The 53,689-nt window shown below is 37.8% G+C and overlaps 6 protein-coding genes and 1 pseudogene across 8 annotated transcripts; 1 reads left to right on the top strand and 6 right to left on the bottom strand.

Moving 5' to 3' along the window:
• Positions 1-467: 467 nt before the first annotated feature.
• LOC106431379 (F-box protein At3g54460) lies at positions 468-6,125 on the bottom strand. Of its 2 annotated transcripts, none has more exons than XM_013872177.3 (8): positions 5,448-6,125; positions 2,197-4,719; positions 1,901-2,108; positions 1,552-1,824; positions 1,406-1,465; positions 1,205-1,335; positions 920-1,034; positions 468-740 (listed from the first exon to the last, which is right to left on the bottom strand). In XM_013872177.3, the coding sequence occupies exons 1-8, from the start codon at positions 6,011-6,013 to the stop codon at positions 588-590; spliced, it is 4,029 nt and encodes a 1,342-aa protein (XP_013727631.1). In that variant the 5' UTR covers positions 6,014-6,125; the 3' UTR covers positions 468-587. The 2 variants fall into 2 exon arrangements, with proteins under 2 accessions (XP_013727631.1, XP_013727632.1); XM_013872178.3 differs by having other exon boundaries at positions 1,205-1,311.
• A 336-nt stretch (positions 6,126-6,461) lies between these two features.
• On the bottom strand, positions 6,462-8,694 carry LOC106431382 (uridine 5'-monophosphate synthase). The gene is made up of 6 exons (XM_013872180.2): positions 7,811-8,694; positions 7,635-7,718; positions 7,374-7,456; positions 7,198-7,285; positions 6,875-7,129; positions 6,462-6,788 (listed from the first exon to the last, which is right to left on the bottom strand). Exons 1-6 carry the CDS (start codon positions 8,603-8,605, stop codon positions 6,657-6,659), a joined length of 1,437 nt encoding a protein of 478 aa, XP_013727634.1. The 5' UTR covers positions 8,606-8,694; the 3' UTR covers positions 6,462-6,656.
• Positions 8,695-10,039: 1,345 nt separating this feature from the next.
• LOC106431354 (F-box protein SKIP5-like) lies at positions 10,040-23,212 on the bottom strand. Of its 2 annotated transcripts, XM_048754892.1 has the most exons (5): positions 22,732-23,212; positions 21,867-22,011; positions 21,713-21,791; positions 10,747-10,805; positions 10,040-10,627 (listed from the first exon to the last, which is right to left on the bottom strand). In XM_048754892.1, exons 1-5 carry the CDS (start codon positions 22,946-22,948, stop codon positions 10,240-10,242), a joined length of 888 nt encoding a protein of 295 aa, XP_048610849.1. In that variant the 5' UTR covers positions 22,949-23,212; the 3' UTR covers positions 10,040-10,239. The 2 variants fall into 2 exon arrangements, with proteins under 2 accessions (XP_048610849.1, XP_048610850.1); XM_048754893.1 differs by lacking the exon at positions 21,713-21,791 and having other exon boundaries at positions 10,368-10,627; positions 22,732-23,122.
• Positions 16,643-20,343, bottom strand: LOC125585578. The gene is made up of 2 exons (XM_048754891.1): positions 17,275-20,343; positions 16,643-17,193 (listed from the first exon to the last, which is right to left on the bottom strand). Exons 1-2 carry the CDS (start codon positions 18,029-18,031, stop codon positions 16,964-16,966), a joined length of 987 nt encoding a protein of 328 aa, XP_048610848.1. The 5' UTR covers positions 18,032-20,343; the 3' UTR covers positions 16,643-16,963.
• A 236-nt stretch (positions 23,213-23,448) lies between the features above and the next one.
• LOC106431374 (DNA-directed RNA polymerase V subunit 5C-like) lies at positions 23,449-25,347 on the top strand. The gene is made up of 4 exons (XM_013872169.3): positions 23,449-23,868; positions 24,532-24,708; positions 24,871-24,984; positions 25,059-25,347. The coding sequence occupies exons 1-4, from the start codon at positions 23,578-23,580 to the stop codon at positions 25,182-25,184; spliced, it is 708 nt and encodes a 235-aa protein (XP_013727623.1). The 5' UTR covers positions 23,449-23,577; the 3' UTR covers positions 25,185-25,347.
• Positions 25,348-27,158: 1,811 nt separating this feature from the next.
• On the bottom strand, positions 27,159-28,538 carry LOC125575534 (annotated as a pseudogene).
• A 10,594-nt stretch (positions 28,539-39,132) lies between these two features.
• On the bottom strand, positions 39,133-41,607 carry LOC106431375 (extensin-2-like). The gene has a single exon (XM_013872170.3). The coding sequence runs from the start codon at positions 41,342-41,344 to the stop codon at positions 39,452-39,454; it is 1,893 nt and encodes a 630-aa protein (XP_013727624.3). The 5' UTR covers positions 41,345-41,607; the 3' UTR covers positions 39,133-39,451.
• Between the last annotated feature and the right edge of the window lie 12,082 nt (positions 41,608-53,689).

Below are 53,689 nucleotides of genomic sequence, written 5' to 3'. Positions count from 1 at the left end.
TTATGGTTAGTCAATTTAATCTGTCAAATTGATTATTTGAAAGATTTAGTTAGGTGAAAATCTTGTTATTATCAAGTAAAACGGATCATTTAAGAAATATTTTCATTATTAAATTTTTAGATTATATTTTGTTTTTTGACCAAGTAAAACGGATATTTCACTATATTTAAGAAAGGAGAATACCCACGAATTAATGGAAGGAGTTCATTTTCTTTACATGTTAAAGTTTATTGTATTGATGTGCCTTAAGTTTAAGATTTATCATGAATTTGTTGCACATTTGATTTAGGAAATTAGATATTAAATTTGGAAAAGACATGAAAACATAAAGTTAAAGGTAGTTCTTCAATGACAATTTATATTTGTACTTTTCTTTTAATAATATAGATGCGATACAATGAAGAAGAAAGATTACATTGTTAAGATGTTAGCTGGTGTTTTGATTTGAAAATGAAAAAGCATTCGACTTCTATAAGTTTCTAATGATTTAAACAAAAAGTTACTCTCAATGTCTAACATAAATTTTAGTTTTACATAAGCATTTACAAAATGCCTAACATAGAATGTAGGTAGATAGTGAAGTCAAACTATGTGTTGCCCTCTGATCGAACAAAGATAAGATGAGACAAGTAATTGCTTTCTGCCAAATCATGTATCGTGCGCCTGCTACCTCGTGTTGTCTCTTGCTCCACTTTTATGTAATCTCCACTAGATGAGAATCTATCACTCTTTTCAGCATCCTGCTTAGAACAACAACAGACATGGAGAATTTAGACGTCCAATGATACAAAGACGACCACATTCATCATATCCTATATTCATCACTCAAGACAGACCACCACCAAAAGATATGTTCAAGTTTTTTTAGTCTGATGACTAACTAATTACAAAAAGAAAAAAAAGAAAGAAGCAGTTGTACCTCGAGGAATCTCATCATTTGCTCTTCAATCGTACCACGCATGGTTAAGGTTTCTACATAAATAGGGCGTTTTGCGCCCATCCGATGAGCACGACTGATCACTTGCTCTTCCATGCTGCTCATTTATTCAAACATTTGTACGTGTAAGAAACACCATAGAAAATGAAATAAAAACGTTGACTATAGACGCTAAATTGTATAAGAGGCGTTGCATGCAGTGTCAAGAACACACGTGTTACAAAGCTCAAATGTTTGCTGAATGAAAAGAAATGTTCAGAGTCATACCTTTTATCCCAGATTGGTTCCATCAAGAACACATGTGTTACAAAGCTCAAATCAAGACCTAGCGCAGCACTTCCATCCATCAAAAGTGCCATGCAATCAGCATCGTTCTGGAACATGGCTAGATTTTTCATCTGAAAAGTTGAAATCGAAAGTTGATAGCAAGACAAAAGAAAACAAGAAGAGCATCAACAGACAAGTTACCTTCTTAAACGAAGGCATTGGACTGTACATTCCAGCAAACTTGATGCCAGCAATTTCCAACTACAAAAGCATGATTTACAATTGCTCAAAGCTTTCAAACACTGAAAGAAAAACAATGACCTAACGAAATAAATAGTAATTCATACCTGTTGTTCAATCACGTGAATATGCTCAAGAAATTGTGAGAAAATCAGAACTTTATCAACAAGTACCATCTGAGATCTCAAATCTTGTTCACGAAATTCATGCCCAAAAAAGGCTTTCGAGGTACCAGGGTTATTCTCTTCAAGGTTGTCACAGCTACTCTTGTTGAAAGACAAAATGCTTTTACGATTACCCTCATGTAACTTTTTCAGTCTGTCCACGAGATAACTGACTTTACTGCTAGATGTTGATTGCCAGTCAGGATTCCAGTCATCCTGCACAATAAAGATAAAGCATTATGTATATTAAAATCCTTAGCTTATAAGATGGTTTATTTATACCCATATATACCTGATTATATGAAGGTTGTAACTCAATAAGATCCTTTGGCACAGGCCATTTTGGGTTTGGGTTTTCTGGTCGAGCCAACAGAGTTTGCATCTCATATAAGTATCCACAACCAGGAAAAGTACATCTTTCGCTATCAAGAGCAACGCAATCCAGGCATAGTAAGTGTCTACATGGAGTGATCACAGGAAGTCGGCACCATTCCCCACACCTGTTTATAACATTGATGGAACAAAAGAAAAATCAGATAATAGTGTCAAATGCCCTAAACTAATGACAATACTGGATTTAAGACATACCTTTTACAGTTGCAGCCACTAATAAGGCAATTTTGAATAGAAGAATACTCAAAGGTAGAATCGTCGAGACCACCTTCAACTAAATCATCCATTGTCTCTTTGATATCCTGACCAGCGTCAGTCATTTTAATATGCCCAGCCACACAGCAAGATAGTCTGACATTATTTATGGTAGCGTTTCGAAATTTCCACTGTTTAGAGTTAAGCAGACTTTCGACATGAGACGGGTCATTCCAATCAGCTAATAAGATATTACGCCTAACTGACTCCACTAGTTCATTGTAGCTTCTTGCATGTCTTGGAACGAAATTAATGTATGTCGACTTCTTGATACAGGGAGGAATCATCCGCAGATCTTTCTTTCTAGAACATATCATGTATCTCTGAAGCAGCTGAAGCAAACGAGAACGACCCTCCTCTATTTCTGCTTCAAATGGTCTAAGGATGCCAGCTTCCCAAAACTTTAGATTGTCTCCATATACTTCCTCGTGAAGAAACTTTAAAAGAGGTTGGAGATGCGAAAGCTGGCTATTTGGCGTGTTCGGGGTTGGTGTTCCAGTCAGTAACCAACGACTAGAAGCTGTCAGAGAAACAGCCATTTGGAATTTATTTGTCAAACTGAGACTAGAACCAAGAGTGTGTCCTTCATCTAGCATGATCCTCAGCCAGTGCACTTGGATCAATGGGCTTTTCTTCCGAGGATTCCATTCAGCACTTAAGCGACTAAAAGTTGTGATCACAACATCATAGTCCCAAGCCAGGTTGTGCGGAGAAAGCTTCTTATTGTCAGTCCAAACGAGGATACGTAGCTGACCAGCGCTGACATGTTTATCGATTTGTGTTTTCCAGTGATCAACAAGATTCGCAGGCACGACTATTAGAGTTGCTTTTGACAAATACAATCTAAATGCATCCAGCGGCTGACAGAGAGCAACCTTGAGGGCAGGTGAGTCAAACACTAAGTTCTCAAGAAGCTTTGGATAAAACCATCTAGTGACACCCTTTTCAAATCTACTTGTTAGACCAAATGCGTGAAACAATCTCTGGTAACCACGGACATTAACTGGTGGACCTGGTAAGCCAACTGTTTCCATCAGTGAGAGCTGCTCGATAGAGCGTTTAGCAAGCCAGATTAAGGCTTTATTTACGTTTGAATTTACTGAAGACTTGTGTTTCCTAAGGACACTGGTGAAGAAAGAAATATTTTCATTTTCTTCACCGGAAGCTCCCTTAGTATAAAAACCTTGCAAGTAATTTATTGGTTGAGATCTATCCCATAATTCTTCAGGATCCTTGCAACTCTGATATGCAGGGTCAGCATTGTTGCTACAAAACCATGCAGAACCAGTAACAGATACACCGTCGTCTACTATTCTCCGCCACTTTGAGCAAGCATCACACTGTACCCAAATATCGCTTTCCACATCCGAACCAGTTGGACCCTTTCTCTTACAACCAGTTATCCTACCAAACTTCTTCCAACTACCACTTCTTTTAGCTTCCATCACTTCAGAGAGCTCAGATACGCCATTATATACAGGCAAGAGATTTTTTCTGACATTACTCAGTCTACGTTGATCTTCTAAATCAAGGATAGTTCCATATTCGTTTTCAGAATTTGTGTTCTTACACTCAGAAGTTTGACCATCTGAACCCATCAGGCTAGCTTGCTTAAGAGGCAAAGATTTCGACTCTAGCAACGGACTAAAAGCTTCCAAAGAAAGCTGGCTTCGAAAGCTACTTGGACTTAGAAACCTCTTTACTGTTAACATTCCGTTAGAAGTGATCTGGTCACTAGTGTACTCATAATAACCGCATTTCGTGTCATTTTTATGTGTACACCAAATTACAGGAAGTCCCTCAGGCGGATCAGCCATTGTTCCCAGTGTCTTCAGTATAAGTGACAATGCTGTTATCGTCTTACCTAAACCTGGTTCATCGCAGAACATTCCCCCTCGAAAATCCTTGACCATGGGGGCTTCCTCAGTGGTTATATCACCAGACACAACATTTATGTAAAAACTAAACCCATCCTCAGTACGGAATTCCAAGTATAGGGGATGTGAGAAAACCTCAGCTTTCCTCTCGCGCTCCAACATCCAACCAACTGCTGCCTGCTGATGAGGAAATAGTTTAAGATTCATACATGGCACGATTAGAAAGGCCAATGATTTAAAGAGACGGCAGACTCCTGCAACGCTGACAAGATCTTTCGGGTTAAGTTTCATCATAATGCTGGTCAAAACGTCAGCTGGGAGATCCCAAATGCCAGTTGCACAAGAGTCATTGGATGGTGATACTCTAGAAGAATCTAAGACACCACTATTTCCTGGACTGGGCAAGCTCTGAAAGATTTCATGTAGTTTAAATAATCTTCTTCCTGGAGAATCTGGGGCATTACAGTGTAGTTTGCAACCAAACACATGGCAGTCTGATAGATCCCATATGGCCTTTATTCTTCCATTGACCTCTTCCCAAATACTTTCCCCGCCAAGGATTGAGCTTCTCAGTCCCCAGTCACAGCTGCAAAGAACTGGAATACATTAGCAAATGAAAGAATTGCAACTTTTCACGCTCGTTCACAAAAGACGTTCACATTCATATAGCATATGATGTATTTCCAAAGGGATACATAAGAAAAAGGAAAACAAATACTCTATCCTATACAGATATTCTCAGTCCTATAAAGGAAGATAAGAAAAGTGTGTACGAATATTAGACTAGATGATATCCAAGTTGATCGGCAACAAGGAGGAGAAAGAAACAGCATTGCTTATGCAAAACGTGAACCCTAATCAACATAGCTAACAGTAGATTACATAAGCAAAGACACGTGAGGCACACATCAGAACCACACACAACATCTGTTTCAGTATATGAGCACTTATTCGCACTAAACCTACAAAAATACAGTTAAGAAACTGTCCTAAGCTACAGAAGGTGGGACTAAGTTCCAATTGAGATCGTCTCTGAACTTTTCCTAAATGTATAAGGAAGAGTGGAAGACACTAGGGAAAGTATCTATAGATATTGATAGGTAACAAGGAACAAGAAACAGCATTGCTTATGCAAAACGTGAACTTTAATCAACATAGCAACCAGTATATTTCACAAGCAAAGACACGCGAGGCACGCATCAGAATCACACACAAAATATGTTCAAGCATTCAGCACTTATTCACCCTAAACCAACACAGCTACTGTTAAGAGACTATCCTCCACAAGGCGGGACTAAGTTCCAAACGAGTTACCTCAGGTGCTTAAACAAGGCAGCAGCAGTAGCCTGGGACTTAGGAAACTGCCATCCCGACCACAATGCAACAGGCATATAAACATCCACCAACACCACAGCTCTCTTTTCTCCACTCTCACGCTTATCAGCCTTCACCACTCGACATTCGATCTTCAAACATTTATTAGCAACCAAAGCGTGAAGTTGATTCACTACGCTCATGCTTCCATTCACCATGCCTATACTCCTCACCATCTTCCTCCCCCGTCCATTGCTCTTCTCCGCCGAACAGATTTTGCTTCCGGATGAGCCTCGTCTGTTCGATTTCTGAGACTTGCGGCGTTTCGGTGTACTCTCCGATCCACAGTTATCAACATCATGATCTCCTTCGAGGATTTCCGGAGTTAGGTATTTGGGATTGGAGGTGGAATTGACGAGGGATAAGATCACGCCGTTATCGGATTTGAAACCATCATTGGAGATCAAACAAGAGGAGCCTAATGATAGTTCATGCGGCGAATCGACGGAGACAACGGCACGGAGGAAACCACAGAGTTTGTGATCGGAATCGATGGAAGCTGCCATCGGAATAATCTAATCAATCGCGAGGTGGAGAGTGATTTAGGGTTTGTAAAAAGATCTCATCTTTCTCTTTCTCTTTAACGAACAAAAAAAAGAACACGAAGCAAAAAAACCAAATCTATAAATTTATACGGGCGAAAATCTTATCTCTAGTTCTCTCGTCCACGTCAGCAACAAAACCACGTACGCCTGCGTAGCAAATCAGACAGATGCACGTGTATCTCTTTTTTGGTCACGTTTTTTCCCGGCAAATTAAATATATTAATAGATTTACAACAAAATAAATCATTACATTAATATATAGAAATTGAAATGTAAATAAACAAGCTTTTTGTGCAGAAAATTTGTTCAAATAAATACAACCAAATTTTGAACTTTACAAAACGATTCTAAATCGTTAGACAAAAAATTGTATTTATGAAAAATTATGTTCTTAGGAAGTGACGAGCGATTTTTGTTGTTAACCAGTAACGTTTTTTTATTAGAGAGATTCTCAAAGCAAATACATAACCTAGCTCCCCACGCTTTCACTTATTTGAGGTTTGAGATCAAATTAAAAATCAACGAGACATGAGTCTTTAACCCTCACACGAAACTCCCACAAATAGCATCAGAACACAAACTCAACCACCTCACAGAATCGAAACTACTGAGAGCTTTTCTCCAAGTATGCTTTCCAGCCTTCATCTCGATACTCACGAGCCGTCACTGCAGGGTTCTCCGCCTTTATGATTCCCCTTCCCACTATTATAATGTCACTTCCCCTCTCATTAATCACCTGAAACATCACAAGAACAATTGAATTTATGTTTCTGGTTCAGATACTAAATATGAATACAAAGGTTTGGGGAGAGAGAGACTCACAGAGTGTGGAGTGTTGTACTGTTGACCAAGTGCATCACCACCTTTCACCATTTGAACACCAGGAGTTGCATGGATCATAGACGGATTCACATTTCCGCATTTCCAAGACGCCGGGTTAACCGAGATGAACCCCATCACGAAATCTGAATGAGCCTCTGCGATTTTCACTGCTGCTGCAGTGTAGTCTCCTGTGGCTAGGTTACCAGCAGAGCTCATCTCAGCTAGCAAAAGCAGACCCTTACCACGTTGCAAACCCTGAAACCATAGAATGCCCCCAAAATGTTAGTAAGAATGAAACAGCCAATGTTAAATACAAAACATACCTTCAACTTGAGGCCATCCACGATTCCTGGCCCTGAGATTATGTGAGCGTTTATGATATCAGCCCACTCTAATATCTTAAAGACACCTCTGCAAACAAAACGCAACAGATACACTATGAAAACTCGAAAAGACATCATCGAAAGAACAATAAATGAGGTAACGTATAAACACATACCCTTCAAACTGCATTGTGACAGTGTTGCCAATGTCTGCAAACTTGCGATCCTCAAATATGAGAAAGTTGTGCTTGTCTGCGATCTGAATTAACAATAACAATGGGATCAACAAAAGTTCCTAAAAGGGTTTAAATCCAGCAAGCCAGCTAACCAAAAACAGCCAAAATGGTGAAAAGACTTGTTCAAAGGATTCATCTTTCAATCCTAGATATTAGAATCTGGTGAAAAAGTAGATGTGCAGAGATGCAAAGTAACATTACCGCACGGAGTTTGGAACCAAAGTCAGAGGTGAAATCAGGCAGGATATCAACATGTGTCTTCAACATACATATCTCTGGTCCCACCTTCATGAACACAAACAAAAGTCAGATGAAAGTCTTCAACTTTTGATACATACTCTAAGAAAACAGAGACAAAAGATGAAATGAATCTTCACCTTATCAGCGATGTCAAGCAACTCAGCAGCAGTACCAACATCAGCAGCTAAGCAAAGATTAGTCTTTTTCTCCATCATAACCTCAAACAGCTTCTTCCCCATCAGATTCTTACACATCTCCGACCTCTCCTTAAACCCTAAAGCCTTCACCTTAACTTTCTCCACACACGGAACACTAACCCTACGATTCTCCTCCAGAAACTTAAGCAAATTCGCTTCAACCTCCTCTTCAACCTTCCCCTTCTCCCTCAAAACCCTAACCATATCCGTCAACCTAATCATCGAATGCAGCCTAATCCCATTCTCCTCAAGATTCTCCCTCCCTCCCTGCTCCCTATCAATCAACACCACCGCGTCGCTAACCCTAAGCCCAACGCCACGGAGAGGCGCCGCCGTCTCCAGCACAGACCCGCCGCTAGTCACGAGATCTTCGATTATAAGGCAAGTCTGATCCTTTTCGAAGACTCCTTCGATGGCTTTCGAAGTGCCGTAGTCCTTGATCTCCTTGCGGCGCATGAGCATGGGGATGGAGTTGGAGACGGAGACGACGGTGGCGATCGGGAGGGCGGTGTAAGGGACGCCGCAGACGACGTCGTAGCGGGTGGATGGCGGGAGGGAGGAGATTAGGGTTTGGGAGATGAGGGTTAGGAGGGAAGGGTAGGAGACGATGAGGCGGAGGTCGATGTAGACGGGGGAGAAGATTCCGGATTTGAGTTTGAAGTTGCCGAACTTCACGGCGCCGATCTCGTGGAGTTTGAGGATCAGTGACTCCATGGATGCTGGTGATGATGACATTGTTTGAGAGGCTTTGAGGTTTTGAGAAGTGAGAGGAAGGAGCAAGACTCAGCAGTGACTGCGCCCTCGCTACATAGTGTGTGTGTGGGGTTTTAAATACTTTAGGTTTTGTTTTTATTTTTTTTGGGTTTCGCTCTATTTTCACTTTAATTCAAGAGAGAAAAACAAAAATAGCACTATATCAAGTTTTTGTTTTCAAACTAACACTTAAGGTCAAAAGTCACAAAAATAACACTTAATGTTTTATCAAAAGTCATAAATTTAGGGTTTAGAGTTTAGAGTTAAAGGGTGAGGTTTATAATTTAGGGTTTAGGGTTTAGAGTTTAGGGTTTAGGGTTTATGGTTTAGGGTTTAGGGTTTAGAGTTTAGGGTTTAGGGTTTAGAGTTGAGAAATGAGGTTTTGGGGATAAGATTTCAAATTTTGAAAAATAAAAAAATTAAAATTTTCAAAGGATAAACTTAGAAAGGTGCTATTTTGGTCATTTTAGTTTTTGAGTGCTATTTTTGTGATATAAACTTAGAAATGTGCTATTTTAGAGATTTGCCCTTAATTTAATTTAGAGATTTTTTTTTAAATTTAACAAATATCTAAATTTTGATTGTATCAAGTTTTACTAAATAATTTATTAAAAATGGTATAAATAATTTAAAACTTGATAAGAAATAGAATTTCAGTTAAATATACTAGATTATCGTAATAAAATCATCAGAAATGGTTTATTTCATTAACTCAACAATATTTTTTTCAAAAATAGATAAAATATAAAATCATTTTATAACGATTTTGATGAGAAATTAATGAAAACAAACTAGAGAAAAAGACAAAAATAGCACTAAATCAAGTTTTTGTTTCCAAACTAGTATTCAAGGTCAAAAGTCACAAAAATAGCATTTAATGTTTTATCAAAAGTCACAAACTTAAGGTTTTGAGTTAAAGGGTAGGGTTTGGGATTTAGGGTTTAGGGTTTAGGGTTTAGAGTTTAGGGTTTAGGGTTTAGAGTTTAGGGTTTAGGGTTTAGAGTTTAGGGTTTAGAGTTTAGGGTTCAGAGTTGAGAAATGAGGTTTTGGGGATAAGATTTCAAATTTTGAAAAATAAAAAAATTAAAATTTTCAAAAGATAAAATGCTATTTTGGTCATTTTAATTTTTGAATGCTATTTTTGTGATATAAACTTAGAAAGGTGCTATTTTGGAGATTTGCCCAACAAACTATTTCTTTTTTTTACACAACATTTCTAGTATAGTGTTTATTTTTACTTTTACCATGCACATCTATATTTTGAAAATATGTCTAATAATTTATTTGTACATCAGTGAAAAATTAAAATATTCCTTTTCTCGACATGTTTGTTATTTTGAAAATAAGAGAATTCATATAACTATTTTAAAAAGTTCAAGAACCTTTTTTGAATCCAATGCTCCACTTTCGCATAAAAATGTTTAATCAAAACAACTTTATTCTTAACAAAGACCAAAGAGACATGTTCTGTCTATAAAGTAGATACCTAAAGATAAAGTACAAAAGGAGATGATGCGGATGATGATGACCAATAACACCAACCATCCCCACATAATACAAAATATTACAGGTTGAAGAAAAAGTGTACTAATCTAACATACAACAAAGATTCACTTTCACTTATGATCTACATCGAACCAGAAATAGAGGTAAGCTTTGGAATACATGACTCTAACACGCTGCAGAACCAAGTGTCCGCTTGTCGAAACAGACTTGGCACCTCCCTCGATCCTTGTCTGCAAAACACTCACACTGTTGCCTTTAATCTTTTCAACAAGAGCTTCCTTCACTTCCACATGGCTCAATATATCTTCTTCTTCTTCTTCTTCTTCATCTCCAGCAGTGCTGACGATTGGGCATGAGAGATGATCCAAAGGGTTTGTTTCGCATTGAAGCACACATCCATCAATGGTTACTCTTCCACTCCTATGAAGCAAGCAGCAACCAAGCTCGGCTTTCACTGTTAAGTTAGCAAGCTTGCAGGTTGATAGCAGTTCCAGGGCACTGCACAAGAAACCCAACAATAGAAAAAAGTATACCAAAGAACTTCTAGGACGCTAAACCTCACATAAAGCATCAAAAGAAAAAAAAATTGACTTTAAAAGAGAATATGAGCTCCAAACCTGTCTGAACCTCGAGAGCAGACGAGGGTGGTTTCATCAGGAGTCTCGCCTCCACTAATCTGAACAAAGCAAAGATGATATGAAACTCAAATACTATCGATTTCAGTGAACATTGGTACTTATGCCTTAACATCATAGCAAAGAAGGTTAAATACTATTTCAGTCTCAGGACACAGTTTTCCACTTAACTACAACTAGAGAGGACATTGTCACATTGATAAGCCAGCCTCTAAAACACTGAAGTGTTCTAAGGTGCATGCATCAGTACAGTTATGATTAACTAACTATCAACCATATTCTGCAACTCCATCTATTCACCATATATCACATCATACTTCCAATAGCTTTTCAGAACAGCTTACCAACTCCATCTATTCATCATATGATGATTACTAAGACGAAAGAGGCGGAGAATCCCATAATCAGTGGATGGAGACACAGTTGAATCCCAAAATCTTGTCAGACTTTGCAGTCAAACTCTCTAAGATGTGGCATTTTTTCTCGGGGCCTAGTAAGGGCCTCACTACAAGAAAACATAATCTTAACGAAGGCGGTTTTCCTCGTTATTTCGTCGTAAAAGAGGCTTTACGACGAATTAGCGAGGAAACGCGTTTGCTCGTTACACGTCTGTCGTAACACATATTTCCTCGCTAATTCGTCGTAACTTGGCGAGGAATATATTTCGTCGTAAAGACGAAGTAGGGCGATTCGTCGTAAAGACCACGTCAATATTCCACGTAAGGACGTCGCTATAATTCCTCGTAAATACCTCGAAAATAGTTCCTCGTAATCTACACGTAAATACCTTGAAAGAGTTTCCTCGCAAAATACACGTAACAACCACGAAATGATTTCCTCGTAAAATGGTCGTAAACTTTTCCTCGTTATTTCCTCGTAAATGGTTCCTCGTAAAATACTCGTTAAATGTTTCTCGTCATTTCCTCGTAAGGTTTCCACGTAAAGAGGTCGTACATTGGCTACGAATTTACTTCGTTTTTATTATTTTACAGAATTTAAAAATATAATTAAAAAATAATTAAAATTATTTAATTTAATAATAAATTAAAATTCAAAATAAAAATAAATCAATATGAAAATATTTTATATATAAATAAGTTTTGAATTTATATAATACAACAACCAAAAAAAAAAACTAAGGGTCGTTCATCGCCCGGTAGAATTCATCACTTCTCCTCGTAACATCCGCCTCGTTATGTACGTCGGATGACTCGCCTTGAATGGGATGTTGTTGTCGCATGTTCCTCAACATGGACTCCCATTCCGGATTTGTGGCCGCAATAACGTTCAAGAAGCCCTCGACTCCACCCATACGAGATTTTGTCGCGGTCAACTCGTTACGCAGCTGAGCGGACTCTCTACGCAGCTCCGTGACTTCATCATCCCGTCGCTGACCATAAGACGATGTCGCTCTCGGAACATCGTTGACAGAACCAATACCCAACGTCCGTCCCTTTTTTTTAGGGAAAACCTTAAAAACAAAAAATAAATATTGTAAGTAAAAATTTAAAGTTAAATTAAATGAATAATTAAAAATTAAATTTTTTTGAAAATTTACCTCCTCGTAAATCTTATCCACTTCAAGTGTGGATAAGGTGACGGGTAATCCGTCGGTAGACTGCTGGGTCAGCTGAGTCTGGCGGTCTTCAACCCGAGCAACTACGTCGTTGTAGATTTGCTCGGACTTGCCATCTACAAATACGCCCGCCTTGTTCTTGTGGGTCCTCTCGTAAAGTTCCATAAGAGACGGGAGATGTCCCGTCTCTTTGGCCTAAAAAACAGTTAAGAAAGTTAGAATAAATTAATATATGTATTAAAAAAATTATTTAATAAAATATTTAATTACCATTTCCAAACGGACACCGGCGTGGGGTTTTTGGCCCGTAGTGTGAAGCATCGGCCCGTTCCCGTGCTCATCGACCGTGTTACGGGAGTTAGAGCAAGCCTGGGCGATTCTAATGGAATCAGGAAGGCGCCAATAACGGATGAGGCCATCCCACACATCCGTGGTGAGCTCAGCGGGTTTGCCACGCTCATACCCCTTCACGATCCAGTCACCCTTCCAGTTGGAGACCGTGTCCAACAAGCGAACTTTCGCTTTCGCGTTAAACTTCTTCCTCACCCTCTCAGTGATCCCCAAGGCCCAATTATATTTTTGCTGTTGAAAAAAATAAATTAACAATTAGTTTTTTAGAAAGTATATATATAAATCATGAAAAAATTAAAATATATATAATTAATTAATAGAAACTTACAGCGTAAATTTTGAACCACGTCTTTCTGACGTAGTGAGGCGTCTTACTCCAGTTTGGATGTGCCATGGAGAAGTAACCCTTGATCGTGTCGGTTACGTCCGATGCAAGACATCCGTCAACCCCCCACCTGGAAAATACAAATTTAAAATATAAATTATTTTTTAATGTTATAAAAGAAATTTAAACGAATTAAAAAAAAATTAATGCAACATACCACAAGGTTCCGTCCGGTCGGTCTGGGTCGATGACTGGTAAACCTTCTCTGCCTGGCAGACTGAGAATGTCCTCTACAGTGTACTGCGAGTAAGGAGCACTCGGAGGCACCATCAGATCAGGATGAATATCGGCGGCCATCGGAGGTGCCATCGGAGGAGGCACAGGAGGAGGCATCAGAGGAGGCACATGAGGAGCCGATGGTGCACTAGAAGAAGTAGACCCAGAGACTCTCTGAGTGTACTGAGTCTCGGGGACAGTCTCCTGGCCCGAAGAACTGGGAGCGGAAGAAGAGGCCGGGTCTAAACGACTACCCGGCTCACCGAAGATCTCTCTGTAATGGGCAGTAAGTCTTCCTTTTCGAACCTGGGAAAAAAATGAAAATTTTAAAATTAACATCAACAATATATTTCCCAACATTATCCACCTAATCAACACTAAATAACATAAAATCCGCAAACCTATCTAAATTCCCTATACTAACCACCTAATCTATCCTAAACTAACCAAATTAGAGAGGAATCAGAGAGGCTTACCATTGCTACGAAATGGAGAGGAAGTAGAGAGGAAGTAGAGAGGAAAGAAAGAGTGAGCGCTCGGGTGTATATATAAGATTACATATCGTCGCAAATTCGTCGTAAGTTTACGACGAAATAGCGAGCAGTTACAAAGGCCCGTGTTTTTTTTACGAGGAAATTGCGAGGAATCACAAAGGCCCGTGTTTTTGTTTACGAGGTATTAACGACGATTTTGCCTACGTGGAATTAACGAGGCTTGCTTTCCTATAAATATACTCACAACTCTCATTCTCAAACCACACATAAACTCCCAAATCACACACCTATCTGAAATCACATTCCTCAGCAAAATCATATTCAAATTATAAATATTTGAAAAAAATAGGAAAATGATAAGATATTAGAATTCATGTGGGCGAGACTTACGTATTATAATTGCTGGAAGTCTTGCCACATGTTATTCTGGTATTTTGATCATTTTCCCTTTTTTCTAGTTTTTACACTACGAGGTATTTACGACGATTTATGCTTACGTGGAATTAACGTGTTTTATGTTTAAATCTTTTTACGTGGTCTTTACGACGATTTCTGCTTACGTGGTCTTTACGACGATTTCTGGTTACGTGGTCTTTACGACGATTTATGCTTACGTGGTATTTACGACGATTTCATCCTACGTGGAATTTAACGAGTGTTATGTTTAAATCCCTAGAATCCGAAAACCGAAACCCGAAACCCGAAACCCCGTACCCGAAACCCCAAACCCCAACCCCCAAACCCGAAACCCGAAAGCCCAAACCCGAAACCCGAAACCCAAACCCCCATCTTTAATTTTCTACTTCATATATTCCAAACCCCATATTTAATTTTAAGTTTCGTCGTTATTCCTAAACCCCAACCCCCAAACCCGAAACCCGAAAGCCCAAACCCGAAATCCGAAACCCGAAACCCCAACCCCGAAACCCGAAACCCGAAACCTCATACCCGAAACCCGAAACCCCAACCCCAAACCCGAAACCCGAAAGCCCAAACCCGAAACCCGAAACCCAAACCCCCATCTTTAATTTTCTACTTCATATATTCCAAACCCCATATTTAATTTTAAGTTTCGTCATTATTTTTAACGAGTGTTATGGTTAAATCCCTAGAACCCCAAACCCGAAACCCGAAACCCGAAACCCGAAATCCAAACCCGAAACCCCAAACCCCGAACCCCTAAACCCGAAACCCCAAACTCGAAACCCCAAACCCGAAACCCGAAACCCGAAACCCGAAACCCTAAATCCAAAACCCGAAACCCCAAACCCGAAATCCAAACCCGAAACCCCAAACCCCGAACCCCTAAACCCGAAACCCCAAACTCCGAACCCCTAAACCCCGAACCCCAAACCCCAAACCCCGAACCCTAAACCCGAAACCAAAACCCGAAACCCAAACCCAAACCCGAAACCCGAAACCCCAAACCCCAAACCCCATATTCCTTATTTTCTACTTCATATATTCCAAACCCCATCTTTATTTTTAGGTTTCGTCGTTATTTCCTCGTTGTCTTACGTTGTATTTACGACGATTTCATCCTACGTGGTTTTTACGACAAATTCATCCTACGTGGTATTTACGACGATTTTGTCCTACGTGGAATTAACGAGTCCCGCGTTCTTTATTTTTATATTTCGTCGTTATTTCGTCGTTGACCTACGAGTCCTTTACGACGATTTTTTGTTTGTGGAATTAACGAGTGTTATGTTTAAATCCCTTGAATCCGAAACCCCAAACCTCATATTCCTTATTTTCTACTTCATATACTCCAAACCCCATCTTTATTTCCATTCCAAACCACAATTCCCACATTTGCTTATTCATAAAACAAACTCCCGGCATTACCTTATTCATAAAACAAACCCCACATTATCTTATTCATAAAACAAACTCCCTCATCTTATTCATAAAACAAATACATCAATCGGATACATCGACATTCTCGTCATCACTAGAAACATCATCATTTTCATTAAACTCGTCTTCAACAGCTTCGTCTGTGGCATCATCGGTAAGATCTTCGTACTCGTGATTATGCGGATCAATGAGAAGGATGTCATCAATTTCTTGTTCAGGTTCCTCAACTTCATTTTTCTGTTCTTCTTGCAATGGTGGTTCTTCTCCACTGATGATTCGTCCTCGAGGTGTAACTTTGATCACTGCTAACCAATTTATACCTGAATCTCTCATCCGAGGGTATGGAAGGAAGCTAACTTGGTCTGCTTGTGAAGCTAAGATGAAAGGCTCGAATTTGTTGTACCTTCGTCCACCGTTGACATCAACTACACCGAATTTGTTAGACCGAACACCTCTGTTGACGACGGGGTCGAACCATTCACATTTGAAGAGGACGCATTTCAGCTTCAGTATCCCTGGAAATTCGACTTCAATAATCTCCGTCAAGATCCCGTAGAAATCTGTTTCCCCTTTCACACATATTCCATAGTTACTGGTCGCCCGCTGTCTACCATAGTCATATGTATGAAAAGTATAGCCTCGTGTGAAATACATCTGTGATGTGGTGACCTTTACAAGTGGAGATTGAATTACTTCGTGTAACCACTTAGGATAATCTGCATCGTCGTCGTCATAATCAACCTGCAAAAATAAAGAGAATGTTAATGAAATACAGATAATGTATGAAAAAAAAGTTTTAGTTAATACCTGATTCCGCAACCACTTAATGAAGTGTTGATCTTTCCTTTTGTCTACGTCACTTGTGGATATACCAGGAAATGTTTCTTCGACTTGAGAAACAAATAGGCTGTAAAATCACATTTTATAGGAATGAATCTCTCGCAATTATACAATTAATTATACTTATATGTGTTTCGAAGTGTCAATATATGTTACCTTTCAAAATAACGCATCAATGGATCTTCGCAATTGAGTAGAATATAGGTGTGTGCACTATGAGCGTCTTCTTCACTCGACCACCAAACCTCTTTAGACTTCCCACCGAGTCGCCCAATCTGGCTAAAGATGTCTGGAACACCAGCAACTGCATATGTTGGCGCAACACCACCATCATCATATCTTTTGGAGCTCTTCTCCGTGTACGTACTTTTGACGCAAAGTAGTACGATGTGAAGTGAGAAACTTCTTCCGTCAAACTTCCAGCAATTATAGAACCTTCAACTTTGGCGAGGTTCTTTGCTTTTCCCTTCAAATATTTCATGGCTCGCTCATACTGATACATCCATCCGTCCATCCGTAATGTATAGGTCCACGAAGTAATGCCTCATATGGGAGGTGGACAGCTAGATGCTCCATGACGTCAAAAAATCCGGGAGGAAATATCTTCTCCAAGTTGCACAATAAGATGGGAATGTTCTCCTGAAGCTGTTCCACAACTTCTTCTTTAAGAGTGCGTGTGCTCAGATCCCTGAAAAATGCTCCAATGCCTTTTATATTCAAAAAAAAATTAAACACATTGTTAGTCATATATTATTTTGTAAATTATTGTGATATAATACACTACGTACCTGCAAGTGCTTCATGTACGTTTGTTGGAAGTAGCTCCGCAAATGCAAAGGGCAGTAGTCGTTGCATAAATACATGACAATCATGACTCTTCATCCCGGAGAACTTTTGACCCTTTTCAACACATCTAGAGAGATTCGAAACATACCCATCGGGGAACTTCACTTCTGATGCCACCCAGTTGAACAACACCGACTTTTTTTCTGAAGATAATCTGAATATCGGAACGGGAACTTGTCCATTGCTTTTAATATGTAACTCGCTTCTTGAGCAAATATCCGGCAAGTCCAACCTCGATTTTATGTTGTCTTTTGTCTTCCCTGGGACATTCAATATTGTATTCATGATGTTCTCAAAGAAATTCTTCTCTATATGCATCACATCGAGGTTGTGGCGCAGAAGAAGATCCTTCCAATATGGCAACTCCCAAAATATACTCTTCTTGTGCCAGTTGTGATGAACACCGTAAGAATCTGGCATATTACGAGGGACATGCCAATTACCACCCCAACGAACTGTTTCGTTAGCTCCGTAGTAGTCGATTTGCGCTTCAATTTGTTCTCCAGTTAGATATGGAGGAGGAGTGTCTCTCACAACCCTTTTGTGCCTAAACAAATTCTTGTTTCTTCGGTAAGGATGGCCAATGGGAAGAAATCGACGGTGACAATCAAACCAACTTGTCTTCCTACCATTCTTCAGTTGAAACGCATCTGTCGTTCCATTACAATATGGACAAGCTAATCTCCATGTGTAGTCCATCCAGACAACATCCCATAGGCAGGGAAATCACTTATGGTCCACAAAAGCATCGCTCGCATCGTAAAATTCGTCTTCGTTGAACAGTCATACGTCCTCACCCCTGTTGACCACAAATCCTTCAACTCTTTTATCAGTGGTTGTAGGAAAACATCCAGGGACCTTTTTGGATGGTTCGGACCAGGTATTAATATGGTCAAGAATAGTAACTCCCGTTGCATGCACATCTCCGGTGGCAGGTTGTATGGAGTAAGAAAGACTGGCCACAATGAATATTGTCTCCCTGACATTCCGAACGGACTAAATCCATCTGTGCATAATCCGAGATACAAATTCCGGATATTGCTAGCGAAATCTGGATGTACTTTGTTGAAATGTTTCCAGACTCTTGCATCTGATGGATGAGTCATCTCACCATCCGTCTGAGTATGCTCGGCATGCCATCTCATCTTTCCAGCAGTCTGCTCTGATTGATACAATCTTTTCAATCTGTCTGTAATTGGTAGGTACCACATCCTTTGGTACGGTACCCTATTACGTCCCCGTCCTTGCGGCTTGAATCGTGGCTTCTTGCAGAATCGACATTCTTCTAGCTTCTCATCATCTCCCCAATAGATCATGCAGTTGTCGATGCAAAAATCTATCATCTCCGAAGGCAACCCAAGACTATAAACCAATTTCTGAATCTCATAATAAGAATCAGCAGACACATTGTCTTCCGGCAAATACTCTTTAAACAAGTCCGCCCATTCGTTCATGCAACTTTCAGGTAGATTGTGATCAGTTTTAATATTCATCATTCTAGCAGCTAACGACAATTTAGAGAGACCTTCTCTACAACCACTGTAAAGTGGTTGATTCGCCGCGTTTAACATTTCGTAAAACTTTTTTGCATCTATATTAGGTTCTTCATCTTCATCATGAGCTACGAATGCATCAGCTACCATATCATGAACCCTATCATAATCTACCATCTCCTCCTGATGGTAACTATGTTCATTATGCAAATGATGATCAACCGGTTCTTTTTCCTGAAAATTGCTATTACTACTACTAGCTTCATTCTGATCATAATTAAAACCTTCTCCATGTTGAAACCAGATATAATAATTTGCCGTGAAACCTCTATTTATTAAATGCTTCCAAACATTTTCACGATTTGCCAGTTTCGAATTGTTGCATTTCCGACAAGGACAGAACATCTTACCACTTTCTTGGGCGAGCGGTGTTGAATCTGCTTGATGCATAAATGTCTCCAGACCCGCAAGGTATTCTTTCGTCACTCTCCCGTTAGCATCTCTATGCATATACATCCACTTCCGCAACTCGTAAATAGTCCCGGAGCCAGCCATTTTTTTTCTTTCACGTTTTTTGTTGTTGGTGTGTTTAAAATGATGTTCAAACATCCATATTTATAGGAAAATTCGAATCTGGTAGTTGTAATTTTGCTATGAATTTACGACGAAAATTAATTAGGTGGGCAAAAAAACGTGTAACACCTATAAAGTTGGTGGATTCAAAAATTTCCTCGCTAAATACACGTAAACTATTCCCTCGTAAATAGCACGCAAAGTTTACGTCGTATTTACGAGGAAATAGTTTTTCCTCGTAAAATACTCGTAAAATTACATCCACTTTACGACGAAACAGTTTTGTCGTTACGTTACGAGGAAATAACGATGACTTTATTTTTTCACGTAAATTCGTCGTAAACTCGACGCAAATTTACGAGGATTGTTTTTCCTCGTTAATTTTCGTCGTTAAGCATGTGTTTTCTTGTAATGCCTGTTTGTTTCTCCATCTGGATGGACCATCTGGACGAAGATGAGAGTTTTTTTTGTTTAGGCACTAAAAGTGCAACTCATTCAGATGGATCATCCGGATGACTTTTGGAAATTTAGGCTTAATTTTAAAGTCCATTCAGCTGAACCAATTTGGATCATTTGAATGGAGATGGTTCATTCAAAATGGTATAATGTCTATTATACCCCTAATGTAATTCATAAATTACAAACCTAAACATAATATCATTTTTGTCACAAACGAAAACTGACAAAACTATAAAAACACTTTTTCCCGTGCTAAAAACTACTTTTTCACGCCAAAACCCCAAAACGCATTTTCCCGCTAAAATTGCAAAAAAATGTTTTCCCGTCAAAATTGCAAAAACGTGTTTTTCCGCAAAAACCGAAAACAAGTTTTCATGCCAAAATCACAAAAAAATGTTTTCACGTCAACACCCCAAAATACATTTTTCCGTCAAAACACAAAAAAAACACGTTTTCCCGCCAAAGTCGCAAACCGTGTTTTCCCGCCAAAATTACAAAAACGTGTTTTCCCGCAAAAACTAAAAAATGTGTTTTCCCGCCAAAACCAAAAACGTGTTTTCTTGCCAAAACCAAAAATTTGTATTTTCCCGCCAAAACCGAAAAATCTCGTTTTCCCGCGAAAACTGTAAAAATGTGTTCCCGCCAAAACCGCAAAAACGCGTTTTCCCGCCAAAACCGCATTTTCTCGCCAAAACCGCAAAATAGCTTTTTCCCGCCAAAACCGCAAAAACGCGTTTTCCCGCCAAAACCGCAAAAACGCGTTTTCCCGCCAAAACCGCAAAACGCGTTTTCCCGATAAAACCGCAAAAACGCGGTTTCCCGCCAAAACCGCAAAAACGTGGTTTCCCGCCAAAACCGCAAAAGCATGTTTTCCCGCCAAAATCGCAAAAATGTGTTTTCCTCCAAAAGCGCAAAAATGTGTTTTCCCGCCAAAAACGTGTTTTTCCGACAAAACCGCAAAAACGTGTTTTCCTGCCAAAATCGCAAAAACGCGTTTTCCCGCCAAAATCGCAAAAACGTGGTTCCCTCCAAAACCGAAAAATGTGTTTTCTCGCCAAAAACGTGTTTTTCCGCCAAAACCGCAAAAACTTGTTTTCTCGCCAAAACCAAAAATTTGTATTTTCCCGCCAAAATCGAAAAATATCGTTTTTCCGCCAGAACCGAAAAATCTTGTTTTCCACCAAAACATAAAAAAAGTGTTTTCTCGCTAAAACCGAAAAAACTTGTTTTCCCGCCCAAACCGCAAAAAGAAAACTCGTTAATTTTGAAATAATTCTAATGTAAATATACTAAACTAAATAATTAAATGTAATATAGTTAAAATTAATATTAAACATATAATTAAATCAACACAATGATATTTTGGTAATTTCTTTACTAAACTCATTTGAATGGAAATGAAAATAAAGAAACAAACATAAGATCCATTTAGATGATTCATCTAGATGAGCTATGTGGATGGACAAACAAACAATCACAAAAATCTGAATGGGTCATTTGAATAGATCATACAAATGAATCATTTGGATGGAGATGGCAGATGGTGAAACAAACAGCCCCTCAATGTATCTCCCATACCAAGAGCTATCGCACGGAATGGATCTCCATCCTCTCATCAATAGTAGAGAGGTGGCTATTCGTTCACATGTTTTTGGATATTAAACATTGGTTTATATACTTGGATGAAGTTAGAAAAACTAATTTACTACTTTTTGCGATTCTGTTGAAAATTTAAAACATACACATTGCTTACTCCTAGAGAAAGCTTTCGAAACACGTATATCATAGAAATGCAAAAAACAAACTCCCAAGAAACATCTATTAGTTAGACTAGACTATATATGATAAGACATACCAGGCAAAGAGGCTTTTTAATCTGAATATTAGAAACGAGATGATTCCCACCAGCTCCTATCAAAATGGTATCACCAGGTCTAGAGGTGATAACTAACTTTGTCAGGTACTTTGTAGACTATTCTATGACTACCAAAGAAGGGTATATCACAAACCTCGCTGCAGATACGGCCGACTCAATGTCGTGGAAAACTCCAGGCTGGGGTAGATCCTTCACAAAACGGTCAACGCGTAGCCACAAGCGAGGGTGACACGCCAGGTATCTCCATCTGTGGCAAACGAGTGCTGTGTTATACCTATCTGCAAACCCATACGAGATACACACACACAAAAAAAGCACTGAAACAGACTGTAATGCGCTCAAAAATTTGATTTTCAAAAAAGTCAAGTCTCATACAAAAAAAAAAAGGATATGTCTTGCTAGATGATCTACCAAGCTTCACCATAACTCAAATACAGATAAAAAACATACAAATCCAATAAAAAAATATGTCTTGCTAGAAAAATGTTACATTGATATGAAGTTTGTATTATATACTCTCTCTGTTCCCAAAAGTAAAATTTTCTAAAGTGTTCACGTTTATTAAGAATTCTATAAATGTTTATAATTTAATTTTTTTTTTTACTTTATTATACACTTTCCAATAACTTTTCAGCAATGAAATTTAATCTATTCAAATATTTTCATTTAATGTTTATTAAAAGTATAAAAAAGTAGTAGAAAATCTATCTTTGTAGAACAAGTAAAAAATCTAAAAGATCTTAGTTTCGGGAACGGAGGGAGTATCAAACACACACACAAGCCTAGAGGAACATATCATTCATTATAAAAACAGGATTTGAGTTATACATGAACAGAAATCAATTGTGACTTGAATAGGATCAGAAAGTATACTTTTCGAGTTACAGAACCGTAATTGAGATCTAATTGGGGAAAGATACTACCAGTAACCATCAAAATTAAACCCATCAAGAGAACAAATTGAACAGAAAGAGTATCAGTTAAGGAACCAAATTTACCTGGAATTGGAGATAGGAAGCTGAGGATGTGCATGAGGCAACCATCATCGAGATTGTTAAGAGATGTGAGAGACTCAGCTTTCGTTCTCTTCTTCTTCATCCTCGGTTCAGCAATTCGCCTGTCAAGCTTTGAGATCTTAGGAATCTCCATGGGAGCATCAACCCTTACATTCTCGCCGTCGTTCATATCAGCCGACTCAATATGATCCTTTGACATTACATTGACATGTTAAGCGGTTTGGCCTTTTAATCTTAGTTAATTGTAGTTTGGGTTCCATCTCAGGACAGCGACTAAAGCATCCTCACCGTTGGCTGTTTCAAGTAGTGGACTGTCCCAGATTTCTCCAATAAATGAGCATATAAACCAAGAACCAAAAACCACATATGTCTACGAAGAATATCCAAAATATAATTTATATCTAAAATATTAGTTATATTTAATTTTTAAAATACTAATATCCTAAAAATATTATTTGTGAACGGAATTATCCAAATAACTAGGTTACCTGAATATTTTATCTGAAATATTTAAATCATCAAAATTAAAAATTGAGTTAACCTAATATTTGTATCTCAAATCTAGTACGCCAAAAGACTGAGACAGTACTTACCAACAGACTGGTTTTTGTAGTAATTTAAAGGCGTAAGCAGTACTAAAATCAAACCAAATTTCATAACAACCAAATAGTTGTAAAATCTCTAAAACCGAAAACCCAAACCAAAACAAAAACAAACCAGCCTAAATAAAATAATCAGAACTGAGCTTAAAATGGCTTTATGACAAAAACCCTTTCTTCTCTCAACAGCAAAACCCAATCGGTGAAAGGAAAAGCTTAAGAAAGAAAAATGGAGGAGGTAATGGCTATCGAAAGGTCCTCTGAGAATGGTGTGTCGACGTTTGACGATGGAGCACACAGCCACTGCATTGCGAAGACGGAGGACAAAGGTGGAGTCGAGAGCAAGAGGTTTTACTTGGCCCGCACGACAGCTCTTGAGATGCTCCGCGACAGAGGCTACCAAGTTTCAGACGCTGAGCTCTCCCTCTCTCTCTCGGAGTTTCGTTCTGGTTTCGGTGAGAAGCCAGACCTTGAACGCCTCCGTATCTCCGTGCCTCTCCGCTCTAACCCCATGAAAAAGGCATCGACTTTTTTGATTATGGGTTTGCTTTTGGTTTGGGTTTGCCTTCAAACACAAGAAATTTTGAGAAAGGCGTCGACTTTTTCGATCTTGAGTTTACGTTTGGTTTGGTTTTGCCTTCAAACACAGAAAAGTTTGAGAAAGGGGACGACTTTTTTTCTATTTAGAGTTTTTACATTTGGTTGGTGTTTGCCTTCAAGAACAGGAAAGGCTTAAACTTTTTCAATTTAGGTTTTACATTTGGTTTGGGTTTGCCTTCAAACACAGGAAAGGTGGAGACTTTTTCGATTTAGGGTTTTACATTTGTTTTGGGTTTTCCTTTAAACACAGGAAAAGGTTTAGACTTTTTTGGTTCCAGTGAACTTTTTTGACTAGGGATAAGTATGAGGGTTGATCCGAGAGATTATGGTGAAACTGTGAATAGAGTTTCTTTTTCTTTCCATTGATTTGTGGTTTGCGTTACCTCTTGTTCTGCTGAATGTAGATGTGTGTCTTGTCTTTGTATCTCAATGGCAGATTGAGATGAGAAATGCCATTTTGTTTGAAACAGCTAGTTGAGATGAGAAGTGTCTAACAGACGTTTTTCTCATGCTTTACCTGTTTTCCATCAAGCTTATCTCTCAGTTTTGATACTGAAATGGGGTTTTTTTTTTTGTAATGCAGATACTTGTTGTGTTCATGGGGTCTGAACCAGTCACAGTGAAAACAGTCCGTGCTATTCACAGTCAGGTTTCCAGCACTGTAGGCTTGCATGGGCTGATTCTCGTTTTACAGAGCAAAATGAACCACTTTGCTAAGAAGGAACTGGCAACCTTTCCTTGTACTGTTGAAACCTTCCCGGTAAGCCGTTCTCCCTTCTGCTGCATGATGAAATATTCTAGATATAAGTGTGAGTTACCAAGATTTGGATCGTCTTAGATGGATCATGAAGCTGATACCTGACTTAACAATCATACGCTCACAGGAACAGTTACATGTTTAAATTGTTATCTGTGTCAACAGATAGGAGATTTGTTGGTCAACATCACAAAGCACACTGGACAGCCAAAGATTGAGATTTTAACCAAAGAGGAGAAAGAAACGTTGCTGAGTGAGCATGCGCTTGAGGACAAACAGGTATGGTTCAGTTCTTCACATAGCGTCTCACCTTTTGTATTCTGTGTGTTAATGGATTCTCTTTTCGTTTTTAGCTTCCCTTGTTGAAGGAAAAGGATAGCTTCGTGAGATACCATGGATTAAAGAAGGGCCAGGTGGTGAAGATTACATACAGCAAAGAGCCTGTTGGCCATTTCGTCACATACCGATGCATCGTCTGAAGAACCTGCAATATCATTGCAATCCGCAACACTTTTACTTGTTCTTCAGAAAATAGACTGTTGCTTAAGACCATAGTACTTTGGTTTAAACTGTAATAAGAGCTTGGACTTGGTTTCAAAGGAGGAAAAACTAGAGCAAACAATCAAAAGTTTTTTCGAAATGTAGTGAAGTGCGAGTAAATTACAGAGAGGTTCTCAACAAGTAGGAAAAAAAAAAACTAACTACAATATTACGAGCTTCATATGAAAGGAGTTAAGAGGATATTGTTCCAAGAGATGCAGAGCGATGTTGTGAGACAAAAGCAGCTCCTGAGTATTAGTTACCAATAAATAAATATTTGAACTCTATCAATGTATATAATATGGCATGTAACACAATACATAGTAAGGAATAGTTTACCATTCTAAACCTCACAATTTTCTTTTGTTTCCTTGGGACGTTTCAACAAGCCCCTCACCAACTGTACTACTGGATCCAGAGTTTGGTGCATTCCCTAAAGCAAGTGGACCTGCGTGTATATCTTCCTCTTACTCTCTCGTGTGCTGCATTTACGAGAATTCCCTTTTCCTTCAGTTCCCATTTTTGAAGAAGAGAGTGACTCTGGTCCTTCAATATGCTTTGCCACTGACATATCGAAAGGCCTATGAAAGAGCAAATGAGCAACAGTTCTCTCCGTGGGATTGGTAACTGTTTCTGTGTCTAGCATCCTAGCATATCTGTAAGAACAAAAAACCAAGATATAACTATTTAAACCACATGTTGAATGATAATGGAGTTTATATACACGAAATCACCTAACAAATAATTATGACCAAAACATAAAAGAGTGTTAATACTTATGCAACATCCACATGGTCTTTTTTAAGTAAATTGATGCATTCTTATATTTTCCCACATGCAGGACCTCCTATCTCACACTCCATCAACCTTAGTTATCACTGAGATGTGAACTTGGTATGGTATATAAAAGGTTACCTCACATTCACAAAACTCTATGTGTGTAGCTTACATTATCTATATACGAAGCATTTATATACCATACTGATTAGATTGCATACATTTTCTAACCTATGTCTTGATTTTTCTTCAGGAATAACTTGGATAGTCTTATTACTGTAGGATGTATCACTAGTGAGATGTCTTTGAAATGAGCTGTCAGCCAACCGTAGTAAGTAAGGTATCAAGTATACAAGTCCTTGTTTCCATATCCAACTGCAGGTCAATAAGGAGTATTAGTTACTCCCAAAATAAAGGCCACTACTGTAGTATTGAGACTTTTTCTTTTTATAAACATAACAAACGAACCATTTCAGTACCTTTGCTACAACAAAATTGATGTTGTTGTCTCTGAATGGCAAGCATTGCCTTCATTTGCTGTCTGCGCCTAAGTTTCCATGTTTACAGAGGTAGCAGCAGTAGCAGGATTGTAGGAAGGATGCATCAGCTGATTCTTGACATCAGAATATTGAGAGGCTGAGATTACAGGCACAGTAGAATATGGATTTGTATGATTACCAAAACCACAAGTAGCCATGTATCAAACTTCAAGTGAGATTTGACCCTTATGCTCATGGTACTTCACAGATTTTGGGGTCACACGTACACTAGGCACACTTTGGGATGAGGGACCATTGGCTTTTTCAGTAAATGGAAATTGTTGGTTCTCTTGTTTCTCAAACTCAGTTCCTAAACTTAGATCTTGAGAGTCCAAAATTGATGGTAACGGTTTTGATGGACTATTGGATACATCTATAGAAGAAGACCATAACTCATCTGCACCGCTGAGACGGCCATCTCCAAACATAGGGACATCATTACCGCAAAATCATCACTTGTGAGGATATTGTGTTAGATCGAGACCGATGTGAGTGGACTGCCCATTGAGTGCTCTACCTAGGTCCATCGATTTTTTGCTCACCATCCAAGCCCCCCATATAGCTGAAAATTTCCACCATTCGTAGTAATCGTGAAGTTTAGTAATTACCTGAACATTCGATGAGATCATCAAAGGTACCAGTGTTAGCCCAGCCGTATTCTTCAAAATCACCTTGCTTTTTACTCTCGTCAGTGCTATGAAAAACATCAGGGCCTTCCCAAGTTCAGACGTTTTCACTGGTAATTACACGATGCGCAAACAACTTCAACATGATTAGATTTGACAGAAGGTAATCAAGCAAAACAGCACTGTTTCAAGAAAAGCACCAACTCTCGTTGTTATATCTGACTCGCTCAGCTAAGCATTTAGAAAGTTCAGTTGCACTCAAATCAGGACCAGCTTCTCTGGCATTAGATAGCTATAAGTCAAACCATGAGCCTTCACCAACAATTTAGCCTGAACTGCTTCCCGGATCACTATCATGAAGGTCATTTTTAGTCCCAGTTAACTTTTGCATCAGCTGTCTTAACCGTCCTAGATTCTTCACTCCGTTGCTTTCTCTTAAGTTTGTTTACTTCGTGATTTAAAAGGCACAATATGGTCGCCTGTCTCATCGTCAATGTCATCACCCCATATCAAATTAGTAAGCTGGAAAATAGTTTAAGACCATAAACCAAAACAAGGATCAGGCACACAAGCAGGTATTGACATTTACATGCTGTGAGAAATGATGATGAATAAGTAAAGAACACTCAAGAACAATGAGAAAAAGAGAGAGTTAGATCCAGAAAAATAGAGAGAGATATTGGAGAATGTTGTTGGTGAGAGAGTAAAAAGTAAATGAAGGATTTTCTCCTTAAATTCATTTGTGATTTATAAGTGATTTAAATACACAAAGAAGAAAGATTAAACCAAAACTAAACTAGAGGCAAGTGGCTTGATATGACAGATTTAGGTTCCAAGAGTTCAAATTCAAATGCACTCTCTTGCTTCCAAAAAACGTGTGGATAGGTTTCTGTGGATGGGTTTTCTTGGAAATGAATTCTGTGGATGAATTCCCATGGATGGGCTGGCTTAGATCATGCAATGTATCTTTTCTTTTTGGCCATGTTTTCTTCATTCTAACAACTAAGTCATTGCTTCTTCCTTCTTCATTCCAACACTCCCTCTCAAGCCTGACCATAGGAGATCCTTGGACAAGTTTGGAACCTTTAAAAAGCTCCCTCATTAAAAATCTATAGCAAGAAAACCCTTTGGAACAAAACTTACTAAGGGAAAAAGAGTAGAGTTCAACATGGCCTAGGGATTGGCCAGTGAGTCTAAGGAACTTCTGATAACTCATGGTGGAGTCCTTAGACTCTGGATCATGGCCTAACTTGTGCTGCAAGGGTGAACTCCACACCTTGCACACACCAACATCTTGGATCTCTTCTTTAGGCTGGTTTGATGCTCCCCCTCTCTTGTGACTTTTTGCCATTTTCAGGAGGATTATGAATGACCAACTTCAGCTACAAAGAGCTCCAAGTACTTTGAAATCTTTATTGTAGCCTCTTCTTGAAGCTTCATAAATTAGGTACAAGCACACATGCTATAGGCTGATTCATAGCTTCCCCACTGAAGGTAACTGTTCTAACTCCATGTAGAAGCTGATCCATAGCTTCCCAACAAGAAGGTAACTGTTCGAACCCCAAGTTATTGTTGTCCTTGTTGAATTCTTCTTGCAATGGCTTTGGAGGAAAATGAAGCAATGGACGACTTGGACCTTCAGAATAGCTCACTATTATCCCTCCTCGAGCTTGATCCGGAGAAAATGAGTGAAGGAGCAAGCTTGGAAGTGGCATTACTAAATTTTGAAAACCAGGAGCGCATCACCCCTACAGCTGCGCTTAAGTCAACCAGTTCCTCCTTTGATCTCTTCTCCACTTTCTTTTGTGTGTCTATTGTACCAGGAGCTCAACAACCAAACGGTCTGCGCTTAATTCAACCGGTTCTTGCAATACATGAGGAGCTCCAGCTTGGTGTGTGTGGCTGATCAAACACTGGTCTGCGTCTCCATCAATACTCCTTCCTGAAGTATCTTCAAAGTTCGACCATATTTTATTTCAGCCCCCACTTACTACCACATGGTCTTCTCACCAACAATCTCTCCATGGTCAGGAATATACATCATGTGTAGGCTCTGAATCAAACATGAATATACATCATGTGTAAGTTTTGAACAACATGAGGAAAGCCTTCTTCCTTGTCTTGATTTGATGATGGACAGAGACAACACTTGTGCACCTGGAACATCACTCAAACTCCAACAAGAATCAAACCACACACACTAGGATCAGATATTGATAACTCACCAATTCTGATCCCAATGGTTAATTAAGAGAAAAGTACAATGGACATAATCTAAACAACTCATTCAGTTCAAATCCATGCAACCAACTCACTATATGTTTAAGAATGATAACTCATCAATTACAGGACATTTAGTTTTTTTTTTTAATGACAAAAACAGAGACTAGACAACTCATCTAGTCACCTTAAACAACTCATGAATGCAATCACAGGAGTAGACAACTCATCTATCACCTTAACCAACACAAGGATGCAACACAAGACCAGGAAACTCTCCTAGGCTTTTAGCAATGCAACAAGACAAACACAGAGGCTAGACAACTCGCCTATACCACACATAAACAACTTAAAACAATTAAACAAGCTCATATTAAAATTCGGGAGGTAAGCTTACAACTCAAGGAACCTGAGCTAGTTCCTTGTACTTCCATGTACATGGATCATCTGAACTTGACAGGTTTGAGGTGTGGGTGAAGATCCCAACACTTCTCCTTGGTGTGACCATCTCGCTTGTAGTGATCACACTTGAGACATCTTCCCTCCTCCTTCTTATGATACACCTTAAGTGACAGTGGTGAAGCAGCTGCTTGGCTGGCAAGGGAAAGAGACTCCTTTCCTTCAAACAAATCCTGTGACCCTTGTTCCTTTTTGATTTGGGAACACACTTCTTCAAGAGATGGCAGCTTGTCTGACCTCAGTATGTGCTTCACCAGGTCATTAAAGGTTGAATTGAGAGTAAGGAGCAGCCCAAACACCTTGTCTTGCTCTCTTCTTTCATGGAGGATGATTGGGTCTGTTGTAGAAGGTCTCAATGAATCAAGCTCACCCCACAGAGAGTTGAACTTGCCAAAGTGATCGTTAAACTCCATCTCCTCCTGAGATAGATCGTTTATGGCCTTCTTGAGCTCATACACTCTGCTTAAGTTGGATGAGTTGCCATAAACCTTGTAAAAAGTCTCCCAAAGCTCCTTAACACTCTCACAATGTGAGTAAGACTCCATAATAGGAACTGCAAGTGAGCTTTGTAGAATAGACAAGACCAGTTGGTCTTCTTGTTGCCATTTGTCTCCACTGTCAGGTTTAGAGCTGGTTGTCTTTGGAGATGCTTGTGAGCAATGCTCCCACAATCCTTCCCCTCCAAGTGCTGTCTTCATCGGCATGGACCAGATAAGGTAGTTTGACCCTTTGAGTACCACAGAAATCGCTATGCTTCTTGTTTTCTCCATCTTGCTGAACTTAGCTGAAGCTTTCTTGAGTTTCAGAACAAGGTATACTCTTCTATCTTGAGTGCTGGTGAGGTTCTTCTCTCTTGGAAGATCTTTGGACAAGTGGATAAAAGGATGTATCCAACAGATTTTGAAGATAATCTGAGAAAGAAATAGATTTGCGGAAGCTTTTGTGAGGTTCAGGAGCTTAGAGCTATGATACCATGTGAGAAATGATGATGAATAAGTAAAGAACACTCAAGAACAATGAGAAAAAGAGAGAGTTAGATCCAGAAAAGTAGAGAGAGATATTGGAGAATGTTGTTGGTGGGAGAGTAAAGAGTAAATGAAGGATTTTCTCCTTAGATTAATTTGTGGTTTACAAGTGATTTAAATACACAAGGAAGAAAGATTAAACAAAGACTAAACTAGAAGCAAGTAGCTTGATGTGACAGATTTAGACTCCAATAGTTTAAATTCAAATACACTCTTTTGCTTCCAAAAGACGTGTGGATAGGTTTCTGTCGATGGGTTTCCTTGGAAATGAATTCCGTGGATGAATTCCCATGGATGGGCTGGTTTGGATCATGCAATGACTATTTTTCTTTTGGCCATGTTTTCTTCATTCCAACAACTAAGTCATTGCTTCTTCCTTCTTCCTTCTTCAATCTAACACATGTGACCATTTCAGAAGGAAAGCAAAACATATAAGAACAAGACGCAAGGGAAGCTTATAAAGCATAAAAATAGACACACATCCCACAGATAAAACTGATTGATCACTGAGAAGTGTATAAAATCAAAGCTACCATAGTCATCTTCCAAATCATTAGTCCCTTCTCACAGCCCATTTCCCTATAGAAAAAAAGTCTAGACAAGGTCTCCAGATAATTAATTACCAGACTCTCTACTTCTCATATTCCGGTACTCAACTACCACTCCTTGAATCCAAACTACCTAGAGAAAATCTAAGTTATCTATCTGTTTATGTGAGGAATGAGCTTAGAGGATCCTTCCCTAACTTGTAAAAATCAAGTTGTATCTCTACAATGCAGTCAAAGATTCTTTCCTCTGAATTGTGAATCCAAAGCTACAGAAACCATGGTATGTAATAAAATCAATCCAGGAGATTTACAGCTAACATCTCTCTTTTTTCCTAAAAATTGATACATAGAATCATCAGAGAAAGAGAAAAGGGTCGACTTTCTGAAGACAAGACAGAGGGCTTGAACAGAACAGAGAAGGGCACTTAATGTAAGAAGCAAACAACGAGAGAAACTCAGAATCATGATTGATTCAAAAACCCATCAATAGTACAGATCGAGACTTTACCTCTTCGTCGTCCCAATGAAACATGACTCGGGAAATAGAATGGAATCACCGACCTCAAATCACGCTCCCTGATTGCTCCCCACATCACCAACTTCACCACAAAAAAAAAAAAGAAAACCCAGAAAGAAAAATAGAGTAACAAGTCGCTTAACGTAGCCCTCAAGAATGAAAAAAAAACTAATGAAAATATCAATAAATTTAAACAAACCCGTAAAAATCAAACCTTTATTTAATTCAGAAAGCTGCATGCTTGTTTTCAAGTCATTGGATATGGGAGCAAATAAGTTACAGCTGAGAAGACAGAGGTTTGGGCAAGAGTGGGACCAATTTTAGGAGCTATCACGTGCCGAACGTGTGGCGGAAAGAGAATGGGTGTCGTTAGGATGCCACGTCAGACATACAAGAAGGCGTATCTAAACTTGTGGCTGGGAGAGAGTCACAGCACCTCTCATTTTGACTTTCACTTGCTCAAGTCTATTTAATTTTTGCCGTTTTTTATATTATTTTATTTTATTTTAGTCTTTGAGGGAAGAATGAAACACAATATATATCATCTTTCTCCTTTGTTCTTGTTTCACAATATGATTACACATATTCTAACTCATAATTATTTTCAACTATTGGTTTACCTAAAATATGACACCGTTCGATAAGATAATATATTATCAAAAATACTTAATATAAAAATTAAATTAATAATTAATATATATAAAATTTATATACATATAAATATTATATTTTATATTAATTATATATACATTGAAGTTTTTTTTTGTCAACTTTCGGTTTCATTAACTGTGCCAACGGAACAAGTTACAACTTGCATCAGGTTTTACAAATTAAAGCCCATACAAAGATATTAAATTTAGCCCATAAAATTACAAGAAAACGAGAATCTTCAAAGTCCACGTGTTCATCCTTCCTTACACAGCTGGGAGACAGCTTCGACAAGTGTATCACATGCAGTTTCCGATTTTCCCGATCACCGCTTTGCCTCTTCATCACCAGAAAATTCTCTGCAACATTTCTCGAAGTCCTTGCTCCGTCATAGCATCTCCATGAAATTAGAGCAAGTGAGTTTGGCAATCTTAGCCTTCACCATGCTCAACCACCGTGAAATCTACATGAGATTTTGCTCGGTACCTCTCTGTCTCATAAGTTATTTTAAAACGCCGATGCCAAGACACCTTTCACTCGACCTCAACTACTAGATCGAAGAGGCCATGATTCGTCGTTAACTAAACCAGAGGGAAACTTCAGTCAGTTGAAGATTGATTTTTTTGTTGGACCGTTATCAATGCCAACTATACTAAATCCACTTCAAAAAGACTTCAGAGACCCATAAAACGCAATCATCCTTCGACAAAGAAGCTTTACCTAGAAACACCAATATGGTAGATGATGCGGTAGACTGATTCTCTTGGAAGAATGTTCAGTTGAGACGACCACAGGGCCGGCTCAAGGTATTATTGGGCCCTTGAGCAAAAAAAAATTTTAGTTTTTTTTATATGCATATATGGATAACTTAAAATTTTTGGACCCTATCTTTAGTTATTTTTAAAATTTTGGACCCCATTTTAATACTATTTTTATTAAAAACTGTTTGGACCCCGGGGCACACGCCCCCTTGTCCTGTGCCCTAAGCCGGCCCTGGACGACCAATATGGTATCCAATCAGAAGTTGAAGGGATAGATATGAAGAACTGTGAAAGTTGAGAACAAGAAGATTTATTTGGGTTCAACCCGAACAGAGGAAGATAAGAATTGAGAACATCTCTGCAGTTGAACCTCACACACCAAAATTGCCTAGCAAAGAGAAGATTCACTAACGGAACATAAAGTTCGATCCAAAGATCGAAGGTATATACAAAGCAAAAGTAAAAAACAAAAAAGAGGGTTTGTAACCGGTGGTGTGAACCACCGGCCACCAAAGGTCGATACTTTTTGAACTTTCTAGTGAGAAGTTGGAGAAGGAGAGAGAGATGACATATCTAATTATACCAATGTTTTTCAATTCGTTTCTTTTTAATTTACATTTAAGGTATATATTTTCTACATACCAAATAATCAAATAAGAATAACACAAAAATAAAATCTTTAATATTTAACTAATACATATATCACAAAATCAACTATTCTTTTATTTTTACATTAAAACATTCTTTAAATATGTAAATCTAAAAATAATTTTTGCAACTTAATAAAATATTGAAGTCTCAATTTTATTAATTTATAGAGTTCTTACTGTATATTCAAATTGAAGATTTATATTGTTAATTTTCTAGTGCTATAATTTGTCATATAATCATGTTTTCGATGTAGAATACAATAGAAATTTAAACAATCCATGCATATCAGGTATGTAATTCATATTAAAAACGTCCTTTGTTGTCCAAAATTACCATATCAAGAATGCATACACATAATCGCAATGTGCAAAGTACTACGAACAAATGGCAATCAATCTTTGCACAAGTTAAATTAGAGAAAACACAGCAAATGAAGGTCTTACACCCAAATCATTAATTCACATCCAAAGAAACTGAAACAGGTTGAATACATGCATCAAGAAGAAAATGAAATAAAATAAAATTTGTAGCTTATTTAAGATTTATATTTACTGATTTTCAGTAATATGATGGTGGAAATTTGTATCCAACGTTTGGAGAAAGAAAATAATAATGTGGCGATGGTAGAGACTTTAGACATATTGATGTAGCTTCTAGGTTTTGTGAATACTCTTCACAGTGCTTAATCAAAAGCTCTTAGAGTTGAGAATCAGTGGTTTATAGAAACCTCTTTAGGGTTTGGAAATACTCTTTCTCATGGTATAAAACTCGTATAAAATCCATTTCTTATTAAATCATCATAAAAACTGAATACAACTTTAGGTTTAAATACATATTTATAATAAATCACTAATCTTAGAAAACCCTAATCTAATTTAATATAGGAAAACCATTAAACCTTAAAACAATAAAAGTAATTATCTTATTAATATGTAATAATAATATTTGGAATATATCCGAATATTCTCTGCATCATTCTCTTCGGGTTGGAGAAGATTCGTCCTTGAATCTCGATGGTTGTACTCATCTCTCTTTTATTCTTCTTCTTTTTTTCATCGATAATATTTTCCACATAAAAATTTATATTTTCCCTCCCTTGTACCACGTAGCTGCCATGAGAGTGAATGGTTGTAAATCCACGTGTCACGATGATGTATTGGGTCAGAATTTTTGAAAGCCCAATTGTCACCATAATCTGTAGTACGTGCGATGTCCAGCGCCAAGTTGTTGCCGTCCACGACAAGAAATCCAAATTTTTTGGAGAGAAACTTCAACATCTGACGCTTGGCTGTGAAATTCATCGTCTTCGATAAAGCTTTCGTCAACTTCATCATCATCCAATCGAATAACTTGAGCTCGATGTGGACAAACTTGTTGCTGAGCTGGTGGTGGCGGAGCATGAAAACGTGCTGGATTTGAGGATCAAAGCGAGTGGTCAATGCTGTGGTTAAGGCGTCCAAGCGGGTGGCTAAAGTACCCACTGTATCGCTTAGCTGTTGGAGTGTGGATCTCGACAATTAGGTTTCGTAGTTCACCAATAGTGCTTCCCGTTTTCCTAGCCATCGAAAACGTGAAGTTCTTCCAAAAACGTTATGGCTCTGATACCAACTATGCAGCGGAAGCTTCTAGGTTTTGTGAATACTCTTCACAGTGCTTAGTCAAAAGCTATTAGGGTTGAGAATACTCTTTTCGGTGGTTTATAGAAAGGGTTTAGAAATACTCTTTCCCGTGCTATAATGTTCGTATAAAATCTATTTCTTATTAAATCATTATAAAAACTGAATACAATTTTAGGCTTGAATACCTATTTATAATAAATCACTAATCTTAAAAAATCCTAATCTAATTTAATATAGGAAAACCATTAAAACTTTAAAACAATAAAAATAATTATCCTATTAATAAATAATAATAATATATCCAAATATTCTCTGCATCACATATGATAGTGAACAACTTTGTAGTATGGTGGTAGTGGAGAACCGTACATCATGTCTGCATCATTTCGTTCATTGAGCTAGTGTCGTCTTTATTTACAAATTTCTCGGGGTCAGTTTTTATATAAATTTTCTTATATTCCACTGATTTAATTCTCATACATTGTTATTTCTTATAGAAATATTTATACACGCAACTAATATAACTATTTGCTTTGTTACTATATGTACCTATATTTAAAAATATTTGCATAGATGTAATATTCTAAACCAAATCTGAGATTGATGATCAGAAATTTCTCATATTTTCTTATATAGTCATTATTGTTTCAGTTTTAAATATCATACTAGATTTTGACCCGCGCTTAGAAAGCGCGGATTTAATTTTGGAATTGAATTATTATTATTTTAAATGAATTTTTATAAGATAATGTGGATTCACATAAACATTGGCATAGAACCGCGATTCGGACCGGACGTTTTCAAAACATGTTTTATTGTTTGATTCAATAGACATAAAATTATTATATATATATATATATATATATTTTGGTTTAAATAAACACTATTGATTTATACAGATTCAAGGAATGTGTTCAAATTTTAAAATGAAATTTGTATATTTAGTAGTATAGAAATTATAAAGTGGGGTAAATATATATAGAAACAATTCTGGTCACATTTATTTATCTGTATTTTAACTATCAAAATACACAAAAATAAACCAAAGTATATAAAATATTGTTACATGTTTAATTATGTAAAAAGTTGATAACAATGAATTTATTAAATTACAAAAGTTGTGACATACATCACAACTTATATCTTTCTATACTATTAAAAGGAAATCATCTCAAAAATCTACTTGTAAAATGTTGCACCCCTTCATTAACTATAAGTTATTCTTCAGTCATATAATAATTTAGTCTAACATAATCGTTTTAATAATTATCCTTACAATATAATGACATATTATTTTTGTGCCATCATATTTTCAGAAATTTTTTTACCTTTAACAATTTTTAATACTTCAGCCTTATACAGTAGAACCTCTATAAATTAATATTCAATAAATTAATAATCCTTATAAATTAATAAATTTCGCCGTTCTAACTGGGACCGGTTCAAAATTTGACACAAATCGATAAAATAATAAGATAATAATTTTTTTAGAAAATTATATGTAAATATATGGTCCCATGAAAATTATAAATTAATAATTTATATGTATACATTTTATATAATTAATAACCTATTATTATATAATTTGTTTTATATTCACAATGTAAGTATCTTTATATTCTATTAACACTTCATATATTTTTGATAAAATTTAGTAATATTATATCTAAAACCACATTTAAGCTCTATGCAATATATAGTATATACACCAAATAATATAATAAAATTAATATAAATTTCAAATTTCAGAAATAGCAATTAATGTCTATACACTAAAATCAAATATTTTTCTTATCTTAAAATAAGAAATCTAAATAATTTTTTTTACTATCTCTATAAATTAATAAGATTTCAAAATTCCAACATTATTAATTTATAGAGGTTTTATTCTAGTTAACACACACCCACCTATATATTAACAACTCGACTACCACCTAAGCATACTAATATTTAACGGCTCATTTTATTAAATTAATACATCTACCTATTAATATATCTAACACACACGACCTACTTACATTTTGTCGAGCTTACTTCTTAGTCATAAACTTGATGTTTCCTATTCTAATCATCCTCATTCAGTACATGATTCACTTAGTATTATTAGAACATCATCAAAAATATATCGTTCAATGATATCAATATACTGATTGAATAAAAATCAACCCCAGAGAAAATATATATTTGGGTTGAAAAAGATATATATTTTCCAAATATATAGGTGGATATAAAATTAACCCCATAACTGATGCTAACATTTCCAAATATATAGATAACAATAAATGTCTACGATATCAATACATAAATTATGATTAGAGAAATATTCGATTATGTACTGTTATTAGTTGAATATTATGGTCAGACCAAAAATATTGTTAGTTAATGAAATGGTCCAAACAACTTTTATAGGTAGATTTTTTTAGGATTCCTTCTCTTTTAATAGTATTGATTCACAATGTAAGTATCTTTATATTCTATTAACACTTCATATATTTTTGATAAAATTTAGTAATATTATATCTAAAACCACATTTAAGCTCTATGCAATATATAGTATATACACCAAATAATATAATAAAATTAATATAAATTTCAAATTTCAGAAATAGCAATTAATGTCTATACACTAAAATCAAATATTTTTCTTATCTTAAAATAAGAAATCTAAATAATTTTTTTTACTATCTCTATAAATTAATAAAATTTCAAAATTCCAACATTATTAATTTATAGAGGTTTTACTCTAGTTAACACACACCCACCTATATATTAATAACTCGACTACCACCTAAGCATACTAATATTTAACGGCTCATTTTATTAAATTAATACATCTACCTATTAATATATCTAACACACACGACCTACTTACATTTTGTCGAGCTTACTTCTTAGTCATAAACTTGATGTTTCCTATTCTAATCATCCTCATTCAGTACATGATTCACTTAGTATTATTAGAACATCATCAAAAATATATCGTTCAATGATATCAATATACTGATTGAATAAAAATCAACCCCAGAGAAAATATATATTTGGGTTGAAAAAGATATATATTTTCCAAATATATAGGTGGATATAAAATTAACCCCATAACTGATGCTAACATTTCCAAATATATAGATAACAATAAATGTCTACGATATCAATACATAAATTATGATTAGAGAAATATTCGGTTATGTACTGTTATTAGTTGAATATTATGGTCAGACCAAAAATATTGTTAGTTAATGAAATGGTCCAAACAACTTTTATAGGTAGATTTTTTTAGGATTCCTTCCCTTTTAATAGTATTGATTTTTGTCAAAAAAAAATTACTTATAACAATTAACAAACAAAAAATCATTTTGACCAAACTCTTTGAAATTTTGTTTCTCACAAAAACTTGTGCGCTTTTTATTTTTTTAAATGAAGGGGAAATTACCATATGTATGATCAATCAAAATACCTTTTGTGATTGTAAATACATGTGGTTGGCATAAACTTTAATATTATGACAAAAACATATGATATTAGTCATATGAATTTAAAATATTATATTTTCAGATGAAATCAAATGGAAATACATATTCAAAATAGAAATACATATTCGCCATGTGCAAAGGACTACAAACAAACCACACAAACACTCTTTGCACAAATTAAATTAAATTAAAGAAAACACAACATATGAAGAAGGTATAAACCCAAATTATTAATCAACATTCCAAAGAAACTGAAACAAGTTGCATACATGTTATATTAAGAAAAAATATGAAATCAAATAAAACTCGTAGTCGTAGCTTATTTAAAACTCGCATTTACTGCTTTTCAGTAATATGAAGGTGGTGGTGGAGACTTGTAGTGTACCTTAGGGGATGGTGAGTAATATGGTGGTGGTGGAGAATTGTAGACATATGGTGGTGGAGAAGACTTGTAATATACCTTTGGGGAAGGTGAGTAGTATGGTGGTGGAGGAGATTTGTAGTATACTTTAGGAGATGGAGAGTAGTATGGTGGTGGTGGAGAATTGTAGACATATGGTGGTGGAGGAGATTCATATACTATTTTTGGTGAAGGAGCATAGCATGGAGGAGGTGGTGGACAAACACATACATGTGGGTGCGGTGGCGACTTGTAGTGAACTTTAGGGGATGGTGTGTAGTATGGTGGTGGTGGAGAGCTATAAACATATGGTGGGGGTGGAGATTTGTAGTATACTTTAGGGGAAGGTGAGTAGTATGGTGGTGGTGGAGAACTGTAAACATATGGTGGTGGAGGAGATTTGTAGTGTACTTTAGGTGAAGGTGAATAGTATGGTGGTGGAGGAGAACTATATACATATGGCGGTGGAGGAGATTTGTATACGACTTTGGGAGATGGTGAGTAATATGGTGGTGGTGGAGAACTGTATACATATGGTGGTGGAGGAGACTTGTACTCTACCTTAGGAGATGGAGAGTAGTATGGCGGTGGTGGTGGGGAACTGTAGACATATGGTGGAGGAGGAGACTTGTATTCAACCTTAGGAGATGGTGAGTAATATGGTGGTGGTGGAGAACTGTAAACGTATGGTGGTGGAGACTTGTAATCAACTATAGGGGATAGTGAGTAGTACGGGGGTGGTGGTGGGGAACTGTAGACATATGGTGGTGGAGGAGACTTGTACTCAACTTTTGGGGATGGTGAGTAATATGGTGGTGGTGGTGGGGAACTGTAAACATATGGTGGTGGCGGAGACTTGTACTCAACCTTTGGAGATGGTGAGTAGTATGGTGGTGGTGGTAGGGAGTTGTAGACATACGGTGGGGGAGGAGACTTGTACTCAACTTTCGGGGATGGAGAGTAGTATGGTGGTGGTGGTGGGGAACTATAAACATATGGTGGTGGAGGAGACTTATAGTCTACCTTAGGAGATGGAGGGTAGTATGGCGGTGGTGGTGGGGAACTGTAGACATATGGTGGAGGAGGAGACTTGTATTCAACCTTAGGAGATGGTGAGTAGTATGGAGGTGGTGGAGGAGACTTGTACTCAACTTTAGGAGATGGTGAGTAGTATGGTGGAGGTGGTGGGGAACTGTAGACATACGGTGGTGGAGGAGACTTGTACTCAACTTTAGGAGATGGTGAGTAGTATGGTGGTGGCGGCGGGGAACTGTAGACATACGGTGGTGGAGGAGACTTGTACTCGACTTTCGGAGATGGTGAGTAGTATGGTGGTGGTGGTGGGGAACTGTAAACATATGGTGGTGGAGGAGACTTATAGTCTACCTTTGGTGATGGAGAGTAGTAAGGAGGTGGTGGTGGAGAACTGTAAACATACGGTGGTGGTGGAGACTTGTATTCTACCTTAGGAGATGGTGAATAATATGGTGGTGGTGGAGAATTGTATACATATGGTGGAGGAGGAGACTTGTACTCAACCTTTGGTGACGGTGAGTAATATGGTGGTGGTGGAGGAGAAGTGTATACATACGGTGGTGGAGGAGATTTGTAGTCGACTTTTGGTGATGGGGAATAGTATGTTGGTGGCGGTGATGGAGAATTGTAAACATTTGGTAGTGGAGGAGTGTTGTATTCTACCTTCGGAGATGGTGAATATGACGGGAGTGGTGGCAAGCTATATGTACTTGGCTCATACGCAGCAACCATATTTGCCATGATGATAACGCCTAGAGCGTAAATGAGATGGGCCGAAGTCCCCATCCTAGAAGAAGATCTCATTGCGATTTTGTTTTTCTCTACCAACGCCTAACTACGTTGGTTAGTTTTTCTTGTTTTGGTTTGTGTTGTAAGAAATGAGGTCATGGGTTATATAGAAAAGCTTTTCTGTACGTCCAACAAAATCGTGGAGGCATGTCTACACGATTCTAATTTGATGAGACGTGCAGGAATATTCAGAGAACGTCAACGAGCGCAACTTTCTATTTTTAATGACAAGTTCAAGAAGAATTGTGTACATCATGGAAGCATCATTTGGTTCATTGAGCTAGTGTCTTTATTTTTTAATTTCTCTGGTCAGTTTTTATATCTATTTTTGATATCCCCCTGACTTATTCTCATATGTTGGCATGTTAGACAAACTCAAACTCCTTTATGTTTGATAAAAAAAGATTTGGACGATTTATTTCAGCCACGTGTGTTTTTGATCATCTATGCGTAATGCGTTAATGACATGACACAATATGAAGCATAACCTATGCATTTCCCTATACGGCTATACCACATATCTAAGTATTATGTTTTAGGTGAAGAAACACATGAGACATGTTTCATTCTTTATCATCCAGGTATGTCGCAGTTTGTCTCTGCGTGTGTGTGCGCTGTACCGTCTCAAATTATTTATAGGCCTTGTTCAAAATATTTATGGGCTCTATTCAAAAAATATAACAGTATATTTAACGATGTAATAAAATAATTTTAAAGTTTGTAGTTTTATTTATATATTATATATATAATATATAATTGACGTCTTGTTTGAAGTTATAAGCTCGAAATTTTGTACTATATCTAAAAAATTTAAATGAGTGGATGAAGGCTGACGTGACTATTGAGACAACAAATTTCAAAATCCTTTCCGACGCCGGTGGGGCTCTTGCTCACCGGCGTCGTCTCCTCCACTCCTTACTCTTGCTCTCATTCGAACTCTGCTCTCTCTCTCTTTATGTTGTTTTTTGAAGTTTTCAAGCTTTCTTTTCCGGATCTGAAGCTTGATGACACCTGTTGTTACTCTCGTGGTCACAGATGCTCAGTCGCAGGTTGTCGGAACTGTTCTCTTCTCTGGGGGTTCCTGGAAGGCTTGCACTTGTGCAAGTTCACCCTTTCACCTTGGTCTCTATACGGGGATACTCTCTCTTCTAAGTTCCAGATCTAGCCGTCTAAACCTTTGTTTCTCCTTATCTATGCTCGGAAAACGGTACGCCGTTCTTACCGTTGACGGCAGCTCAGCCTCTCACGTGGGTGCAGATCTCGACTTAATGTGGTCCTTCTCGAGTGCTAATCTTCTATCCGGCGATTGCGTAACTGACGTCAGCCCTTCAACTCTATCAGTTTGGTCCTGGCCCAAGATAAAATTTCATGTTGTAGATGTAGATCTGGTCATCGGTGGTTGTGGGGTCTCACTTCTATCACGGCGACCAGAGCTGGAGTCACGAGACCCGTTCTCCATCTTCATTCCGGAAGTGTTTTGTCTTGGCAGCCACCCCCTCTGCCCCGACGAGGACTATGGACCTTCTCCGATCTGTCTCATTAGTCATCCCAAACCTTCTTTGTCAGGGCGAGCAAGTTTTACGAGTTTCGACGACTGGGGGATCCCACCGCGAAGACGACCTGCAGCTATACACACTGACTACTGCTCATCCTCTTTAAGCTTGTTAAGCTTCATAGACCTGAGGCTCAACTCTGTTTTGGGTAAACTCTCTTGGCTCCAATACGGTAATGTTGAAGCGGAAAGTTCATGCCTGAGCTCAGTTATTGCCTTCATGGAATCCATCGTTAAGCTCAATCCTCTTTCAGCCAGTGTGAAGCCACAAATGGTAGGATCAGAAGGATATACTTTTCTCCTTGGTGCAATCTTTGGAGTTTTTCCAAAATGTTCAAGCATAGCTCACCATCAAAGTTCAACTCCAACAAGAGCAAATACCAAGGGATTTCTATTCTTAAGTTGGAGTCTATCAAAGCTTGAAGATTGTAGTCCCTTAGCACTTTTCTTAATAAAGGCTAGCCAAAATTCCTCATGCCGGGGCCATGAGAGACCTCTTTCCACCATCCTCCGCTTTGTTGGAGTGATAACTTCCATCAAAACCCCTCTTTGTGAGAAGGACTCTGTCTTTGGCTATGTAGTCAATGAACTTTGTCGATATCCTGACCGTTTGATGCCTTATGTGATGGTTCGTTTGGGACCGGAAGGCACAACGATACTCATTCCTATGAGAATCGAGGTTACGGAGCACTTAACGTCACGATATACGGTGACTATTTCCGTTGAAGAACTTGAAGGACGGCGTAATCTCTTTAGGAGCTTACTAGTTTGTGGCACCTTTGAACTTTCTTTTGACTTGTTATCAGGCTTGTCAAAGCTTGTGTCGCTATCTTTGTATTGCCTTATATTAAATGTATTCAGTAGAATCGCACATCTACTGTTGGATGTTGCTTTTATCTTTGTAATCGGCGGAAGTTTATGAATGAAATATGTTGTGTTCAAAAAAAAAATCTAAAAAATTTAAAGTTTTAGACCATAATTTATATATTTATTTTCAAAAAAATTTAGTTTTTATTTTATTTTTAGACTTGGGACATGTTCGACCGCTCCACTTGCTCATGCTGTTACGGCCCTGGTGTGTGTTTAACTAGAGCATACTGAGTAGTAAAAGTATGCTCAAATGTTCTCTCTTGTTTAATAGCCTCTTTTCATTATACTCTATAAAAGTTATTTACAAGTGTTATAAGAGTATATATAACGAAATCATAGATTGTCATTGTCAATTCATTTGTTTTTACAAAAAAGAAGAGATGATAAAATCATGTGGTATTTAAGATGTGAAACGTCATAGTTGTAAGTTTATATAAATTTTATTGAAGTGCCCAGTTGTTGAATCCTAAAACCGGTAATCGAGTTTAAAGATCTTAGGCCAAAAGTTTCGTTTATTGAATTATTAAGCTGTATGCCAAAGAGAAATACAAAAGAGAATGAACTCGTAGTCGGAGTGACTAACTCTTCGTCAATAGCAATTTCTCTCTTTCTGTCTCTCGCATGCTCTCTATGCGTTCTGTCTTTTTTCATCGACTGTTCTTCTATTTATATAGTCTCGTTTCTCTTTTTTTCTGTTTCGCAGTACCCATGTCAGGGAGTCGGTTTGGCGATCATCATTACACTATTACTTGCGTAGGCTGAAGTAGTTGACGCTCGGCTATGATCAGCGGTTAGTGCAGTCTATAGCTTAGGATATTGTTCTCTGTTATCCTTGTTTGCGCACGCCGAAGGTTTATTGACCAATCAGGTCGGCCTTTGTTATTGGGCCTTCATCTCAACTCGCAAACGGGCCGAAGGCCCATCCTCCAACACCGATTTCTTTTTGTTATGTATAAGTTGTTATGGTGTTTAGAGATTTTACTCTGTATCAGGAAAAAAATACTATGGTAGACTAACTTCATATTCCGGTTGAACCTTTCTTTACTACGCCGATGATGTGTTTACAAAGGAACACATATAAATAGATAGTCAGCAAAAGTTGGTTTCAGTTTTTCAAGTTTGTTGCATTTGGAAACATATCTTGAGATTGCATTTGTGTTCACGAAGGTCTTGTCCTCTGGCTCCATTTCAGAATCTGGTAGGTCTGCTCAGTGCCGGTCTTGAGATATTTATGGTCGAAATATAAAAATGAGGTCCTTAAATTATATATAAAAAATTGTCTATAAAAAATCAAATTTATAATTAAAAGTTAAAATACCTTTAAAACTAGTAAAAAAATTATCAGTTCTTAAATAAAATCTTTTTACATTTTTTTCTACCAAATCATCAATCAAATTTTCATAATTAAGAGTTTTGATCATATCTCTTATAGAATAGAAGACAATTATGTTAAATCATATTGCATAACACAAAATGGTATATAAAACTCTTTTGTTTAAAGTGGCCCATCACCTTCTTACCTAATCGAACACATTAACACATAACATATTGATATGATAACAAATAACAACATTGAAAAAGTAGCTCTCGTTATAAATCAATTGGTGGATGTCCATAACCGGTCCGGTCCATAACCGGTCCATACACTTAGAGAGAGAGGCGGCCGCGAGACTTGGAGAGGTGAGAGAAGCGTCCGCGAGACTTGAAGAGGAGAGAGAGGCGGCTACAACTTGTCTATTTCCTAATTCGTTTATGTTTATGATTTGTAACATTTCCTATTATTGTATTTCCATTTATCTCTCTTGTAACCCCTATATAAAGGGAACACTTATTCATTAATAATATACAGAACCTTACAGCTCTAAATCCTAAGTTTCACAACACATTATCAGCACGATAGCCTCGAACACCCTGAGCCTAAAACCAAATCAACAAAACCCTAAAACCCTAAAACGAAAAGGAATCTACCTCGGAACTTTAAAGAGGCCGTTCTCCCAAACCGTGAGGACCCAGAAAACGATCAAGATATCAAATCGAAGCCCTGGCCGAGACGAATCAGTCAGTGCAAACCGCTTGTCGATCTGACCACCGACGCGCCTTCACGCACCTTCACACACAAATACAGTGCGTGCCAATTTGCTTTTAACCCTAATCCGAACCCGACGATACCGACGAACCCTAATCCGTTCGCGACTCCGTTCCAGCTCGTGTCCACCTGATCAGATCCAGCCCCAAGGCGTTCCTGATCCTAGACGAACTCAGCTCCATCCTACATCAAGGACAGCTCGTGATCCGATAGAAGCAGCTCGCGTCTCCAACCTCAATCCATTCGCGTTCCAAGCCAGTTCACGTCCCAGCCAGCCCGCGTCCCGATCGTGTCTAAGCTCGAGGTTCATTCTTGGTGGTCCGGTTTCTACAAACAACTAAAGTAAAGGTATTTCGAATTCTAAGAACATAATGAATCGAATTTGGTTGATTGTAAAGAATGAAACCCTAAAATATAATCTCTAAGATGAAAGCCATAGGATAATAGATCAATCCCTAAGCGAGTAAATCGAAGCTCTATAAGTTCTATCCCCAAACCCTAAAAATCGAGATTGATCCATTGATCAATTAAAATCAGAACCTTAAAGGTTTTGAATCTCAAATCAAATCCCTTTGATCTAAGAACAAATTTTCGAAATCCCTAAACCCTAATTCGAAAACTATTGATTAATTAAAACTGATTGATTGATTGAGATTGAATTTGATCATCCTGAAATTGAAATTGCTTGTTAATAAAATCGAAACCCTAAAACCCTAATTCTGAAAATCGATTTTGATTGTTTGAAATTGAACATTGATTGGTTGATTTGATCACCTAGAACTATTGTTAGGATTGTTCAAACTCGAATCTGATTGTTTGGCTTGTTTAAACTAAAACCCTAATGACCTAGTTTAGATTATTTTAAAATCAAAATCTGAAACTATATATTAGGTTACAATGTTCTAGACTTGATCATACTCGTGGCCGTATGGCCTTGTTGCATTCATACCATAAATTAATCACATTGATTGATTGCAATTACACTTAGAACTTATTCTAGGAATGGTGTTGAATTGAATTAAATAGCCGTGTGGCTTGATCTTTGCTTGGCCGATAGGTTTGCTTGTTTTGATTGCATCATGAACTGATAGAAACAAACCATGTTAGGACTGCAATTACACGACAAACTAAATGCATAAAAATGAACTAGTTTGCATCCATGGCCGTGCGGCTTGCTCATTGGCTGTGAGGCATAGATCTTGGCTGTGAAGGCTTGTTTGATTGTTTGAACATAAAACCCTAATCGTTTAAACATTAAAAACTATTCCTAAAAGATCTAAAATATTAATCTATAACTTCAGATGTCGAAAATCAACAACCTTGATTTCGCTGCCCTAAATCTATCTGGACACAATTACCTTCAGTGGGCGCTCGATGCTAAGATCATCCTGAAATCCAAGGGACTCGGTGAGTGTATCACCGAGAACAATAATGCCAATGTAAAGGATCGTTACAGAGCCATCTTGATCATTCGTCATCATCTAGCTGAGAGTCTCAAACATCAATACCTAACCATTGAGAATCCATTAGATCTTTGGAATGAATTGAAATCGAGATATGATCACCAGAGAACGGTGATCTTACCAAAAGCTCGGTTTGATTGGACGAATCTGAGGATCCAAGACTATAAGTCTGTGGACGAATATAACTCTGCACTGTTTAAGATTGTTTCTAAAATGAAACTGTGTGGTGAAAGTATTACGGAACAGGATATGCTTGAGAAAACCTTTTCCACTTTCCATGCAAGCAATGTGCTGTTACAACAACAGTACCGAGAGAAAGGTTTCAAAACCTATGCTAATCTTATTTCTTGTCTCTTGCTCGCTGAGCAGAACAATGAATTACTAATGAGAAACAGTCAGATGAGACCACTTGGATCAGCTCCACTACATGATGCACACGCTACAGAGGACAATAAAGAGTCCAACCACGTCCAAGGAAACGGCCAGCATGGCCGTGGTCGAGACAAATCGAACGGACGTGGCCGCGGTCGAAGATCCTTTGGCCGCGGGCGAGGAAATGGTCGAGACCATGGACGGGACGTGGCTCATTTGGACGAGGCCATGGTCGTGGCCGTGGATCTTCTTTCAAACCCCAACACTCGTCTAAATCAGAGAAATACGTGTGCCTTAGATGTGGAATGAGCAATCATTGGGCTAAGACTTGTAGGACTCCCAAGCATCTAGTTGACCTCTATCAAGAGAGCTTGAAAGGGAAGAATCCTGAAGCCCATATGACTTACCAAGATGATGAAAACGACTTCAATCTTGAGAAGGACGATCTTATGGATTATGAAACTTCAGATTGTCTAAAAAAAAAACTGAAGATTGATTTCGACATTTATAATCTAAATTCTATGTTCTTTGTTTTGATGTTTTTCATTTCTATGAACTTGTTTTATTAAAACTTAATAAAAGGAATGAATGATTTTTTTTTGAAAACGCCAATATGATTTGAGGGTATGGTACACATTAAGGGCTATGGCCAGATATGTATAAGGGCAAGCATTTAGATGCTTTATATTCACCCAGAAAATCCCATTGAGATTATATAGAGATATAAGAATGAATGGTTTTCATATTGAAACAATGGGCGAAGGAAACAAAGAGTTCCTTCAGGTATATGTATAAAATCGCCAAAGGCCATAATGAGTCCTAAAAAAAAAACTATATATGCATTCTCTATTGATCTAGACTATGCCAAGATCAGTATGATAGAGGCAATAGTCATGGTAACCAGAATGGTTTACCCACGAAATTATACACTTTATGGTATGACCAGATTGGCCATCCTGGTCCAAACCATGATGCGAAATTAATATTGGAAAGGGCACAAAGAGTTATCCCATAGAATCTCACGTGTGTAGCATGAACACAAGGGAAACTCATTAGGCCATGATGTCCCAAAGCACTTAAAGATTATAGTATATACATGAGGGGGCAGTGAGGACAAATCCGCACATGTCCACACTATATATAACTTGGCTGAATCTTTTTATAAATCTGTATTGGCCATTAACCATAGGTCCAAACTCTCAGTCCAAGGCTTGGGGACACACGAATTTACATGCATCTTAACTGATAAGCATCAGACCATTAAGTGAGCATAGATATTCCCATCTCAAATATATTACGGCTCATGAGCCAGACATATAACATCTTGAGATATTTGGATAAGCCACCACAAATATATGTGCCGTCTAAGATGGATCCTTAGAAGAGGATGAGGATGGAGATATATGTTGGATGTGAATCTCCCACAAATAATGAAGTACCTTGAGCCAAATATGGGTGATCTATTTAGTGGCCAAGAACACAGATTGCAAAGTTTAATGGATCCGACTATCCAACATTAGGGGGAGAAAATAATAAGCTGGTAAGAGAAACAGAATGGCATCGACCATCATTGTCTTGGCAAGATCCTCGGACTAAATAATCTGAAATAGACGTCCAAAGATTATACATTTACAAAGCTAGCTAATCAAATACCAGACACATTTGCTGACCCGAAAAAGAATGACTAAGTCATATATAAACCAGCTTGTAAAGCACCAACTAAATTGATGTCCAAGAGAGACACAGTCAAGTTGCTACAGAGTCTATACAAGATAGACCAATAAGTTCCAAAAGATAAGAATCCTGGGAAACAAAATACAAAGGTGCATAGAATGATAAAACAAATCTGAGGTCAAGGAAACCATCCCAGACATAGAGATAAGGCCGGCCGGCTCTAAGCTACATGTACCAAACAATGTAGCTTGGGACGCCAAGCTGCAAAGTATTAAATGTCCTGATAATAATGAATCTCAATCGATTATATCATGTCTGAAACATAATGGAACACAATAAGGAATGTCGACATAAGATGATACAAGGTAGCACTTGAATTTATGAATATAAGCGATGATCATGAACCCACGTCAATATAAGAGTGCGCACTCGTAGAACAGATTGAATGCAAACGTGGGGTTAAATAGTTTAAAGAAGAAAGGCGTATTTGACCATATGATTAAGACGCCATATGATGTTAAAACCAGTGGATATAAATGAGTCTTGTGAGGAATAGAAATCGTGAGATATAAAGCTAATGTTGCACAAGGATTCTCACAAAGACCAGTAATAGATTATGAGGAGATATACTCCCATGTGGTGGATGCAACTACTTTTAAGATTTCTCTTAAGTCTGGCTATATAAGAGAGAAAATTAGACTTGCAGCAAACTGATGTAGTGACTGCATATTTATATGGTCCACTAGACAATGAAAGTACTAGAGGGCATTGAGCTGAATGTACAACAAGTTCTCGAGAACAATATTGATAATCATCGAAATATATGATCTGAATATCCTAGGAACCTCTGGATACAATTTCCCAAACGGTTGAATACCTTAAGAAAGAATTCGAGATGAAAGATCTCGGGAAAACAAAATTCTATTTGGGATTACAACTTGAGTACATAAATGATGGGATCCTTGTGCATCAGATGACATTCACTAAAAAAGGTACTCAAGAGATTCAATATGGCCGATTGCCATTCTCTGACCAGTCCCATGGTCGTGAGGTCTCTCGGCCTGGACACTGACCCATTCCGTCCCAAGATGGACGATGAAGATGACTTAGGTCCCTAAATGCCATATCTCAGTGCCATAGGAGCTTTAATGTACCTGGCAACTCACACACGGCCTGATATAAGCTTTGTCGTGAACCTACTATCTAGGTTTAGTTCATGTCCGACCCAGAGGCACTGGAATGGGATCAAACACGTTCTTCGTTACCTGCAAGGAACGAAAGATTTGGGTCTATATTATACTAACCATAACAAAGATGGTTTAGTTGGTTTTGCTGATGCTGGTTACTTATCAGATCCACATCAAGCTCGATCACAGACATGATATGTCTTTACACATGGAGGTACGGCCATATCATGGCATTCCATGAAACAAACCATCGCGGCCACTTCATCTAATCACTCGGAAATCTTGGCCATACATGAGGCCAGCCGCGAGTGTGTTTGGTTGAGGTCGATGACCCAACACGTCCGAGCTGATTGCGGGATGGCCGAGTGCAAAAAGCCAACTGTGATGTATGAGGACAATGCTGCGTGCATTGCTCAGCTCAAGGACGGTTACATAAAAGGTGATAGGACGAAGCACATATTGCCTAAGTTCTTTACTCACGAGCTTCAGAAAGCCGGTGAGGTCCAGGTCGTCCAAGTACGATCCAGTGACAATTCAGCTGACCTATTCACCAAGGCACTTCCTACCTGCACGTTCAGGAAGCTCACGCATCAGATTGGGATGCGTAGGCTGAAGGACCTCCACTGAGGTTCACATCAGGGGGAGTAGTACATGTTGTACTCTTTTTCCTTCATCATGGTTTTGTCCCACTGGGTTTTCCTGATAAGGTTTTAATGAGGCAACATTAAGCGTATTACAATCAATCTATGGTTATGGCATCCAAGGGGGAGTGTTATAAATCAATTGGTGGATGTCCATAACCGGCCCATACACTTAGAGAGAGAGGCGGCCGCGAGACTTGGAGGGAGAGAGATGCGGCTACGACTTGCCTATTTCCTAATTCGTTTATGTTTATGATTTGTAATTTTTCCTATTATTGTATTTCCATTTATCTCTCTTGTAACCCCTATGTAAAGGGAACACATATTCATTAATAATATAGAGAAACTTACAGCTCTAAATCCTAAGTTTCACAACGGCTCTAAATTTTTTAAATAAATATTAGGCCCCATACGAATGTATCGCATGTATGGGGTCAAACCCTGGCCTGGGACTGCTCAGTATTTTTGTCCCACCTTGAAGAGGAATTTTGTGACGTCAACGTTTGTTGAGCCGGTAAATAATGTCAATATAGAAAGCTATACTTTTGGTTGTAACAGTTAGTGGCAGGGATGTCAATCAAGGAGTTGGACCGCGGGTCTGGCCCGTAAAAGCTTGCTGCAGAATGGGATTGGGCCTCCATTTTGTAAGCCCGCAAAATTGCGGGCCTCGTGGGACGGGTTCAAAGCGGGACGGGTTAAAAGCGGGACGGATCGAAAGCGGGACGGGTCGAAAGCGGGATGGGCTACAGGTCAACCTGCGGGATTTTGAAGACCCGCAACCCTAAGTCCCCATTTCTTCTTTCACCTAAAAAAGAGAGAGAGAGAGAAGGCGATTCGACGTTATGTAGCTCCGGTGATGGTGGTTTCAGGGTCGATGATGCTTCCGGTCTCCCAAGCGCCTTCGATCTGCACCGGTGAAGCTTCTTCGAGTCATCATAAGAAATTTGAAAACTCTCTTTCCACCGAAGAAGAAGATATAGTTCCCGCAATGGGTTCTTCATAGTTTTGTTGTTCACATTATCATACATTTTGGAGTTTTAGGTTTCATATATCTTTAACTGACTTCTATTATTCTTATTCGCAGAAGATGAAGTTGATGGTGAAGAAGATAAATCTCCATCTTTTTGTCGCTTGTTGGTGATAAAGATGAAGAACAAGAAGTGTGATTGGTATTGTTTTCTTTTTATTTATTTTTGGGATTAGCATATTTGATTCGGTATTGGTTTTATTTAATTTTGGATTCATAAAACTAAAGCATTTGTTATAAACTTGTGAGTTATAATATTTGGATTCAGTTATTATTTATTTTTAAAATGTTTAGAGTCTAACAAAAGTAAATAAACTAGTGTTTTAATCCGATTAAAATCTTCAACTAACAAGTGTATTGCTTTATCTAGTCAAATCCTCGACTAAACTCACTTACTGATGCGTCATGAAACTGATAAAGCGTCATGAATCATGTCTTGAACCGTTCAGAAGCCATATGTCCGTTTGTAATTATATGTCCCGCGAGCCGATCCGCAAAGGCCTACATGTTTTGCGGTACGGGTTTGGTCAGCCATTTTGAGGACCGCAGCCCGCACGGGCCTGATCCGCCGTGACCCGCTGCGGTACGGGACGGGATGGGACGGATTAATCTGTTTACATTCCTAGTTCGTGGTTAGGTATCTGATATCTGGAAACGCAATGTTAAATCACTTTTCGTTTAAAAAAAAAAAGAAAGCTATACTTTTGGTTCAAAAGACTCAAGTTTGTATTGATCAAATCTGTAACAAATTGTGGAAGTTCTTTTGGCCTAATTGTTGATCAAATGTTTGTAAATGCATTTATACCAAAATATTTGAGGCCTGAGCCAAAAAATCAATTTATTATTAGGACTAATTAGTTCTATATACATAATATAATAGTTTGTTATAAAATTATTATGTAATAATTATAATAATGTATTATAAAATAGTTGAAAATATGTATACAATTTTTTAGAAAGAATATCATTATCATGACATTCCTAAAGTAGAAAAATATTTTTTTTATCTAAAAAGAAGTTAAGTTTTGGAAGAATTTATTTGAAAAGGGTATCTTATTATATAAAGCTTGGTTTTTCAAAGTTGCTAATTAATATGATTACGAAATATGTCATTTAATTTATTAAGATTGTGACATGTGTCAAAAATATGTTACAATTCTCTTTTATTAGAATTTTAAAAAAAAAATCTTATTATATAAAGCTTGGTTCTTCAAAGTTGCTAATTAATATGATTGCGACATGTGTCATTTAATTTATTAAGATTGTGACATGTGTCAAAAATATGTTACAATTCTCTTTTATTAGAATTTAAAAAAAAATTAGAAAAAGAAAACTATTATTACATTTTTTGGGATACTAGAAAAGGAAAATTATTACAAAAATATAGTTTATTATTTTTTTTAGGAGTTAAGAAAAGAAAAATTACTATTACATAGCCTTTTACAATTATATTTGTACGTCTCTTTTTATAATTGTACGTCTTTTTTA

The sequence above is a fragment of the Brassica napus genome, chromosome C4 (assembly GCF_020379485.1).
Source record: "Brassica napus cultivar Da-Ae chromosome C4, Da-Ae, whole genome shotgun sequence".
Classification (NCBI taxonomy): Eukaryota; Viridiplantae; Streptophyta; class Magnoliopsida; order Brassicales; family Brassicaceae; genus Brassica; species Brassica napus.
Note: the sequence above shows the minus strand (reverse complement) of the source record. Positions and strands in the feature narration are given on the sequence as shown.

Excerpts from the sequence above, each read along its gene's own strand:
- LOC106431379 (XM_013872177.3), bottom strand. The coding sequence starts at position 6,013 with ATGGCAGCTTCCATCGATTCCGATCACAAACTCTGTGGTTTCCTCCGT. Across the intron at positions 1,825-1,900 it reads TACAACCTTCATATAATCAG|GATGACTGGAATCCTGACTG; the intron begins GTATATATGGGT and ends TTTATTGTGCAG. Across the intron at positions 1,336-1,405 it reads CAATGCCTTCGTTTAAGAAG|ATGAAAAATCTAGCCATGTT; the intron begins GTAACTTGTCTG and ends TCAACTTTTCAG.
- LOC106431382 (XM_013872180.2), bottom strand. The coding sequence starts at position 8,605 with ATGTCATCATCACCAGCATCCATGGAGTCACTGATCCTCAAACTCCAC. Across the intron at positions 7,719-7,810 it reads TGCTTGACATCGCTGATAAG|GTGGGACCAGAGATATGTAT; the intron begins GTGAAGATTCAT and ends GTGTTCATGAAG. Across the intron at positions 7,286-7,373 it reads GTCACAATGCAGTTTGAAGG|AGGTGTCTTTAAGATATTAG; the intron begins GTATGTGTTTAT and ends TTTTGTTTGCAG.
- LOC125585578 (XM_048754891.1), bottom strand. The coding sequence starts at position 18,031 with ATGGACTACACATGGAGATTAGCTTGTCCATATTGTAATGGAACGACA. Across the intron at positions 17,194-17,274 it reads CGTACATGAAGCACTTGCAG|GCATTGGAGCATTTTTCAGG; the intron begins GTACGTAGTGTA and ends TGAATATAAAAG.
- LOC106431354 (XM_048754892.1), bottom strand. The coding sequence starts at position 22,948 with ATGTCAAAGGATCATATTGAGTCGGCTGATATGAACGACGGCGAGAAT. Across the intron at positions 21,792-21,866 it reads TCGGCCGTATCTGCAGCGAG|ACCTGGTGATACCATTTTGA; the intron begins GTTTGTGATATA and ends TATCACCTCTAG. Across the intron at positions 10,628-10,746 it reads TGCTCTCGAGGTTCAGACAG|TGCCCTGGAACTGCTATCAA; the intron begins GTTTGGAGCTCA and ends TTTCTTGTGCAG.
- LOC106431374 (XM_013872169.3), top strand. The coding sequence starts at position 23,578 with ATGGAGGAGGTAATGGCTATCGAAAGGTCCTCTGAGAATGGTGTGTCG. Across the intron at positions 23,869-24,531 it reads GCTCTAACCCCATGAAAAAG|ATACTTGTTGTGTTCATGGG; the intron begins GCATCGACTTTT and ends TTTGTAATGCAG. Across the intron at positions 24,709-24,870 it reads GTACTGTTGAAACCTTCCCG|ATAGGAGATTTGTTGGTCAA; the intron begins GTAAGCCGTTCT and ends CTGTGTCAACAG.
- LOC106431375 (XM_013872170.3), bottom strand. The coding sequence starts at position 41,344 with ATGAGATCTTCTTCTAGGATGGGGACTTCGGCCCATCTCATTTACGCT.